General features: G+C 34.4%; 1 protein-coding gene and 1 long non-coding RNA gene across 2 annotated transcripts; one reads left to right on the top strand and one right to left on the bottom strand.

Moving 5' to 3' along the window:
• Positions 1-42,846: 42,846 nt before the first annotated feature.
• LOC127872848 (uncharacterized) lies at positions 42,847-43,625 on the top strand. The gene is made up of 3 exons (XR_008045810.1): positions 42,847-42,963; positions 43,092-43,270; positions 43,483-43,625. It is a non-coding gene; the product is annotated as an uncharacterized LOC127872848 (long non-coding RNA).
• Positions 43,626-45,681: 2,056 nt separating this feature from the next.
• Positions 45,682-53,868, bottom strand: LOC127872361 (muscarinic acetylcholine receptor M3-like). The gene is made up of 2 exons (XM_052415693.1): positions 53,526-53,868; positions 45,682-46,813 (listed from the first exon to the last, which is right to left on the bottom strand). The coding sequence occupies exons 1-2, from the start codon at positions 53,866-53,868 to the stop codon at positions 46,623-46,625; spliced, it is 534 nt and encodes a 177-aa protein (XP_052271653.1). The 3' UTR covers positions 45,682-46,622.
• Between the last annotated feature and the right edge of the window lie 18,221 nt (positions 53,869-72,089).

Raw genomic sequence — 72,089 nt, 5'->3', positions numbered from 1 at the left:
TGAGATACATTTGTTTATTATGTTCATTTGATGTTCGAATAAGCCTTATTTTTTTTTATAATGTATATAGAAAGTAATACAAGTAAAAAGCTATACTGTCATGCAAAAAATTAGTAAAACTACCCCCGTAGTAATCGTAAACACTATATAACAAATAATGCAATTTTGACTGATATCAATATTTCAACCAGCAGATCATCAGTGGACGCATATATTCGTTATGTCATAATGCATTTGAGTAATAAACCTGTGTCACTCAAAATAAAATACAAATCGTCTACTGAATGTAATAACTAGGGTAACTGACATTTTGTGAATTGTTCAGGAAAGCATATTTTCAGACATTTTCCAAAATACAGTAAGGCACTTACGTTATTTTTTGCGCTAAAAATATTTCAGTGTTGAAATTATGATAACTGCTCCTTTCTTAATTTTTTATTGATTTAAAAAAAGACATATCAATTTGGAGTTTTGTTTCTTTTTTCAAGTGTTGTTATAATACTAATCAGAAAATTTGAAGATGGAAAAATGTTTATTATTATAATAAAACATCTTTTTGCTTTTCCTGAAAATTAAAAAAAAAGTCAGTTACGCTACTTTTTACATTCAGAAAACAACATGCGTTTGTTATGTCAATTTCGAAAATTTGATAAACACATTATGTTTACCAAACAGGTTGACTTAATATTTTAAAGGGGCCTTTTCACAGATTTTGGCATTTTTTAACTTATTCATTGAATGCTTTATATTGATAATTGTAAACATTGGATCGTAAAATCTCCAGTAAAAAATCAAGAATAAAATTGAAAAAAGCAAAAGAACATTGCCCGGAGCAGGTTTCGAACCAGTGACCCCTGGAGTCCTGCCAGAGTCCTGAAGTAAAAACGCTTTAGCCTACTGAGCTATTCCGCCGAGTACACATACTTGACGTATTTTATACGTTATATAAGCAATCTTCGTAGTTTCACAAAATTTAACGACAAAAACAGAACTCTCCAAATTATTCAATCGTTTCGCGTTGCAACGCTTTATAATTTTTAGGTTTTAAAATCGTCAAAAGATGCATATAATGGCTATATTAGACCATGGTAAATGTTCAGTATTACTGTTTCCTCACAAATATCATAACTAATACGAAAATTTGCGAATCTGAAACAACTTTTTTCAATTTTGACAATTTACCAAAGCGTGAAAAGATCCCTTTAACAGTTGATGTATGTCACCTTAATAAACACAAAAATGGAAAAAAGTAAAAATGTATAAAAATGTCAGTTACATGACTTATTACATTCAGTAGGCGAAATGTTATTGTGTATTCGCTCCTAGCCCTCGAAGCCTCGTTGTGGCCGAGAAAGACAACGAGTGTTCATCTATCGACAAACACGCAATAGTGCAGAGAAAGACAACGAGTGTTCATCTACCGACAAACACGCACTAGTACAGAGAAAGACAACGAGTGTTCATCTACCGACAAACACGCAATAGTACAAATTAAGACCGAGCCATAAGTGTGATACGAATCACGGTTAGGCCACCGCACGCAAACAGTGCTAGCAATTGCTGATATCGCGGAGAAAACAACTTTTTTGTATCCCTTCTTTTGTTTATGTATTTACTTATTTATTTACTCCTGAGGACTATATTACAGCATTCACCGTCTGCAAGTGGTCTGATAATGTGTTTGGTTTATTTATACGGGAAACATGCATTATTTCACAATAAAGTTCTGTTTCATTTTTAGTAGTTGTTATATACTGTATCAAATGCTATGTATGTATTTGAACGTATTCCGTTGACTATTTTATTGCAATATATTATTCATAGATTGTCTGAAATATCGATACGTAACGTTCGCAAGTCGATATAATATGTAAATGCAAACATCAGCCGATCAGATTGTATCGAATGCCATTCTTTATATTTGATTTAGATTGCCTTGGTTTATATAAGAAGTATTTAGATTGAATGAAACATTTTTACATTAACGTAATTGCTATTATTATAATAGATGTATTGCCAGAGTATTATTGTTTTTTCGGTTATTGTATAAATTTAATTTCAAACAATATAGGTATACATCGACTTAAATACATCTTTAAGAAAATATATATAAAAGCCTTTAAAAACGGATACGAGGAATTGTAAGTATATTGCAGATTGTTAGGCGTACGATTAATGCACATGTATAAGGAAACCACTAATTTATATCATCGAGACTATTATTTAAATTGCATGATCATTTTACCAATATGATCATCGTTTAAATTTGATATTTATCCTACAGCTAAATGATTTTATAGAACAAATACGACTCGTAAAGAAAAGATAAGGTTTTCTCCACGGTTATTTTTAGATCAGGTTTCTTCCACAATTATTTTAAGAACATTACGTAGGGACTAGTTTTTTTTGGCCTTTCACCCCTGATTGCGTCAGTTAGGTCATTGGGTACGCATTCGTTTAACGAGTTTACGAGTGTGTGTGTTTACGATGGATTATTATAATATTATGAATGTGAAAAACACAGTGTTTGGATATAAAACTGGAATGAAACTGGTGAGACTGCATTTTCGATTTAGTTCAAATGTCGAATGTACTCGAATAACGCGATGTTTTGTTGAACAATTGATGGATTAAATTTAAGAAAAGTGTCAGTGAATTGTTCTTTAACTTTTCGAAGGAAATCGATGTCGAATTAAAATGGTAATTTCTTTGGTGGTTTAGTCGTTCCTTTGTCAGTCGATCAAAGAATGTCTATCCACAAAGAATTGCCTGCTTACATCCAGTGCTTTAAAATAGAAAAGATGGATGGCGATGAAGAAATTTGTCTAGAATTTTAGCTCGTCATGGAAGCAAATTACACATTACGAAAATAAACATGGACGTGGTTATTATACAACTTCGGTGAGTAGAACAATACTTTTATGTAAGTAAGTATAAAGTGTGTAAAAAGAAGAGTTGTTTAAAGACTAAAATTAACAATATCGGCGGGAATAAATGCTGAATCATGCTTCACGTAGCCACGGTATGTGTCTACACATTTTGTAAATTTCAAAATGGCGGGAGCCATGTTTGGTTTTTGGTTTTTTACAGTGGTGAAACAAGAATTGTAGTTTGAACACAACCGTCTGTGTTCTCCTTGAGTGTGTTATATTTGGAACGCTGATTAAATTTGAATCGAGGCGTCTAGTGATATTTTGTCTCGTTACTTTTCTTTTTCGTGGAATTCTTAAGGACTTTTTCGATTTCCGTTAACAGGAAAGATCACAATAAATATTACTACGCAATTTAAGATTCAGTTAATTTAATGTGTTTTTGCTTTTATTTTAGGAATAAATTAAATAAAACAATATTGTAGGATAAATAGAATACTTTGTTAGTGTGATTGTGTTCTTAAATTTATCCCACTCGTGTCAGAAAGGCTTACAAGGCTCGGCAAGCCTCGCCATGTTAACCTTTCTTCACTCGTGGGATAAATTTGAGTACACAATCACACTAACATAGTATTCTCTATATCCCGATATTGTACGTAATATTTCGACAGAGCTGTAAAAGGCATTGTTATGCAAATCAAGTTTGACAATTTTATTTTTTCATTACAAATGCAATTTTTCAATGAATTACCTCTAATCATTTATAATGCAGTGAACATGAGTTTCAAATTATTTGCAGATGATGTTATTAAACGTTTGCTATGAATACAATACATCTTTGGCAATAGTGCTTCAACTGTCAACATTACAAAATATCCCATAATGCAGGAACCCATTTACTAAACATTTAATGTAATCAAATTCGACAGAGTACATCGATGATGTACCAGTTAGTAATAAATATATACAGTTTGCTCAGCGGTACTAATTGATGTTATTGGTGTTAATGATGTTAACATCACTGTGTGGCACATTTATTACAACGATAATGCGAAAAAATAATGCAGTTAATTAGTAGCAACATTTCTCTTACTACTGATGACATAAGCATCATCAGTATCTCATTATGTTTGCATTTTGCTATGCAAATACTCATTCTACCTCACAGTATTTGTCTTAGTGTAGCATCTGTTAACAAGCTCCAGTTAAATTACATCAAACGAATGATACATGTTGACAAGTGAAAGAACAAAAGTTTTTTTAGATTTACCACTTGAATTACTACATGGCGTAATTTTCCGGATGAAAGGAATGAGAAGACCGTTTTTTTCTGTACAAATGTACAAATATAACCATTAGGAAAAAGGAAATATTTATTATGTTTAAAGACAAGTCGGGAAAGACATACTAAAATGTGGATATCATATCGGTTTATTTTTAACATCCAGCTGGAAAGCAACAATAAGGTATTTGATAGCTTCAAAACATGTACCGTAATTACTTCAAGTTTTCGAACACTAAATTATTATTTTTTTACGTATCCGAAAATTTAGTTACAAAAAATATTCAAACATTAGAGGTGTCCGAAAATTTAGAAACAGAGACTATAGATGGTGTCCTAAAATTATAATTATATTGAAATAAATCGATGTACAATAATTTTATCGAGATTTACTCTTCTTTTTCTTCTTAAAAAATAAATACAACTTCACAGCTTTGCTAACACTTGCCTGAAATTATAAAGACCAAAAAAGTAAAAACAGAAAACAATCTACTTCCATAATAGGACGACACTGTTTAAATGCTGTTGGGTGAATCTATTATTTTATACCTGTATATATGGTTATTTATCCAATTACGCGAATGTAATGATCAATGGCCCTCAGGCATGCATCTGCAAGGTTTTATGACCGTAATCCGGTTGTAAAAATCCATGATCACAATGACACAAGATAAGTGCAGACAGGGCCGAAGTCTGTAGAATAGCGCGGTAAAATATACTGTCCGAAAATTAAGAGACATTAATTATGAACGAAAACCTGTATGTCTGAAAATAATTATTAAGAGTCACGAAAAAAAATTTTTTTTGCTAAAAAATGAGGGTGTCCGAAAATGTACAGTTATTACGGTATTCACCATGTTAATTTATTCAAACCAAAACACTGTGTTTCTTTGTTATGGGTACACAGTTGAGACTGCATTATACATGCTAATCGAAACTATTCATTTCACTGACCATAACACGACGATTTATTTTCCTCGCATAATAATCATTGTAATATTTACTTAATATTAACCAATAATACACTAATGTTTTTAAAACGTAGCATAATCTACTTAGCGCATGAATACAATTCGGATGTATATACGCCAGGCAAAATGAGCTAAGGACGGTGAATATAGTTATACGGGATGCATTTGACGATGAAAACTAGAAGCGATGAGAGTTACAGCTGCATTCCTGTCTTGTCGCCTCTTGTTCCGTTTTCGACGAACTCGTAGACTTTTGATTTAATGTTTGATCTGACAGGCAATATGGGCCAGTCACTTGTGTATCGGCATTTAGCTTTATTAGAAGCACAGCAGCACAGTCATCTTATAATCGACATATTTACACTGATATATTGTTGTCTGTTAGCGGCGCTTCGCTAATTAGTGCGTACTTTTATAGATACTGTATCTCTTGAATTGGCCCTGTTTATGTCATTTTGTAAATGACAGTCAATTATGAAATGCAAATCGTCGTTTCCAAAGTGTAAATTAGAATTGTCTTTATTTGTTCCTTATTCCTATTTGTTTGCGACAAACAATTTCTGATTAGGATCAGCATTCCGAGTCAATGATGTATCATAGATGATTCTTGACTGAACTAGGTTAATTAATATTATATCTCAATTAATAGCACAGTTTTTCATTATCTGTACAGGTTGTTAATAAATTTTACTGCCATCTTCCTTTTGCTCAAAATCCATATCTAAAAATCGCTCATACAAACAGAAGACTCACAGTTTGATTTTGAGACTAAAGCATCGAAATAGATGTGTCGTATGTGTTTGAAGACACAAAATGAATGAATCGTAGGTCCCGACGCGAGATAAACTTACGCAGAAATAAACACAATGATTAATAAAATGTTTTAAAGTCTCTATAACGCTCAAAATCAACGAAAATTTCGTTAAGTTTTACAAACAATTGTACGAAATTTTCGTTGATTTTGAATAGTAATGTTACTTTAACGCCAAACTTCCGAAATAATTCGTTGTTAGTTTCTGACAGTACAGAAACCTAATTATTTTTGTTTATAAACGCTACGCTATCGCAATTCATAAACTGATAAGAATTATGCAGCTCTAGATGTTTATTAATTGCATTATCCTTTTGAAATATAATAAAGTGAATGCACTCGACGTACACTACTTAACTTAGATGATATAGCCTCGTACGTTAAATACGTAAGTAAAATATGTTTTAAGAGTTTAAAAGCGGGCGTCATTGAAATGTGTTTTCCATGGCATAGAAGCTTAACTCTCGGATGGACCTTTGCACCAACTATATTTTCCTGTTTGTGCTTACGGAGCCTTCAATTCATTGTTTTCCTGAACATGTTCACAGTGTCATGCACTAATTAGCGCTAACTTGTATTTGGCTTAACTCTGGTATGTAACATATTAGTGTGATCTTTGATATTGTTTCACGAATTAATGTCTAATTTCGCAATAAACATAAGCTCTCGAAAGAGGAATGGTGTTACTGGAACTAGATGGCATTACGAAAGTATCCCCACTGAATCTAAATACAACCAATTATGCCATACGGTAGTACTTGACGTGACATAATAAACATTTTTATATTTGTATGATATTGCAACCAAAGCATGATGAAAGCAGCGTATCGACTTCATGTTTGGGGTAATCATCCGTGAAACAAGACAAACCATGAAGCAGATACAGATTTCATTTCCTGATAATGTATAAATGCTGTTGTTCAAAGCTCTTGTAACAAATTCGAATGCCGCATCGATCAATAACGCGTTCGGTCTCATCGCCTGTTCAAAATAAAACATATTTCAAAGAGCGTTTGAAAGTATTGATGTGGTAAACATGTAAATTAAATCACTCCTCGCCATTACTTAAGAAAGGAATTAATACGCCCGTATTACAATTGATCACATTTCATTATTTTCCTTTGATGTTTGCGGGAAATAAAATCACAGAATAGTTTGAACAACTTTATTCATTATATTCATCAAAAAATGCAGAAAAAATGTGAAAACAATAATAATTTACCATGAACAATTTATGGAACCTTATAACTGTTTATTCTTTGGCTAATGTTATAAACATTCAATGAAACAAAATAATGGCTCTTTTACACACTGTGTTAAAAACCAATGTTTGAGCCACGGCCAAACACGTAATGTGTCGCGCTTACGCACACGTTTTGTCGGAAACAAACGTCGGCGACCATGCATCTTTTCTGTAAATGCACAATCGCCGCAACCACTGAAAATAACATATTGTACATAAGTTGATATGTTGACAGTGCTTAGACATAAGTCGTAAGAGCAATGCATGTTATTAGCTCACCTGAGCGATAGCTCGGGGTGAGCTATTGTGATCACTCAGCGTCCGTCGTCTGTCCGTCCGTCCGTCTGTCTGTAAACAATTTGTAAACATCTTCTTTTACTAAACCATTGAGCCAATTTCAACTAAATTTCATGTGGAGCATCCCTAGGTCATGGGACAAAAGAATTGTTAAAAACAATTTGATCACATAACCAAGATGGCCGCCATGACCATATATGGTAAAAACCTTAAAAAATCTTCTTGTCAGAAACCGCTCATCAGATTTTCAAAAAATTTCACAGGGATCACCTTTGAAGGCTCCCCTGAAAAAGTTGTTCAAAGAAATTTGATTCGTCAAAAAACATGGCCGCAGGAGCTCGTTGAACTTTGCATGTTTATTCGTTTTTGCCTATTTTGTGAAAACTTTCAAAAATCTTCCACATTTTTTGTCCGATTCTTTCCAAATTTGAACAGTGTCTTTATATCAATGAGGACACGAACCCTACAAAAAATGAGCAATATTGGTCCATGAAGTACAGAATTACCTCCCCTTGAATTGAGAAAATGGTGTTTATGCAATAAAGTCCAAATTTTTCATCCAATTCTTTCCAAACTTGTTTATATATCAGATTAAAGAGAATAAAATAAGTGTTATTAATCGTTGCTTAATTAATGAACAATGCGAATTATCGGTATTGATTTTTTTCCTGACATGCCGTCCCAGATATTAACCGCTTTCAGCTGTAGACTGTGCATCAATACATCGCCGTGTTATTGACCTGAAAAATTCACACGCATTAACACCGGTCATCGAGACAAATTATTGATGTGAAAACAAATCGTACATCGTACAGGATTAAATAAACAATTACATCTGATTAAAGATTAAAGATTGCTGCCGATTTAAATCAATTTGAGTACTTTTTGCGTATATTTGATGCCGAATGGGAAGCTGTGTTTAGACTTAAGTTGAGAAAAATGGCAAAGAGATACTTGCCTGTTGGTAGCTAAAGAAAATTGCAGCGTACAGTTTATAATGGGTGGCCATTCCCCGCTGTAGTCTACGGGCGGGTAGTAAACTGGTTGAGAAAAGTGGAAGCTTGTGGAAAAGCGGTTTGAGAAGTTTGTAAGAAAACCCTGAATTATCAGTCTTGTGGGAAGAAGGCATTGCGTCTCCACGCAGAGGGCCCTTATCACATAAAGAATATAAGAAATATCAAGACCAACCGGTAGGGTTTTTATTTTTTTAAACTAACACCCCGAATTTGGTCGTATTTTCTGTTGCTAAAGTTTACTGTTTAGGTTATTTTGCGTCAAAAATCGGCAAGATAGATCTAGCAAATTTGCCAATTTTTTTATATTAATAACGTATGATTCATTGATTGTGAGCTTTTAAAACATTTTGACCTTTGAATAAAGCATAAATCAGGAAAAGAATTTTAACAGTAATTGAAAATACGATTAAATACGCCATTTTTGCTGACTGGGACAGGTCTTTTTTAGTTAAATAAAATGTTTCATTGTCCCCAACATATGAGCCCAGCAGCAAGAAATGTTGTTTTTTTTACTTTTTGTAAAACAAATATGGGCAACCTACCGTAATCCAAATTCGCCGACACCTTAATTCGACGATGTTCTATTTGTATCGATTAAATGGATGATTATTGTCTTGGAATCATTTCAAAGTAATACAGCCGAGTTTAAAATTATTATTTTGTGCTATTAAACATTCATTATTTCTTAAATTATTTGCTAAATATTGCTTCATGTAACCGTTACATCGTCAAATTTGGGTCACACCAGGATACAATAATTTAGCATTCAAACAACGATTGGGATAAAAACTAGGGGAACCCATGCTGAAATTTTCAATTTTAACTGTTTAGCAGAAGCCACCATACCCAATTTTCTTAGGTGTATGTGGAGGCTTCTGGCAGCATGATTCTGTGAATATAAATGGTGACATTTGATTCTGCATTAATTAAGCATGTATTATTGACTTTTTTAAAGTATGTGTGAAAAAGATAATTTGTAACCACTGTTACAGGTTTTATCTGGTTCTTCAAAAGCAACACCTTCAGTCGAGTCCATGCCAGACAGAGGGTGCATGTGAATGAATTGCCTTTTGACTAACTTTGTGTTCTTGATCAAATACATGAAGATTTTTAAATATATGTGTATGTTGTTTTTTTAAGAAAATAGAATCACCAGAACAGGTACAGGCACCCTTTAAATGTGTAGAATCCAGGAGCTTCTGGGGGCCTCTGGCCCCCTTGTCCCCTGGACCCACCGAGGGCCCTGCGGCCCCCTGGCCCCCAGCTTTAAGTTCAGGATTGTCAAAATATCCAACTTTGACCCCTGCAAATGCTTTGTTAAAACTTTGGCTACAGTTTCTAAAATTTGGCTACACAAAATTCCATTTGGCTAAAATGTTGGCCACAGAAATTTTTGGGCAAGAGGAGCCCTGTTCGGATTGTATTTGGGTCATCTGGGGTCAGCAACTAGGCACTAGGTCAAATAATAGAAAAACCTTGTGTAGACTATAGAGGTCACAGTTTTAATCAGATTTTATTGAAATATAGTCAGAATGTTTGTCTTGTTAAAATCTGAATTGGGATTGACTTTGGGTCATCTAGGGTCAAAAACTAGGTCAGATTAAAAAAAACAAGCTTTTGTAGACAGTAGAGGTCACAGTTTTCATTAAATCTTTATGAAATTTGGCCAGAATATTAATCTTGATGAAATCTGGGTTGGGATTGTATTAGGGTCATCTGGGGTCAAAAACTAGGTCAAATCATAGAAAAACTTTGTGAAGACAATAGAGGTCATAGTTTTCATATGATCTTAATGAAATATGGTCAGAATGTTTATCTTGATAATATCTGATTTTGGATCGTATATGGGTCATCTGGGGTCAAAAAATAGGTCACCGGGCAAATTCTAGTAAAACCTTGTGTAGATGAAAGAGGTCACAGTTTTCATCACGTCTTAATGAAATTTTGTCAGAATGTATTAATTAATGAAATTTGGCTTGGGATTGTATATGGGTCTAATAAAATTTAAGTTCATGAAGCAAGGTTAGTCAGGTGAGCGATTCAGGGCCATCATGGCCCTCTTGTTTTCACGCGCGACGTCTTTGCGGGAAACGCGTTATTGACTTGCGTAGGTCTAGCGTCAAAAAAGACACAGTCTACTCATGTTTGTATTGCTTATATCACATCTTCTGTTAAATGTTTATGTATAAAGTAGTAAATATAAATTCCCATTCATTGTTTTGAAGACAATAAACCAAAGTGCGAATATGGTATTTCAGCAGCAGTGAGCTATCAGAGCCCTCGTACAAATGTGTATCAAGTGAGCCCATACACTGAGTGCAAACAATTACTTTGCCAATTCGAAACATAATAAGGTAAGCTGGTACGAAAGGCAAATATAGACAAATTACTAGTTGTTATCTCAGATTTTTAACCAAAAAAAAACCAATCCTAATTCATTAAGACAACATTACAATAAAAATGCAGAAGAACCACAAAGCATTATTAAATCAATTGCAATGTTTGCTGGAATTAATACAGTACCTAACAAAACTTCATTATTTATATCGTAATGACACATTTTAATGGCCTCAGATTTTACCGTAAACATATAAGCTTATCGCTTTATGTCGTGTGTTGAAACATATTATAAGTATCAGCATCTAAACCTTATGTAATAATGTGTTCGTAAATGATTGTATTCGCAGTGAATTGCAAACTCTGCAGTAAGTTCATTATTTCTGATGAATGAAAACTGACAAGCAAAACCGGATTTCTGACAACAATAATTGTTATGTCTGTACATGAAAGGTTACCATCGCTGTGTGTTCTGCGGTATGTGAGATTACTTGATTACTTGTTCGTTACAAGTCTGACATAAAAACGAAGGGCTTACAAATCACCATATGAGATGCATTATGGAAATATCTATATTGAAATATGTTTTCGTGTTTATTCTCTATGTTGACCCGATGTGTTCTTCATTCAATATGCATGCATCTTGATTTTCGGACACTTTCTACTATCCATATATGTGTATGATTTGTATTTTCTATAGTTGGTTTTGTCTCTTACGTACACTTTTTAAAAATATGTATAAGTAAGTTTATTCCCAAATGTGAAAATTAATGTATAATATATAAGAAATGCATAAAGTAAAAACAAATGAAAAACAACATTGAATACAACATTAATCGGAACGAACTGTGTATCAGTGCCAATATAAAACTACTAAAATATAACTACTACTAACTAAAAGTGCATTTGAAGAATGTGGACTGAACAATAACATAATTTAATAATAATTTTAAAAGTCAGAAATCACCATCATGATGTTCTTATTCATAAAAGTACGTACAAATAGCAATTTTTCCACGCATTAAATCTTTACGATAAGTGGGTACCCAAAGTAGTTTAAATATACATCAATGAAAACTCTCTAGATCCATTATCAGGAGTGCTACCATTTTCAGGCTACTGGAAGAGGGCCTTGTACTCTAACCAGTATGTAGCTGCCATCCTAATGGACCTGTCCAAGGCCTTCGACTGTCTTCCACACGGCATTCTGCTGTGTAAGCTGGCATCCTATGGACTCTCTGAGAAGGCCACTGATACTCCTCGCTCTTACCTGTCAGACCGTAAGCACAAATTAAAGTATGCGGCAACGTAAGTAACTAGGCAAACATCAAACAAGAAATATCTATAAAAAAGATATACGGCGTTGATTGTGGTTGGAGTTTATGGAAGGTAAAGATTTAAATGAATGAGATCAAGGATAGCTAATATCTTTTTCTGTGCAGTTTTTAGCTGCATCAAACGCAGTACGGGATGTTACGCGGAGTTTTCGCGGCTTATTTTACATTATTACATATTGCTGGCCATAAACCTATAGATACAAAACAGAAAACCAAAGTCAACCGGCCACACGCGAAGTCTCCGTACATATCTTAAATATATATACGCGCGTTCTTCGAACAAACCTGTTAGAGTGGTTTATCGGGCATTGCTACGTGTATTTGATTCGATTATTAACAGTATCGAGAATCATCGCGCTCATACTTAATACATTAGTCAATATGCTGCAATAATACATTAGTAAATATGATGGAATAATTCTTGTAAATTTATTAAAAATAATATTTATCACGGTATTGTTGAAAACACATTAAGAATCTATTATTGACATGCCATAAAATAATATCGCTGGATATCTTCATTTCACATCTTTCTGGTGGTAAAGAAAATTCCAGTTCACCTAGTTCGCGCTATAGCGTGTATATAACTTGTAACATAACGCACACACAACGCACATTTTGGGCATTGTTGGATTTATATAATGATCGAAATTTGTACCACATTTCATACAATCTTAAATAGGCAGCCACCTGGATCAACACATCAATAGCCTCGGGTTTTAATTACCGGGCATGAATATTTGCTTACCGTATGTGTCAATATTCGGTCATTTCCGTATGTATTCGTTAGGTGTCCGTTGCATACGTCATATTTATGTTGCAGACACGTGACTTAACAAACGGCCAATCAGAATTGTACATGTAGACACGTTACATTACACAGTCACGTAATTACACATTGTTCATTGATAACACACAGTAACAACCAAAGTTCATTTCTGTTTTTCATCGAGATTTATTTCTGTTGAATATTTTCTAACACAACGCTTGCTAATGTTCATGAAATACAATTTTACAGCGCGGCGGCCGACATGGCCACCACGTCAAGAAGACGTGACAAATCAATGAATATTTCCTAAGAGAAGGCAAGGCTCACTCTGCATATTTTGACGAGGTATTTATACCAATTTCGTTACGTACTCGCCTAATTCGTGACCCACGCCTGTCATCAAGTAATGGGCGTCAAACGTGTGCGTCTTGGCGTTCATGGACAAATTACATATCGTCCCACCGGACTTTTACGCCTCTGTACTCGCGGGTCTCCATTTAATTTGACATCTCCAATTTGTATTCACACCTGGAAAACGCATCGGAATGTCACTTCTTCCCGCTTAATGTACCTACTAATTGTTTATATGCATTTTGCGAGTCACGATTCTTATATTTTTCTGTTCGTTACATATTTCCCGCTTAATGTACCTACTAATTGTTTATATGCATTTTGCGAGTCACGATTCTTATATTTTTCTGTTCGTTACATATTACTGAAATATACCTATTATCCTTTCATAAAATAAACTCATAATAATAAAATACATTGCATATACATTTTACTGAAATATACCCATTATAACCCGTTACATTACACACTATTATGTTACTGACCGCGAACTCCGAACAGCACGTAAGGTCTGACCTGTATATAAACTCTGACATTCAAACACACTAACCGCGAACTGACCCCTTATACCTCGTGGGTTGAAATGCAAATCATTTAAGTGAGGCATCGCTTCCACTGCTCTTTATACGTTTACATATAACATGTTGACAGGAATATGGAAGTCAGTACTAAATATGAGAACATGGCCTTAAAGTACACAACGTTCTCGCGCTGAAAATAAAATGTGCACGCACAAACTGTATTGATGTCGAGATTGAGTGTAAAACTGTTCTATCTATTAAGCCTTTTTATTAGAGATAAAACTGTTTCATGCTGAACACGCAGTAAAACAGTGTTACAAAGACGCGGACATGTTTCCAATGTTCTAGTGGTATTATCAAATCAGCCAATGTAGTCAATGAAGTGTATTCATCTGTACTTGGCCGCGGGAAGTTTTATTTGAATTCTATTGGACGCTAACAAAGGTCAGGCTAAGGTGAAAAGCTGGCGTATACAGCTAACGCCGCAAAAGGCGTCCCACAGATACTCGGCCACATTTTGTTTTATGTTTTTATCAATGATATTTTCTTTTTTTTTAACAAGGCACTCTGTACAACTATGGAGATGACAATACACTGTCTTTTATTACTCCAAACTTTGATTTATTGATAAGTACTCTACAAAGTGAAAGAAAAATTCTTATTGACTGGTTTTCTTTTAATTGTATGAAAGCAAATCCTGACAAATTTCAGGCGATAGCCGTTGGAAAGAAAACGCATCATAAAAATCCTAAGTTTGAAATAGATAACAATATTATTTCTTGTGATGATGTTTTAGAATTGTTAGGTGTTGATATTGATTTTAATCTATCTTTCAATACTCACATCCAGAATATTTGTAAAAAGCTGCTCAACAACTTAATGTTCTAAAGAGAATATGTAGTAAGCTAAATAGACTTAGTAGACTTACAATATTTCATACTTTCATCTTGTCAAATTTCAATTTTTGTCATCTGTCATGGCACTTCTGTACAAAGAGTAACACTCAGAAAATAGAGAAAATTCAAGAGAGAGCTTTGAGATTTGTTTATGATGATTATGCTATGTAACTATGAAGATCTGTTAAAAAGAGCCAATTTACCACCTCTACACATTCGAAGATTAAGAACCATGGCAAATGAAACTTTCAAAATTGTTAATAAAATATGTCCACCTATTTTGCATGACTTAGTTGAAAAAAGAAATAATACCAATAACTTGAGATATTCGAATATATTGCAGGTTACATCAGTAAAGACAGAACACTATGGTAGGAGAAGTTTCAGGTATGCAGCCCCAGTCCTGTGTTCAAAAAAGTAGGCTCCTTCAGCCAATTTAAATCCTTGATCTCAAGTTGGAATGGAAAGATATGTAAGTTTTCAGTGTGCAATCAGACATAGCTGTCCATATCTTCGTTCCAACTTATCAGGGAGGGAGTCCGCAGGCTGGGACTGCAAACCTAACATGTTTTTCTAGTTATGCTGGCTTTTGCTTTTTATCTTGCTTTGACTTTTGTTCTGTTTTGCTTATCTGACTAGACTGGTCTTTTTATTGCCCTATGTCATATATATGCAAACCTGACATGTTTTTCTAGTTATGCCGGCTTTTGCTCATTATTTTGCTTTTTCCTTTGTTTTTGTTCTGCTTAGTGTGCTAGGCTGGTCTTGGTTATTGCTCTATGCCATATATTTGTATACTACTATGTGCTTAATAACCTCTTTGCCATGCTTATTTTATGTCTTAAATTGTCTTCATTAATGTGTAAGCTTACAGCGCAAATCTCTCAGTTATTATTTATTACTATTAGTTGCTTACCATTTTGCTTATCTTTTGTTTTGTGTTGCTTATTTGGCTAGGCTGGTATTGGTTATTGCTCTATCTCATAATATGTATACTACTATGCACTTATAAGCCTCTTTGCCATGCTTTTTTATTATTTTAAATTGTCTTAATTTATTTGTAGACCTATGGTCTAGATTAGTAGAAATCTTTTGTTTTATGTTTTATTCCTAGATACTTCCTTTGGTGTGACAAATGCTTTGCTATTTATGCCATAATGTACTTTAGTATTATGTTTGTCTTAACCATTTTTAAATGACCTTACAGTCTCTCCTAACAGCTACTTTTAATATGTTATTATCATACAAGTGTTAATAATGTCGGTTCAAAAGCTAATTATAGCTTATGTTACATGTTATGCATTCATGCCGACTTTAAATTTACTTGACTTGCATTTCTTGTAAACACCATGTAGTCGTTTATTTAATGAAAAGCACCAATTGCCTATACAGCAAAAAATTCAAAGGGACCTTCGAAGTTACCATTCTTAAACTATTTGTCACAGTTTCTAAAATAAAATAAAAAATAGGGGAGCAAAATAACACAGATGACGCAGGTCAATAGTAAATACAGCTTCGCTTATTAACTTTCATCATTTAAAATTGATAAAATTATATAACTTTACAAGTGCGAAACGACATAATAATTTTGAATGACTCTTGTTGTTCTGTTGCATTTTTGTACAGCATCGAATTCGATTATATCAGATTACATTGCCTTACATAACTAATAGTTCGGATGTTAAAAAGCTTCAGGCGGTTGGTCTTTGATTAAACATAAACGTCTTCGAACCCTACTTCAGACATACGTGTATCGTTTTGTATTATTAATCAAATGCAACAATACGTCTCAGTGGTTAACATCCAGTAATTAAGGCATTTACTAACAAACTTTAACGCATGTCAAAGGGTATTTCTTTACTGAAAATATAGAAATAACATTACGGGCAGAAAAAGTTCAAAGTGATTAAAGTGATATCATGCGCATCTAACAGTATATGCCATGTTTATAGGTGTCTATCGCAACCGTTGTGTAGTTTTTGGTGTTTTCACTTCATATACACTTATATTTGTTAATGCAGCATCAACATACTAAAACAATATCCAGAAATGAGAAAATGTATGCATTTTAATATCAACCGTACTTTCGTTTTGAAACTGACGACAGAAATGATTCGATTTACGACACAAAAAATGCACACTTTTGTTTTGCGGATCATTTCGGCTTAGTGGACTGGGACAGTCATGTAAAATATCGAATATAATATATATATATTTTATAAACAACGGTTAGCAAGATGAGTTGTAGATAATAGACAGTTAGCACATTTTAACTAACTCGTTTGACGTGTTAATTCTTTTAAGCTAAATGTAACAGTGAAAAACGCCCATAATATCACGTAAACTCTTAAAACTGCCTTTGAACTGTCAATGTTAAAACACATTCGGAATTGCAATCATGGAACGGCAGAGCAAACATCAATCTTTACAAGAAATTCATCTAAACGCATATTTTTTAGTGTATATTAACGCCATAGAATCTCAATTCGAAGCCATAAGTTGTAAAAAAGAATAACTCTTCAGTTTAATTCAAAATTAAAATACTCGATGATACGATGCCTATTTAAAAGTACATTTAAAATAGTAATTAAAATAATCAGAACCTGGCATCGCTAGCAATCATTGCAAATCATCGTTATTCAACGCAAGAAGACAGAAGACGAAACATGGGAAGATGTCGTAAAACAAGCTGTTAAGCTTGAAAGTGCGTTTTCAATCTCCGAATACAAATCATGATCAATGATTTGTTCCTCTGAATCAACATTATGTTACACTGTATAATGAGAAAATATAGTTCTAAGTGATCCTATGCAATTTATCTGGCTGATTGCATCAGACAATCGGGAGAAATATACTCCGTGTAATTTGAATTGTGTAAGGTAGACTAGTCTTTACTTAAACGATATAGCGAACAATATTTAATGTTCTAATTGATGTCTTACGGTTCACTTTCCCTTAACTTTGTGAAAATAGGTATAGGTACTTTGTGCAATCTTTATTGAATGTATAACCTTATAAACTGAATTAAGTATTTTATCTTATCATACAAATATTATAATTAATTGTACAAATTGCATTACTGTAAGTAATGTACATGTTTTTTTTACGAGTTTAAACACTGCAATTTTGTTGTTATTTCTGATAAGAAGTTTTTGAAAGTAAACTGGCAATAGGATTTTGAAAATAATGCCACATGCATATTTGTGATTTTACTCATGGCTGAGGAGCACAACATTGCTATTTCTTGAATTACATTTATCTTTAACTTATAATAAACTGAAACATATATTTGTTATGTTTTTGCTTTAATTATATTTTGTACAAATTGAACTAGTGTTAGTAAAGTTAATATAGATTTTGACTCACCATACCATATTTTGTTTACTTTATCAAAACAATTTTTTTCATCGCATTATACGAAATGAAATCAGTTTAAAAAATGTATATATATATATATATATATATATATATATATATATATATATATATATATATATATATAACAAAGTCTATATTAGCCTTGTTGAATTTAAACAAAAACGCTGTAGTATTTTTTTCCGAAGCTTTTCGACCTCACGGTCTTCATCAGCGGCCATTTTTTATTTTCAGATGTTTTATTATATGTATATATTCACACATATCGCCAGTTACGGGGTTACCCTTTTTTATCCGATATAAACACCAATTAAGGTATATAGGGGTACCTTATATATTATTATATATAAATATGTCATTTATTTAACGTCTTATGCAAGGAAATATATAGCGAAATTAATTTCGAGGTATATAACATTTCAATTTCAGACGTGATTGTGGTTTTCCATATAAGACCTTATTGTGTCATTTGATTGCATTACCTCCCCTACACCCCCCTTATAGTAATTAAAGGTGTCTAGAACGCGGGATTGTATACAGAACCCGTTTTTTATATTAACCTCGTAAGTATAGTCTGAAAAGTACCGAGACCGCGTAACTTGCACAATGTATTAGTATATATATATTTATATATAATTTTATTTTTTTATTTATTTATTTCATTACATCTCTGTTTATATACACTTCTTTAAGTACATGTACTGAAGTACTGAAGCCAATACCAATCTACATTGCGTGTATGTAATACTGTAAATGGAGTATAAAAATGTTGGCACACAAAAACTTACTATTTGTATTATTGGCACAACATTGCAGCCCCAGTAGGAACAAAACAAAAACGGTTTATTTCAAATGCCTTGCGTGACATGTATCTAAATCGGAAGTCATTAACAGGTTTCCATTGTTGGATTGTTTTTAATGGGTAAAACTATGCATACCCAATGCATACTGTCGCATCATTTCAGTCAAATGATTTAAAGTCTCTATAACGCTCAAAATCAACGAAAATTTCGTTAAGTATTTCGTAAAAATGAAGATAACACCTTAACAATCAGTGTCCCTTATATCAATAGTCCAAATTTCAACGCTAGATGTGGTATGATTACATAGATTTCTGTAGATACAAAATGCTCGTTTTTATTTATTTGTGGCCACAATTAATTCCCGCGAATATATCTATTCATACGAAACACGAACACCGTTTAGTGTTCATGTGTCGTATGAATAGATATGCAAAACAATAATAAAAACGACCATTTTGTATCTACAAACATCTATATAGTTTATTTTACGAACAATTGTACGAAATTTTCGTTGATTTTGATTAGTTAAGTTACTTTAAACAACGAAAGAACGTTTCATTTTTCCGATAATGTCAATTTATTACAACAATGTGTTAAATACATGTATCAATTCATATTTCTTCTAATTAATACCATGTAAGGTTATGTGTATTAATTTTGCCGGCGTCATTTTGGATTGTTTTTTGTAGATGTCAAATTTAACAAAAAAATGAATGTTCATCTGTAATTTGTTTGGAACAATGTAACGTCACAGTTTGTAAAATGTGCACATCATTGTATTTACTTCACTGTGGCAGATACGAGTAATTAATTAATTTGTTTGTGCTAGATTAAGTCATGTAATAAGAGTTCTTTCATAAAACATTGTGCTTCAAAAAAGAAAACTTACATTTTAACAACTCAATAATTTTAAATTAAAAAAGAGATTGTACTGGAGTACACCGTTCCCCGCTATTAAAAATATCAGAAGTCTCTAACATTTCCCCTCTCTTTACTTCTTTGAAAGTAGTTGTGGTATGGGATTTGATAAGTCTTGTATTGTAAATATTGTATTTCGCAAATATTGTTGATATTGTTATGTGGAGGCTAGTGATTGAAACATGTATATATATACTGATTGTACGATAAGGAAGTGCGATGCTCCGAACCATTACAAAACTATATACGAGGTAAATAATATACATTCAAGAAAAAACAATTGGATGGTATGGACGTTCGAATACATATTTAAGAGGTAAATAAACTATAATGAAGCGATAAAAACGAACATTTTCTCTATTTCGTACTTTCTAAATACGATTTCAGCTTCAAAATCTTCACAGGTGATTACACACATTGATGTGTCACCTTCAAAGTGATTTTTTAGCTCGGCTGTTTTCGGAGAAGTCATAGCCAGCTCGTCGTGAAGTCCGCCGTCCGCGTCGTGCTAAAACCTTGACATTTGATCTTAAATCAAAGTGCTTCCACCTACAACTGTGAAACTTCAGTATGTTGATGCTCTTTGATGTGTTCTACACGTCACACACATTTTCGGGTCACTAGGTCAAAGGTCAAGGATCACTATTAACTCTAAATAATTCTGACCAGCTTTCATTTATTCAAAACCGCAGCCGAGCGTTGGCACCCATTATGCGGTGCTCTTGTATTGTGCCGACTGATTGCACAATATTATAAACATAGATTCCATTTATATTATGTGTTAGTTAGTAGCCTTTTTCTGTTATTGTCAACCATTGCTATCTCGATTGTTAAAAAGTACAGATGGCACTTTTTAAATTTGATGACATTGGCATAAAAACCTCGGGGCAACATTGGAAAATAAGCTATTGCTTTCAATTAAAAATATAATTAGACTATTCCATATATTGAATAAAGTATCTTTATAATATTTCAGACTTATTTCATAATACAACAGTTATGCAATTTTATTTTCTCAATCCATTAATTCATTTACAGAAATACAGACTGAAACTGCAAGCCACTCTTTAAATACGTCGACTCGTGCAAGCATTGTTGAACAATATCAAATATTAATACATTGTGATGTAAGTACGCATTAGTGAGGTAGGCATATGACTATGTGTGTAATTCATTTAAACTTTGTCAGTAAATAAAATAATGTATTTTTTCTCAGTGGGAGATCTTCGTACCTAATCGCGAACTGCAACCTATACACACGCCACGCGGGTCTCCCGCCTTCATATTGTAGCATACCTCATCAAACTATATGTTGCTTAAGTAGACTTGATGAAAATAAAATACCTTTCAATACACGTTATTGCAGATTTCTTTGTTCAATAACTGAGATCACCGATTCTTTTCCAATAAGCAAAAAAATGGCCTCTATCAATTGTACCAATCGTGACGTAAAATGCTGATTTTGTCGATGATACAACTATTCGAGTTGTATGTTCAAAAGTTATGATTATGAAGGAACATTTTTATATATTTCAAGCGTCTTTCCCTAATGTTAGACATTGTTGCCGCGATAAAGTTTAGGTTGGATTTTATTTTAAGAATAAAATAGCATAATGAAAACAATAATATTAACAGGCGCAAATTTGAAAAGAGAGTTCGATAGCCAGACATTGAATGACGAATTTTGACAGAAGAGAAATTATGTATTAAACGTTTTTTGTAAACATTGTACTCATTTAATTATTATGTCCATACAAATAATATGCTTTAATCATTGGAATGCTTAATAACTACGAAGATTGATTGCTAATGATCATTATAACGATGAATGAACGAAACCTTCAACATTATCCAAATTGCTTTCACACCTCTAGTTACCATTGTTCTCACCAGACTTTGAGTATAGAATAAACACCCCTAAATTCCAGATGTGGTGCTTTGTATTTGTTATTAAAATTTAAAGACTTAAAGTGTTAATGTATATGGTAAATTTAACCGCCGAATGTGTTACGTTACACAAAATGAACATTGTATTCTGTAGAGTATTTAGCCAATTTGATAAGACCTAAACAAAGAGCATGTATACAACAGGTATTTGTGTTTTTGTGAGTATATTGAATATAGAACACTCACATTAAGTAAGGACGGTCTAATAAAATAAATAAAAAGCGTAACCCACGGAATCCTGACACGATACGACGCGCGATATCCGATATGACACTCGACACTTTATCTAGCAAATGTCGCATGTCGACCTAAATTTTCCTAGGTCGACACGCGACATTCGCTCGACACACGATACGACGCGCGACGCACGATATGAAACTCGAGACTATCGAGCAAATATCGCGCATGTGTCGCATGTCGACCGGTGTGGGAGTATTTTTTTTTAACTGCAAACACGGTGTTATATTAACTTTTTCCGCAACAAGTAAATAATGGCGGCATCTTGCAGCAGCGGTTCGTAATGAAGCTGAATATAACGCCATGCTTGCAGTTGACAAAATTACTCACACACCGGTCGACATGCGACACTCGCGCGATATTTGCTCGATATATTGTTGAGTGTTTGTATTTGATCATATAGCTTTTGGAACGTAGTAAATAAGATGTGCATGATATGCCATTGGTGGCATGTCGTTTTTGTGCGCAAGGAAGTAAAGCAGCCAGAAATCAAGTATATTGCAAACTAGTACTATTTAACCATAGTTATCATTACACGATAGTGTCTGGATCAAATTATTTCGCCTTATTCCTTCAACGTACGAAGTGACCCGTGGCGCAAGCTGTTTACTTGTCTAAACTTACTCAATTATTATTTTCTGTGGCTGACAGTAACACATGAATATTGCATGGGATATTTATTACAACTCAACATTTTCATTAGCTTTATCGGAGAAGTCTGTAATTTGATTTAAAGCCACTGAAATTTGAGTCGTTAGCTTAAATCGATCTACTTTGGAAAGGCAGGAAAACATGTTTCGCAAAATATACTGGTAAGACGTGATCAAAAAATTCCGTAGCATATGGAAAGTAAAAACAAGGAGTGATCCTATAGCAAAAGTATGTATACATCATTAAATATAACACAATCAGTATTCATATCATTTTAATACTGTTGAATAGTATATGCAGCCAAAGGGGTACGCTTATATCAAAGTGTTGACATTTTATTTGGCGCTATAATAAACATATTCACAGTAGATGCGATAAATTAATAATCATGAATAAACACTGAATGGACAGTATTTACTCTATGATCTTTAAAGACCATAGAGAGGATATTTGTTTCCAATGAAATAATTCATATGTCAATAAACTGAAAGGAATCATGCTTTATTTCTAATGTTCCACGGACGCAAACAAATAACTGTGTTATTTAATGCTGCAGAGTATATGTTACATTAAACACAGGCAGCAGTTTCATAAATTTGCCCCCCCTCCCCGGAACCCTCCCCCCCCCCCCGAGCTTACCCCAGGGGTTCCAGATTGTTAAATGTACACCTATTGTGTATGGTTTGACTTTTCAACAACGAATATTGACAAAAATTCATAGTTTGAAAAAATAACCCTCGTATAGGTATTATATATGCACAAGGTATGAAACGCACTATATGCCTATTGCTGAAAGATTGTGGAACACTGGACGTGACCTTTTTAATCGAAAACACACATGTTCCCATGCAGTTGCCGACAAAATGCAACTGGATTGGGAGGGGGGGGGGCAAATTTATGATACTGCTGCCTGTGACAAAATTAAAAGTGATATTAGGCACATCTAACAGTACATGCTATGTTTATAGGTGTCTATCGAAACCGTTGTTTATTTTTGGTGTTTTCACTTTATATAAACTTACATTGTTAATATAGAATCAACATACTAAAATAATATCCCGGAATAAGAAAAGTAATGCATTTGAATATCAACCGTACTTTCGTTTGACAACTGATCATGCATGTACGATGTGAATCTAAATTTAGTTTTAGTGAAGATTCGTTCATACGACACAAAGACACAATTTTGTTAACGGACATTTTAATTTCCTGCAACGATATATATTCATACGATGACTCCTATCGTATAATGACGATAAGCTTGTTATGCTTAAGTCAAAATAAAAATTCTGTTCTGTTCTGTTCTGTCCTATCCTAATACAAAGACAGTTCCGCTCGGCTAAGAGGACTGGGACGGTCATGTAAAATGTATAATATATATTTTTTATGAACAACTGGTAGCAAGATCAGTTGCAGATAATTGGTCAGTTACCACATTTTAACTAACTCTTTTGACTTGTTAATTCTTTTCAGCTCAATTGAACAGTGACAAATGCGCATAATATCAATTTAACTTAGGATTTAGTCGTTTTATGTTTGTGATATTTTCATTTTAACATATTCCAATGGCGTAAAGGAACAATACCAGCACCATGTTTTTTACACGTAACTGTTTCAAGGACTTTACCACAATGTTGTTTGGGGTAACAAACAATCATGACTGCAACCATGTCGTAAAGATTTGTCATGTATTTCCGCAATCCTGACCTGATTAACTTCTCATATGAAATGTTCATATGTGGTTAGAATGATTCACTACAGTTACAAGATAAGATAACATCACATATGTTTTTGCACGTGTTTATGAAAAGTTTGCATATGATACTTATTCTGCAACATGAACGACGATAATAGTAGCAACGATTGTTTTAAACAGCAATAAATAACGTTCCGTCTGAATGTTATTATCCTTATTACGTAGGCGATTGGAATATACAATTTGCTGTGAACATATTACTTGAAATGAAAACCCGCACCTGACTAGATTAACCAAAGAGTCGGTAATTTATTGTATTCGGCATATTAATGTTAAATTAGTAGCCCATGTCGTAATAAGAACGAAACAAAACAAAACGTATGATTTAAACCTATCTAGTTTAGCTCGATTGTGTAGAAAGCATGAGGCTCTCGAGTCCGATTCCTGGGACTAGAACACTTGGTGTCAATGGGGGAAGAACGCCCCCACATTGGGGATCGAACCCGTGAACTCCCGGTCGCTAGACGGACACCTTATCCTCATACATCGACTACCTGACACATGCTATATTTCATAAATTTAATTTTAACTTTTTATTTAGTTCTTTATGGTATTTATCATATGACCTCGAGTCTGTCATATTGATTCGATTGTATATACCTTTCGGTTAGTCTAAAAACTACAAAGTCAATTAAAGTCTAGCAAATGCTGGTGTCTGTGTATTCTAAGAAACTTTCAGTTCGTGTGTATGTTCATATATCCAATCGAAGTGATTTTCAAATGAGTGTATAGTATTTACTACCACAGTCTGATTTACCTATTATTGGCAATGCATTAGTATGTTCATTGATGCACATGTAAATGAAACTTATAAAAACTTGTTTGCACTTATTTAAACAGAGCTCTTTTTCACATTTGTGGAATAAATGCATACATGTAAAATTAAATATCAATATTGGCTCAAAGTAAACATGGTATTAGTGAGTTAAGTAGTCCTATTTGCAATTAAAAACCATACATCGTTCGTGGAAGGATATGTTGGAATGCCATAACGAGTCTTTGAAATCAAAATAAAATAATAATGTCATTACGTGTTCGTTCTCCGTTCTCGTTCTCAAAGGCTCATCACGGCCGAGACAGACAATGAGTGCCCAACCACAGGGCAAACACGCAATAGTTATAAGTATGAACGTCCAATAAATGCAATAAGAATCGCAGTTAAGCCGCCAAACGCAATCATTGTCAGCAATTTTGCATGCCGCGATGAGGTTTATGTATTTCTTCCTATATTACACCATTAACCGTCTTCAAGAGGTCAACTTTCGTGTTTGGTTTATTTATACGATAAACATTTGTTTCACATGAGAAATCTGTTTCATGTTTAAGATCGATTGTATAGATCTACCGGCTCAAATACTATTTGCGTATTTAACGTATTTTGGTGAATAATTTATTGCAATAAATTATTCATAGATGGTCTAAACTATCGACACATAACTGTCGCAAGTCGCCATAAAATGTAAATGCAAACATTTTGCTATCATATTGAATCGAATGTTATTCTCAATTGTTTATAAGTCTTTGATTCAGACGGCTTGAGTGAGGTTAAGAAACATTCAAATTAAAAGAAACAGCATTCACATTATCCTTTAAGTTATTGCAGAAGTTAAACATTGTTGTCATAAAAAACACGTAGACATCGACTTAAATGCATTCTATAGAACATGTAGATACAAAAATTGTTTAACAAAAACTGATTCTGATCATTATTTATATATTTATATACGTGCATATGTTGTTCATCTAGAATATTATCTTCATTTGCCAAGAAAATTAAATAAACAAGACACCGATGAATATGTTATTCTAAAACCCCGATATTATACATAGTGCAGCCAGAGTTGAGGACAATTGTGTATATGAAAATAAGATTGGCATGTCTTTTTTTCAGTATATTTTCAAGTACCTAAATTACTTAATCTTAATCATATTTTAATAACTGTAATGTCATAAGAACATCACGAAGAGGATTTTCAGGATCATGCATATTCCTATTGTTGTGATTGTTTTGTAATTTTAACACATGAAGACAATGTCATTCTTAAGATAACCGTCTGCGATCAGTCTTTTCAAAAATGCAAAGTTGTTTCATTTTACAAGTGTTCACATTGAATCTTACATGAACACAGAAGCATTCATCACTTTTCAAATGTAACGGTAAACTTCAATGTATATATTAACTACATATTTGAAACAAGATCATTGGTTGGTGTAGTTTGTTATTTATCATTTTTTGTTTTGTACAGCATGTTTAATAAGCTTACGCAGTTTCTTAGACACTACATCACAAATCATTCAACAATACAATGAAATACGTATAAGTAATTAAACAGAATGCGAATGATATTTGATTGTTTTTTTATTTGATTTCAATTACGTAAACATTAATATCTATTCTACAACAAGCCACTAAAATTTCCGTTAATCTGTCAATTATGGCACAATGCCTTTGTTTGAACACACGATATTAATGGCAATATTGCTCCAACTGTCAACATAACCAAAGATTCCATAATTTAAGATCTCATTAAGTAAACCTTTGATTTAATAAAATTCGACATATTACATTGGTCTTGTAACATTTGAACAGCGGAACCAATTGATGTTATTGATTTAAATAATATTACAAGTACTTAATGCCCCTTTATTAAAAAAAACTAGCCCAAATACGAATGCAGTGTATAAGTAGTAACATATCCCTTACTGACTAATTACGTAAGCATCATCATGAGTTTATTATGTTGGCATCGCGCTATGCAAAGACTAATAATAACGCTTATTGTAATACAACATAATGCAACGATTGTTATAGCAACTGTCAACACGGTTCGGCTAATGAACCAAACAAGATTGACAAATTGGTACAATAAAACGTTAAAGAGTACTAACTTGTTTCCATTGACTACATGAAATACTACATGACGTAACATGTTGATGACAACAATGATTCGACAGCGTTTAATACTTTAAATGTACAAATGTAGCCACTGGGAATGGTTAACCTTTATTGTGCTAAGAAGCAAGTCTGCATAGAAATAACACATGTTCGGAAACCGTTTGATGTTTGCATACCGTGCTTTATTTTGATATGTGTGAACACAAATCCACGTAAAAGAGGCCAATCCAAACTAGTGTATTAACTGACAATAAAACGACGGTTTTAATACCCATTTTCATCATTTTGATGCACCTTAAAGCGAGATTATACGATTTTTTATATGTGTTAAATTGTAATATATTGATAAAATATGTAACAATAACACAAAATAGGCAAGAAAAAATACACATTAAAGACGAATTTCATAAAATACAGCAAAGACAAATTAGCCGATTGTGACGAAGATATTTGGTACAAACTTTCCTACAATAAGCGAAGCATTCGTCTTTTTAGTTAGTGTCGTGTGTCGTATGAAAAGATATCGTTGCCGGAATACAAAATAAACCGTTAAACTAAATTTAGATTCACATCTTACATGCATGATTTACATGCTGGATAATTCGATTGTACAGACATTTTATTTTAATTTATACTGAAATATATGTTTAATAAGTTTTTTTACACATTTTATATAAATAAATATTTGACAAAATCGTACAATCTCGCTTTAACCATTAAACCTTTATCATGGAATACGTTAAACTGATCGTCATCAATTTACTGAATGCATATACCTTTAGATTTAAACGCGCCTGAAAAAAAACGACCCGACGCCCTCCAATAAACTATGCTACATACAAATTAATACTCGTGCGGCGCCAAGGGTTATTTGAACTGTAACCGTAATGGGACAAGTTAATCAAGCTCATGCCAGTCACATCTTCATATACATGAGGTTGATTAGAGGGGTCATAATTTGTTCCTAATTGCTCTTTGTTTCCTACTAATAACTACTGATAAGAATAAGAACTCAGAGGAACGATATATCAGATCATATTTTTTTAATTTTAAGCGAATCTCTTAATAGCACAGCTGTGCATTTATTTTTACACGTTCTTATCGGAGCTATACTTGGGCATGATGTATAGTCACTTGAACTGTAATCCTTCTTACCATTTGATACAGCATTGCTTGCATAGAAGTATACACCTCTATATGGACCGAACCTTTACAGAATAACGGATAACCAAGGTCAAAAGATTGAGACATATTGCCGAATGTCGAACGTCTTTGAACGACGTGTAAGTGGAAATAAAAAAATGGGATTCAGAAACGATTTTAGCTCGGGAATGATTACTTCCGCATACATCTCATCAGTTATTATTATCGATGATTAAGAAAAGAAACACTTTAAAACATATTTACTCACTATATTCTTTTCCACAAAATGTTAAAAAAAAAGATAACTTGTTTATTTGCAAAGTAATATTCAAGACTACAATAACCGCATGTCTTGGCAAGGGAATACGAATGCCCATTAATCCAACGAATCAAATCTTAAATCAACGATATTAGTTTGATGCAGAATACACGTGTGTCCAAAGCATGTATACTTCGACATGGTCCTACAAACAATAGATTCATAGTGTGATTTTGAGTCTATATATTTGTACTATGTGATTGACGCTTTAAAATGGACAAATTCATCATATGTTTCGGCGCGCGAGGAGCTAAAAACACACGTTTATTCCGAAGCGTTGATAGAGCAGTTGACGCGAAAATACACATACTGATGAGCATGATGTTTCAATTCAAAATAAACCGTTATTGATTTGTCATTCCTTTTTGAAGCTTCAGAAACTGAATAAATTCGGTTCAGACGCGTTAACAATACATGTGCAAAAAAGAAGTATTCAGCGCTATTTGAATCAATTGAATTATATCTTTTTGAAGCAGAACTGTTTGTATCTACTCGCAGTAAATACTATTAACGTGCTACAGACACGGAAATTAAAACACAAATATGGTTAGATATAAAATTATATAATAATTTGAACATCGTATTATTTTTCTTAACTAAAGCTTATACAGAAAAAAACTTAACAGAAGCCTACATAATTCAGTTAACCTCGTAAGTTTTTCTATGGAATTTCGCTTACACACTGTGTTCAAACCCAATGCGTTTTTAACCCTTTCAGTGCGGGAACCGAATTTTGAAGGCCTTTGCAAAAAGTTTGGATCCAGATGAAACGCCACAGAACGTGGCGTCTCATCTGGATCCAAACTGTTTGCTAGTCTGATAGTATTCTTTGAAAAAAATCGAAGAAAATGCTAATTTTAGAAATCCAGCAGACGACATTTAAGCAGACGACAAATTTCCCAGCATGCAAAGGGTTAAGTCTCGGTCAAAAACGGGAATCGGCAGCCATAAGGTGAGCTTCCGTCAAGATCTATTGTCGAAAACAGGTGTTTTGCTACGTGATCGTCGCAACCGAGGCAAATGCCATTAACACGCACTCATATGTGTCGGTCGAAACTTTAACATCCGTCGTAATGGAAACTTGCGCACATCATGCCTCGAACCTACATCCAATGCACGTTTGTATTCTTTAAATTTAACTTTGCTATCCGAGCAAGACGAAAAGTGTCTTTGCAGGCACCGTACGACTGACTTGGTGTGATCAAACCTCCAATACAAACTGCAGTAGGTCACCGTAAAGAGATTGCGGCAAACATGCGTTTATAATTATCACATCGCGTCTTTTAAAAGTCTGTTTTTATAAAAGTGATACACATACTTGATCATTCGTTCTTTGGAGTACATCATACAGAACAGAACTTTATAACGCACTGTTTATACGATGAAAAAATAAGTAATGTAAGAAAAAAAGTTCCTTGCAAAACTTGGTCACAGATTGGTCAAGAAAACACTTTGTCCGGTCTCATATTTAACCTTTGTAGTGCATACGCTTGTATTAAGGTTTTGTGATTAAAACACAATGTGTAAGTAATTGGCATCGTAACAAAGAATATATTTTAGCCTTGTTCTGAGAAAACTTGGCTTAATGCATGTGCGTAAAGTGTCATCCCAGATTAGCCTGTGCAGTCCGAACGGGCTAATAAGGGTCGACACTTTCCGCCTAAACTTGATTTTTGGTAAGGAGGGACTTCATTGAAACTTAAAATACCATAAAAGCGGAAAATGTCGTCCCTGATAAGCCTGTGCGGACATCACGGGCTGACTCATATTTTGATAGCAACGTGTTCCTAAATGATTATACTCACAGTATTTTGCCAACTCTGCAGCGCTGCAGTACATTCGTTATTACTGATAAATTTAAACTGACAAGCGCAACCGGATTTCTGATATCAATAATTGTTCTTTCTATACATGACAAGTCAGCATAATTGTTTGTGCTTTGATCTGTAGATTACTTGTTCGTTACGTAGACGTAGCTGACATACAGAAGATTGGCGTACTATTCTACATACGAGATTCATTATGGAAATTTGTACATTGAAAAATGACTTCATGTTGGCCCTTAGTTAATGTTTGCCTCATGTGGAATATGCATGCAAAACTGTTGATTGCGCAACTTTCTATCATGTCTATATTTTGTATAGATAATGCAATCCCTGATAATGACTATTTTAAAACATGTGTCGTGATGTTTGTATCACCCTTTTTATTGGCTAACGTGACGTATACAGAATAGTTCCTAAGTATTGAACTCTTGATATACCGCCTTCTCAAGGTTGATGTATTAACACATTTCGAACTTAAACTTATTAAACGGCATACCGGACCTCATGCGTAACAAAGAATTGATATCAAAGCACACAATTTTTAATTTAACTTCATAGCGTCTCAATTTAAATGCAAACGAATAAATAACATTTCAAATTAAATATGATTGCAAGTTTCTATAACACAATTTTCATTACAATTTTCATTAGAAAAAAAAATAATGACGTAAATACAGATATCAGAACAAAGCGTCGCATTATAAAGTAAACATTTCAAGCTATCGTTGTGAATTTCAAGAAGAAGACGTAAATAATGAAGACGCCGTAAACAAAGCTGTATAATATCTGGCTTCATAGCTTGACTTTATATGCATATGAGCAGCGATATGTGGAAACTGGGCATAATGCATGTGCGTAAAGTGTCGTCCCAGAGTAGCCTGTCCGCTAATTAGGAACGTCACTTTCCGCTTAAATTGGATTTTTGCTAAGGAGAGACTTCATTTAAACGAAAAAATGTCATTAAAGCGGAAAGTGTCGTCCCTGATTAGCCTGTGCGCACTTCACATGCTAATCTGGGACGACACTTTACGCACATGCAGTATGCCCAGTTTTCTCATAACACGACTCATATTATTTACATTAAACATTTCATAATTCAAAAGTTATAAAAATGCAACAGATTGTTTTCTAACTTAGTTTCTGTTATCGTGGTATGATTTCTTGTACGTTTGGTTGATTTCAGAATATAGCATATATTTCATTCAATTGGAATTACATAAAAAGCTCATTCACAAAAGTATTTCTATATTTTAGCAATTGAGTTGAATAACTCACATTATTTACATGTTGTGGTTTAAAAAGGTAATTAAACGCGTATTAGCAAGACATACAAATAAATATGTGCTCTTAATTTAATAAGCAATATAAAATTTCTAGCAGCGAAAATTGAATATACTAAATTTAAGTTTTTACCATATAGGTCCTGAATTAGTTTCCAATTGCAAAACTACAAGGGACCCATATGGTTACATACGTCAATTTCTTGTTGCGAATCCAGTATTAAACAGGGACGAGGACTGTTTCCATTAACGGCACATTTGGGTATAATTTCAAGCACACGCACCAACGATTTTAGTGCTTAAGCCCTTGCAAGCGTAAAACGTAAGCATTTGGCCAATGAAAAACATACTGTATTGATAACATCTCCGAATGTTTAGCGTGTCTATGACGTATTATGTGCCAAAAAATAAAACGTTAAACAAATGTGAACTCTTATTATTTCATTAACCCAATAAACTAGTTGGCCCATCTCCCTCAAGATTATTGGTAACACTTTATGAAAATATGCCTTATTGTTCCTATTTCATGCTAATTACGTGAGCTTGAAAACGCGTTGATTTACTTACAAACAAAAGAAACAATTCTGTTACAAACTCAACTATAGCTACTCTTGATAGTACGTTTTTTTTTAACTCGGAAATCATGAATTCCAATTTGTCTCTCTGAATGTGTATATAGGTTACGCTGTAAATATAGTTGTTTGTGGTCAAATGCAATTCATCTGGATGCTTGTATAAGACATTTGGGAGAAATAGATTTCCTGTACCTTTCAACAAGTCTTAACAAACCGGGATTGGCATTGACAATTCCGAAGCGGTGACCTGAGCTTTGATCATTTTATATGTTTAATTGTTGTTAAGAATAAATATTGTCATAAATTATGTAGACCATGGATCACTTGCCTTAAATGAAACATTCGCGTGTTGAAACTAAAATTTGTCTTGCTAACGTTTTCATTTCTCGAGTTTCTTTATTCCATGTTATTTCAATATATGTCATATTTGCCCAATTATTTAAACGAATAAGAAACCTATTTAAACAACATATTAGATTTCTTAATCATTAATAATATTCAATGAAACTATAAGTTTGTTTATGAATTAAGCCGACGTTATTAATATTGTGTTTGTTTTGTCGACAAATACATTCATACTTAATGTTTTTTGTTGAAAGTATTACAAATACAGCGTGACATCCGCATTTAAATCTTTTCCTGCCATACAACAAGCTCAACATTATTGCCAATACATTTGCATATTTTCCTGAAAAATAGTTTCATCGCAAGTTAACTTTTATTACTACATATCTAATCTATTTCCGGACAACAGTATGTTATAATTTTCTTACAATAAAAATAGTTTGTAGTCCACAATTAGACACGACGAATATTCCAGACATTTTTCATAAAAAATGTATTCGAACATCTGAGCGTATGACAATATAGTGCCATACCATCGTGCTGCTTGAAAGAGGATTTTAATAATTATCTTATCTTAAAACACGTGGGCTGAGTTTATTAATTTTACTCTGATATACCAAACGTTTCTTCATAAATGTCCTCATTCAAGTTACGAATTTACTTCGTCATCAGCTAAACGTATAAGCGGTCAGTCAAAAAACGACAATTTATTAAACGGGGTCACTTGTTCTTAAAGCACCTGTGGACTAGTGATTGATAATGCATCGTTTGTATCCATAACACTAAATACTGATGAGAAATATAACTTTAGGAGATTGATTGTGTGTACTTTTACACTATAGCGTATTTAATTATATTCACATATATCAACTTTTTCAAGTAGCGGACATTTTGTGTCATATCAAAATAACATATTCGTCACATAAGTTAAAAGGTATCAAAATACGACAATGCTTGAATAAAATAAAGATGCTTCAAACGTATTTTGAGAACTAAATTATGGTGATACAATAGAATTACAAAGTAAATACCACTTTACACACATTTGCTTACAAGTTATCTTGCATATCTGTCATTTTTGGGAGAAAATGATATGACATATTTGTTTTAATGGACGATCCATGAAATTTACTGAAAAGCAACAGTTAAGAGTAAATATTATACTATGTTTATGCTAGTAACAATCATGCCATAAGATTCGTTATATAAATGCATGTTATCAATCTTTATGAAGCCTAACATTTACACAAACATTTGAACAAACAAATTTGAGTGTCTTATCCTGAATTTTGATAAATTCGCTTCAAATTAAATAGAATATACTAGAGTATACCGTACCGCGCTATTTTCTCCATTGTTACATCTTTTCAAGTAGTTGTGACTTAAGAAGTCTGGCTTTGTATGCTTTCAACTATACAAGGTTTAGCTATGTAAAAGCTATGGTCAAATGAGTACAAGTATGTTGCTTGTACAATCTGTATGGTTCGGAGTGGGATACCAGCGACCTGTACATTTCTTTAAACGAGGACAGTAAAATATATTAAACAGAAAAACGCAATCAAGTCATCTTTCGCATAATATGTTTACGAGGATAATATATATTGGTATGTTCTTAATAGGATTTCAGTTTCAACATTGTAACATGTCATAATATCAATGAATGTTTCGAGTTTCAGATGATTTGTTATTGCCGACAGATTACACATGCACAAATCCGTTTTATTTATGTGTTAATAATGTTCTCTATGTTGTATTTCAAACCCTCGCTGACTCGATAGTTAATCGCGCGTATCACGTGTTTGTTAGGGTCAATAACTTGAATTATTAAACGAAAGAAACGATTAAAAAATGTGCTCTTATTGGGTATGTACCTACGTCAAGGGTCAACGTAAATAGCCATATTCAGGGCGAGCAACCCACGTGAGGCATAGACCGGTTTCTACACGCAACTGCGGACAACGACTATCACGAATGACAACAAATCTAGGTATTTCAAATGTTGTTATACTGTTTAGTGTATTCCAAGCATACATGTGTCTATTTAATTTTGGGTTTACAAACAGCACTTTGAAGTTGTTAAATATTGAATAGGTTTCGAGCAAACACGCTTTCATCACTTGAATAAAGACTGTTATAATACAACTGTATTTTAAAACATCTTAATGTTCTTCACAGTGGGAGTTCTACGTTCGCCATTGAGTTCTGCAACCTATACAAAGTCACGCAGGTCATCTGTCCAAATGCAGTAGCACAATTAATTAAGATATGTTATTGCAGAAGGCCAATTGACAAAACAATTACTTTGGATACTGGTTAGGCGCGAATTGTTTGATTAGTCAATACTCGAAGTCGCTGAAGTGATTTTTTTTTCCGATTTATGACAAACATTGTCTTGATCAAAGTGTGCATCAGCGAAGTAAATCGCTGGTCATATTTACAATACCGATATTCGTCAGTTCAATGAAATGAGTCGCGATCTGAAAAAACTGGGCATAATGCATGTGCGTAAAGTGTCGTCCCAGATTAGCCTGTGCAGTCCGCACAGGCTAATCAGGGACGACACTTCTCGCCTTAACTGGATTTTCGTGTAGAAAAGAATTCCTTTAAACAAAAAAAACCATAAAAGCGGAAAGTATCATCTCTGATCTGGGACGACACTTTACGCACATGCATTATGCCCAGTTTTCTCAGAACACGACTCAAATGTATACGAATCATAAAGACACGATTCAGTATATGTCAAGCGTCTGCATTTAGTTTTCTGCAACATGACTGCCCCGTAGACATGTTTGATTTGGAATAAGATCATCATGCTTAAAATAATATGAAAATTTTTCTCAAGCAATACATTAGAATCGAAAAACACTTAATTCTTTAATTCTTCTTAACGAACGACATATTAATAACAAAAAAGCTCTTTAGTCCGTCGTCGAGTGATTGATGAAACCCCAATAGCAACTGATGCAAATATAAATGTGAGTTAAATATGTCATTTAGGTAACAGCAGGCTTTGGTATTAAGATGTTTTTAAAGAGGACTTTAAAACAAGTTTTAGTAAATTCTTGTTTAACTCGATTGAAAATATTTTAGGGATATTTGCAAACTGACATAACTTGCAGCATTATCAAGTGAGAAGTGCAATTCCAAATTGTGGATTGGTTTTATTTTTTTATAAATTATATTTTTATATCTTCTTTTTGGATAAATTAATACCATATTTGATACTTAGGACGATTTGATGGTGTATGTATTCAACCTTAAACATTATCGCGTCTTCTTTGCCCTTCTAGTGACCACTGTTCTTACCAGACGTCGAGTTACAAAACAACTAGCCCAGCATACAAGATCAAACAGGTTCTCATGCAGTTTTTGGCTCTTTGAATTGTTTTATTAAATTAAGAAGATTAAAACTGTTAGGAGATAAGTTAAAGTTGAACGAATTGATTGTTGATAGGTTCCATAAACTAAATATCGTATTCTTAAGCAATTGCATGTAATATGAGACCTGCATTTTAAACCAAATGTCCATTACAGCGATATGTGTTTATATGAGTATAAATAATATAACAAATCAGCAATTTCCTCATGACATTTTAAGAGATCAATTTATTAGTATGACACATGTTTTGAATTTGAGTACATGCTTTTGTTAACGTAATATATAAGGTATGTGTTAAAGAAACCTTGTGGCATGTCCAGTCGTTTGTAAAGGTTTTTTCTATACAATATATGTATTTGTAAAAAACACAAATTCATGCGAGATAGTTCAACAGCCAGAAACGAAGTTGACGTAATACCTTAGTGCGCATAATACGCGAGTACCTGGATCAAATTATACCGTCCTGTAAACGCCAAAAAAGTGTTCAGCATAACGCTACACGCACTTCACAGAGACGTGGAGATCTGTGTTGCAGTTATTTTCTTCTCTAATCTGGCAAGCTAAATCTAATAAATTCGTTTCTTCTGTAGCTGACGATGAACATTTGAAAGATACATGTATTACATTTTACAACTCAACATTTTGAACCTGTGATTAACTGAAAGTGATAAACCAGTTATACAATTTTCTTGTAATTTCATTAGTTTCACACACCGTGTCTGTAATTTGATTTAAAGGCACTGAAATGTGAGACGCCATCTAACTTAAATTATATTCAAATGCAATAAAACACGTGTCGCAAAATTTACTCGGAACACGTGATTAAACAGTGTTGTCTCATTTGGAAAGTAAACTGTAGTAAATATCACGTTAAGTAAAGCTCATTATAATTAAAAATCGTTAAATATAATAAACTCATCAGAGTTATATTCTATATCCAGCCGAAATGTTTCGCTTATAATCATAAATTATTAAGGTTTCTATGAACCGAGAATATGTGTTTTGCTCTAAAATGCACACAGTTAACCTAGAAAATATATGTTTCATAAAATGAATAAAAAAACTATAAAGAGTAATTAATATAAGAATTGTAGATGCAATATTAAGAGCACGTTTGCTTGGAGTAAAACATTTATAACTGTATCTGACATAATAACATACTTAATAATTGCAAATGAACAACGAATGGAATTCCATTCTATGTTCTTCAATGGGGTAAGGTATTCGTGGAATATTACGTACCGTTTAGCCGTTTTGTATACTATTTTCATTTATATAGACTGTAATGAGGTTAAGAAAGAACAAATACCACCGCCTTGTTATATAACGATACGATTTTTCCATGGATTTAACAAACATTGATGTTGAAGATGGCAAGCTTTCCTGGCTGTAAGCATATCGCAAGTATAATCATGTTTTCCCGCCGTCCTGAGCCGATTAACTTATATAATATGCGCATGTGTAGTTAGGCTTAGTTCCCCAAATTAAAATACATATGTTTTGAAAGCAGATCAATATTAACAAGATATGTGTTTGTCAGAAACACTATGTCCCCTTTTGCGTCGATTTGAAGCTATATATTTGACCTTTGACCTTGAATGATGACCTTGACCTTTCACCACTCAAAATATGCAGCTCCATGAGATACACATGCATGCCAAATATCAAATTGCTATCTTCAATATTGCAAAAGTTATTGCAAATGTTAAAGTTTGCGCAAACAAACACACACACAAAAAACAATAGACAGGGCAAAAACAATATGTCCCCCACTATAGTGGTGGGAAACATAAAAAGCTTTTATCAAACAGCTAAATGATTGTATAAAAGGAAACTAATGGTACACGTGTTCTGTTTATGCCTAATAGTCGTTTAACCTGTTTCTTCATTACATAACGTACTACTATATTTGATCCTTCGTTCCAGGTTAAATAACTAACTTATTTAAGACTCACAGACGATTTTGTTTAAATGTATCGATATCTTAATTCATTCGTTCTTACAATTGAATATACACATGCATTTAATGCATACATTTGACATCCATTAATCGTATAAGAATAGTAGCCGTAAGTTATCAATCCAATACAGCGTTTCTAGAAAATACTTAACTGAAAGAAAAACAACGCCATACTGCACGCATCGCTTGCTTTCCATATCACTTGATTGCATCATTTAATCCAATAACTATATTTATGAATCCTTATCGGATCCTACCCAATTACAACTATGGTTTCATGTTTGTAATGAATGTTTATGTAACTGTCCCTTCTGTGTATGTAAACTGTTCCAACATTGGAAGATGTGTTGCGGTAAAAGTATGGAGTATATATCTGTGAATGAACCATCTTTTTATGGGGATGGGGATTTCACAGTATGTCTGCTTCATTCTGCACCGTAGCTAGGCGCACACGCCGAAGTCTCCAATGTCTGTCTGTTTGTCTGTCTGTTTGTATGTCTGTGTATCTGGTTGTTCACGCATATCTTTCTCCATATATATATATATATATATATATAATATATATATATATATATATATATATATATATGGCCGCTGATGAAGACCCCGTGAGGTCGAAAGCTTCGGCAAAAAATAAATACAGCGTTTTTGTTTATATATATATATATATATATATATAGAGAGAGAGAGAGAGAGAGAGAGAGAGAGAGAGAGAAGAGAGAGAGAGAGAGAGAGAGAGATTTATATATATTATATATATATATATATATATATATATATATATATAAATTATTATAATATATAGATATATATATTTTTTTATTCTGCAAAATGTACGCTTTAATTGTTGTGACACATTGAACAGTTGTAGTAACAAGTATTAAATACAGGTTTAAACTATTGCATACACTTGTTATTCGAATTGATGAACGCGATTGGATTACCCAGTCGATTGCAGTGGGTTTTTTTATGAAATATTCGGCGTTATTCGGTCCCATTCCCCCATCTTTAGAGTATATATATATTTTTCCCCAACATATTTTTAAAATTCCCCTCTCGGAAGTGTAATTCAATTTTAATCAATACCTCATCTAAATACGTCCTTCGTTCCGAATTTACTATAATTTTCCTGAACTGCCGCATCCGCGTGTTTACGGTCTTTTAGCCTTTACCGCAAACCGTACGTAGTTCACATATCACGACTCTCGCTTTACGTCATCTACCGCAAACCATCCAAAATGTCACACAACAGCAAATGTTATCGCAAAAAAATCGACAAAAAATCCGTTTTAACTTTAACAAGAAATATCTTTAAAAAAGATATACGGCGTTGACTGTGGTCGATGTTTATGAACGATCAAAAGTTATCTCTATGAGATAAAAAGTAGCGGATGCCTTTTTTCTGCGCAGTTCTTAGCTACATCACAAGCAAATCAATTACGGGGTGTTGCGCCAGATTTCGTGGCTTATTTTGCTTTATGTGATATTATTACTCAGATATCTATATTTACAGAATAGAAAAACATAAGAAACATGAAAATAAACGAGTGCATATAGGTCAGCCGGCAATACTCGAATCTTATTTAATTGCATAATTATAGTATAGTGAATTATTGTGCTCATGCTTAATAAACTGGTCTAAATGGATAAATATTTCTAATTAATTTTATCAAAATTGGTCCTTATCATGCAAATGTTGAAACCATATTAAAAATCGATGATTGACATACCACAATAATATCGCCGAATATCTTTATTTAGTATCTTTCTGATCAAAACAGACTTCAAGTGCACAAAGTTTACGAGACGGCGTTTATATAAAGATTTCTGCAACTGACCGCAAACTGACCTTGATACCTTACAGATTGGAATGCAATGCATTACAGTTAGGTAACAATTCTGCTGCTGAAACGACGGCTTGTTTATTCCTTAATGAAAAGATCGCAACTCCTTCTGCGAACTCCGGTGATGAACTGTATATAAACTCTGACTTTCACACACTGACCGCGAATTGACCCGAAACCTCGCGGGTTGAAATGCAATGCAAGTAAGTACTAAATATGAGAATATAGCCTTTAGTATAAACGCTTTTGCGCTGGTAATTCTCTGAAAATAAAAGGTGAACGCACAAACTGTATTTATGTCGAAAATTGATTGTAAAACTGTTCTATCTATTGAGCCTTTTCATTAGAGATAGAATTGTTTCATGCAGTAAAACAGTGTTACAAAGACGCGGATATGTTTCCAATGTTCTGGTGTTATACTCAAATCAGCCAATGGAATAAATGAAGTGTATTCATTCGTACCTACCCGCGGGAAATTTTATTTGAATATTATTGGACACTTACAAAGGTCAAGTCAGGGTGAAAAGCTGGCTTAATACAGCTTACGCCGAAAAAATTGATATTCTCTTTAAACAAGCTCAACTTAGTCAGTCTTTAAGTCAGTCTTCTTCAAATGCCGGCGAAACACCAGAAACTTCGACGTCATGTCAAGAGAGCCAGTCAAAACAAGTGGATAAAATTAGCAAATCAGAGGCAGAGGTGCCGGAAAAATCGTCGGCAAAAGAAGCTGAATGCGACAGTGAAATGGTGTGTGAGTCTGAAATATGCTCAAATGAGGACACTGACTATGAAGTAATTGTCCCTGTGCCTGATGCACGTAACATTTCAAGTGCAAAATATGAAATGAGATACACATGGTTGTACTATAATGTCACCAAACCTGGCTACTGTTGCAAGGTATGTGAGCTATTCTGCCTTGTCCTTCTACACAATAATACAGACAATCCATTCGTTGTGGGAATTCCAAGCTTAGGGCAGCACCCTACTAGAAAACTTGAGGGTCACTGCAGTTCAAAGACACACATTGAAGCCATGAAAAAGAAAAATCTTGCTGCCTCAACAGGTGCAACTAGGACAGGAGTTTTTAGCATGCTGTTAAGACAACATGACAACTTAGTTGCTGAAAACAGGTCTTACTTTGCCTGTCTAATAAGAACTATCTTCTTTGCAGTAAAAAAGCACTGGGCATTAGATTCAGTTAAGGACTTAATTCAACACATACAAGATGTTGGTAAAAAGGCTGAGCAGTCACAGGATAGACCTCTTCACTCCTATCTGTCCTCGCAATCTGTGAGTGAATTACTAGAATGCATAGATTGTGTTGTTGAACAAGACAATTTAGCCAAACTACGAAAGGCAGAGTCATATGCCTTGTTGGCAGACGAACCTTCAGATGAAGCCCATCGTGAACAGTTTGCAGTTCTGGTTAGATTCAAGGACTGCGGACAAATCAAGGAACTGTTCTTAGGAATCATCAAATTAAAGCGGACTGATGCAGAGTCTCTTATGACAGCTATTCAGAACTTTCTCACAACAAAAGGGGTGGATATCACAAAAGCAGTCTTTGTCGGATTTGATGGATGCAATGTTATGTCTGGTGAAAACAAAGGTAAATCTCATTCTGTTAATATTATATGATAAAGTTTACACCATATAACTGTTCAAGAAGCAGATTGGATAGGATTTCAACGTGTTTACTTACCACATATATAATAAATAATTTGTATCTTTTGTAATGTACAATTTTTAACTTCATTCTTTTTTCTATGACAGTTTAACTTTTATAGTACTGAAAGAAGTTTATTATTTGCAGGTCTGCAGCGGCGGTTTCGACACATTGTTCCACATCAGCTCTACGTGAACTGCAGAAACCATAAACTGGCTCTAACTATCTATCCAGCACCTTATCAACGACTATCCTATTGTGAATCAGGTTTGTTTTGTAACATCTATTACAAAAATTACAAAATAAATGGCAAAAATCAATTTAAGATTTTCCGAATGTGAGTCAGTGAAAGTTGCACAGAGTATAATATACTTTAGTGGTGCACAAATATTTTAACTGCATGTTGGCACTCTCAGATCAGGTAACTTTATTCAAACATAATCTTTGAGCTTGAATGAAGGCTCTTAAAAATAAGCACACTTATTTATTTCAGGTTGACAGTCTCCTGCTGTAAGTGTGGAAGATGTTCCATTACTCCCCTAAAAGGTTTGCAACCCTTCAAGAGATACAAGCAACATATGGACTGCCAAAACTGAGGATGATTCGTGCGAGTGCCACACGATGGCTGTCACATGGAAGGGCCTGCATTAGGCTTGTGGACAGATATTTTGCAGTAATTATTACCCGTACGAAATTTTGGGGCCAGAAAACATCAACTTTAACTGCTTGGATTTAGTCTTAGTAAAACACTATTAAAACTGGAAATTAAGTTCATGTACTCTGACTAGTAGTACTGATTTTTTTAAATATAAAATTTTAGGTTGTTGATGCAATCGATGCAAGTCTGGCAGAAAAGTATGATGCAGAGGTGTATGGGGTTAGAGATCAGCTGTTGGACAAGAACACCATATTTGCTGTTTTGATGCTTTGTGATATCCTAGCTCCTGTTATAAGGTTCAGTGATTATCTGCAGGGAAATGTTATCTTCTTTTTCGAGTGACAACTCGATGCAAGGTAAGAATAAGAACAAGCAATCAGTAGTTTTATTTTAGTTCAGTTGCTAAACTGACAGTTATATGTCTACTCTATTACATTTATTATCAGATACTGATGGACACAGTTACAAAACTCAGTAACTCTTTGTAAATTTAGGTGACTTCAGGCTTTGGTATTTAACATTAGAAAATTCTATATATTGTAGGACCTGATTGATGAGCTTCATTACCCTCATTCGACGCTTTCAAGCAAGCCTCATTCAACCAGATGGTGGTCTGTACCTCGATAGAATGGAAGAGTTCTTCAGAGAAATTGACGATCGGACTGCTTTAGCTAGACGCCTAAGGTATAGTTTAACGAAAACATAAGCTCATTTATATTAACTTAAGCCTATGTTTTACTTGTTATTTTGTTCTAGTATTACTGACCAATTATATTCAAAATGTAATAATAATATTCATTGACAATCTACAGGCATCATGCAGTTTTGACACCGGAGCAGATGATTACAGAGACAAGCAGTACCTCTGACACACAGCCTGATCAACAAGATTACTGATGCGTTCCACAGTACACCAGTTCTTGAGGCATTTGGGATATTTCAGATTGGCAATGTTCCTGAAAACATGGCAGATATGTCTGCGTATGGAGATGTATGTATTGATTGTCATTTTGTATAGTTTTAACTGAAAACCTTTCATTAACTATTGTGATTGTAAATGTGTAAAGGTTGTTTACCCTGCCAGGACCCTGATCAATTTATAATCTAATTGTTAGTTTGTTTCTTAAATGAGCTGTGAAAATACTGTTTTTATTTACTTTTATTGTTAATAATAGTTACACATAATTAAATAAATACACACAGATTGAGATTAACAACCTAGCAGAGCATTATGGTCAGCCCAAGGTAGATGTCTACAATGGACACAGAACTGTGGCAGAACCAAGACATGCTGCAGCAGACATGCGCACACAGTGGCCACTATTTAGACCTCAGCTGAGTTTAATAAAGTATATAAATAAGCATGAAAATTGTTTAAACGTTATTGCTATTGGTTTCTAGTTCATTGCAAGTTATATAATCTAGTTCTTGTTCATATTGTTACAATTTTGATTTGAAATGTTTGTTCAAGTTTAAAAGTTCTGCCTCAAGTTTGTTCTGTTGTTTTGTTATAGTTTGAAGTTTTACTTAATTTCAGTTTGTTTTGTTTGCCTGTTTACCTGTTATTTCCACTTTTAAATTCCAGTAAGTATTTGCTGAGATATTCTCCAAGATCCATACAACACTGAATTAGCAGCAATTACTTTCCAGGAGACACAATTAAATATGGTAGCTGCAGTGAATGTTTTTGTATCATTTACATGAACGCTGATTCTATAAATGAAACCAGTTTTCGTTTAATTAACAGAGATATAAAAATAAATTCTACTTATAACAATTATTTCTGTCACAGTATTTTATTACTTTATTCTAATCCAAAGACAGTTTTAATTCCGAGTTATAAAAATTATGAAGATATTTTCAAGTGCAAAGTGATTATTAAGTTAAAGAATTCAAAGTTTGTTTTTCTCAAATATCTAAGTTGATTATAAATTTACTACTGGTTTAAATTTACAGGCAGCGTGGGGGTGATGGTAGTGATCTTTCCAGACTGTTTGAGGACCAGATATACAGGACTTCATTCCCTGCCATCAGCTATCTATTTGAACTTCATCATCTGATTCCCTCGTCAACATCCTCTGTTGAGAGACTGTTTAGCTTGCTAAACCTGCTGTGCACCCCACACAGAAACAGGCTTGGGGAAGCAACTCTCGAGTCCCTAATAAGACTCTGTCTGCATACCGAGAGACTTGGTGACGAGGAGGTCGACAGAATCATCAACAAATTTGCTGAAAAACCTAGAAATGTTGACCTTTGAACATAACATGTTGATGGAAAAAAGAGTTGTTATAATGTTTTGCTGTATGCATGGTGAATTAAAGTGTTAAAACTTGATTTTGTACTGTTACTTGCTAAGCATAGAATTTTCCCCTTTTCCCCCTTTTACGCGCGAATTTCCCCCCTCTCAGGGGACCCGACCCCCTTCCCCCAAAACTGAAAAAAACACTGGATTGAGAAAACAAATTACATCTTAACAATAGCACCTGACTTGATTAAAGTGCATCAAAGAGTCGGTCATGGTAATATTATAAAAGTAAGCCATTTCATCAGTTTTGTAAAGGAAAACTATATTACCAAACCGAATACTTATTGTATTCAATGATTTCAATTGCAACTTTATGTAACCATTAATGTATTAACCTTATTATTTTTAGCTCGATTGCATTGACATCCCAATGTTTATTGAAACGCTCTTAAGTCCGTTCCCTCGATATAAACAGTACTAACTTTCTTTGGAGACGATTTAAAGAACGCTTCTACAGTGGGGATTCAACTCATGACCTCCCGGTCGCTCGGCGGACAATATATCTACTACTCCAAGGAGACCGCTTAAAAAGTAATTTATGTTATTTACCGTATGTCTAAATGTTCTTTGAATAGATTCAATGTTATATTGATTTATTTACTAAATGTGTTTAATTTTACCTTGCATAAGACTATTATATGAACAGTAAGAAATCTAGTATAATCACCCTTCTCTCTCGCCCCCACCTCTCTCTCTCTCTCTGTCTGTCTGTGTCTGTCTGTCTTTCTGTCTGTCTGTCTGTCTCTGTCTGTCTCTCTCTGTCTCTCTCTGTCTCTCTGTATCTCTCTCTCTCTCTCTCTCTCTCTCTCTCTCTCTCTCTCTCTCTCTCTCTCTCTCTCTCTCTCTCTCTCTCTCTCTGTCTCTGTCTCTGAAACTACTTCCGATTGTTGTTTTTTTGACAATATGAAGCGATTAAGTTACCGACAGTGCCCTTTTGCTGAGTTTCATGCACTGAGCTGTGTGGATTTAAACACATTAATGCGAACATTTATTGTTCGTTGTTGCAAATAAAAGACATAATTATCCAAGACACTGTAAACTTTATTAAAATAATGTGTGAATTGTTTTAAATGGACACCACATTTCTTTGTGTAGACGAATACATAATTATGTGGGATTAATGTTAATAGCCGTTTTGCTTTGTTATCAAAATAGCAGTTCTTATTGCTGCCAGAAATTTTCATCTGATTAAACTTTGTTTTTTCCGATATTATTCATGCTTAGAAAATACAATTGCATGACTCGTTTTAATATTCAAATTACTACGTTTGAGGCGATTGACGTAAAACAGAGAAAAATAACGTGCATTTAGGGAACTTGGCCACTTGAATTTTTCAACCGTCTGAAAAGCAAGCAATTAAAATCCAAACCATTCAGTAAATAATACATTTAAAAATTATTAATCAATTCAAAAAGTCAATACGTTATGTAATCAAAGTAATAAGCAATTTATATAACATGTTTCTTTAATCTAGATGTCGTGTCTGTTTAAGAGATTTCGTTTGTATGATTTGGAAGCTACTTTTTATGAGTCAAGAACAATATTTTAGTTGTAACATCTACGATGGTGTATATTTACAATGATTTCTCTAGCACATTTTTAAGACCTCCACCTGACAGTAAATCAACGAGTCAGAACTGGCTTAGTGTATATACTAGTTTCATTAACAAATGTATACTTGTACCCAATTTCCGTTCGCAAAATAAATATCAATAACCTCAACGTGATGAATAGTTTCCTTTCACATTTTGTACATTTGATTTCTCAGTCGTTTAAAAATTTGCAGAGGATCAGTTTTTCTCCCATATTTTTTTCATTAAATATTGATTTTATAGAGGGTGTTTTACCGGTCGTTGTGTCAATTAAAAAGTAGACAGTTCACAAACAATATGTCACACATGTTAGAAGAGTTCGAATTAATGCATTTGTTCACTTTCTTTCGTCGACTACTGTTTTTATATATATGTATTTCTCGAAAATTTATTACAAAATGTATTTACAAATAATTACACATTCTTATATAGCTTGCACTGTTAATCAGGAATTTGGACGACTGTTTATACCGAACCAGGCATGTTGAATTACGCTTTTGGAACCTTTATGTCCGCGGTTAAACCCTGTTTTGCACTTGCACCGGAGGATTTTCCAGAATGTCTTCCGGAAATTCGCATTGCACAAAGCGTAGCAGAACGGGTTGACAGTTGAGTTGATGTAGCACAACCAATAACCTGAAAAATACAGCAAATGAAAAATATATTTATCCAGCACAAACAATGAATGAATAGATGTTCTGATATAACAAAACCGATAGTCTGAAAAACAAGCAAAAACAGATGTTTCGATGCAGCACTATGAATAATTTGAACAACGGCGCAAACAACATATTTGTTGATATAGCAAAACGTATTACCAGAAGATTTATAGAATACGTAGGTTACATAATCAAAAGACACACACCTGAAGAAACTATACGGAAATATCGCTAACAACATCGATATGTACAGTAAAACAAGAGCACCGCATAACGGGTGCCACGCTCGGCTACGGCTGCAGTTTTGAATAAATGAAAGCTTGTCAGAATTTTTTTTAATGTCACAGTGACCTTGACCTTTGACCTAGTGACCCAAAAATGGGCGTGGCGTGTAGAACTCATCAAGGTGCATCTACATATGAGGTTTCAAAGTTGTATGTGGAAGCAATTTGATTTTAGAGCCAATGTTCAAAACCTTAACAAAATGTTAAGGTTTTAGCACGACGCGGACGTCGGACGACACAACGACCTGGCTATGACAATACCTCGGGGTTTCTCCGAAAACGCCGAGCTAAAAAATACTATATAGGGATAAGTGCGTGATTCGGACGCTACATTCACACAGTTTATATTTCTTTAATAATGAACGCTTCACAAACTGAAAGAAAGACCATTAAACGTGTATATAGATTTCAACAAGAAAGCATGCATTATATTCGAACATGCATTATATTATAAAGCGTTTGTAACATTTGCTATCGGTAACTACATATAATACTCGCGTTTTAATCATGTTTTGAACACTGGATGAGCCCATTGGTTGCGCGTCAGTTTTGACTACCAATGAAGTATTGGTCATACGATTTTTTTTATTAAAATTCGATTTTTTTTAATGTTTTATTATCTTAAATTCTTCCAAGGTTTATAGCTGTCAAAGTAAAATATTAAATTTGCATTTTGCAATAAGAATTTTTTCTCACAATATGAAAAATCAGTTATGGTAATAGTTGATAACAAAGCGGATATTTCCTAATTTTGTTCAAAAATTGTCATTTCAAAATTATTTTATTTATATATAATTTGCTATGGCAACTATAAACTTTGGACAAGCTGTTAAAACGAAAAGCAAAGAAGATGCAACTTATAACCTGATGTGTACTACAGAAAAGAAAAGATTCACGTGACAAATGTTTTATGATTTTATCTATCCAGCAAAATATGAAAAACAATACAGCAACAAACGTTCCGATGTAGCTCAAAACATTCATATTACTAGCAAACAAAATCTATTCATATAACACAATTAATGACCAACAATAAAACAAAAAATATATAGTTTAAAAAAATCCTGAAAAAGCCTTTAAACGATATGTATTAGCAAACTAAAACTATAACCGTAAACAACAATAAACATAAATGCGATGTTTTGATAAACCATGGTTAAAAACGGTAGATAAATCAATGCAAAATGCATAAACACATAATTATACTGTCGTGTAGCCTTACAAAGATACTGGAGCGATGCGTGTGTAGTTATATTGATTGATGCTGCAAAACGTATAACCAAAACTAATTTTACGTAAAACAAAATTGCCAATAGATATCTCACTTACTAGATATATTATTTATTCACATGATGTATTTCTAAAAGAACAAGTTATATGAGCAGCACATGTTAGTAAAAGTAGCAAAACAAACATAATAATGTAAATTGTAGCTGTACAACTACAACTAGTTTGATGTTTTTTTTTTCACATTTAAAACGTAAAGATGAAAATATTACACAACAGAACAATATCGTTTAAAGCTGTGAGGCAAACTCACAATAACACTCTTTCATTTCATTGTTCATTTGATATAAACCGAAGGCCCAGATGTGAATAGAGACATGCTCTCAGTGTGAGTTGACAAACACACTGCCCGGTTCCGCATGAATTGACAAAGGTTTCAAACCGCACATCCTTGCTCTGAACGATCCAAAGCGGTGACACCGACCTTTATACTATTGAAAATTATGCAATCAGTATTAAACTGTGTATACAACTTCCTCGCATTAATTGAATACACACTTTCATACGGTCTCTATAGTTGACATACATGGAGTTTTGTAATTCCTAAATTTAACTAACATTAAACGTATATACATACAATTAAAGCAAAGCCTGTGTGTTGATAATACATCGATAATGCATTACGGTCTGTTTATTTGTCACTACAAATAAGAACCATGTTGGTCAATTTAGTCAATGGTTAGAATGTATCAGTTGGTCAGTTTCGTTAAGTCTTTAACCCTGTTTAACGTTCGGATAAAGACAATGTCATATGTGAGCTCTGACCTTAAGTATGGCAAGTACATCATTACTGAACGAAGTATTGCCCTCTAATGAGATTGCAATCTGCATTACTAACCAGAACGGGTTAGAGAATTTATAAGCCCAAGTCTACTCTATGGGGATGCTGCGTGGAACATTTGATTCAATCCGATTTCCAGACCTTCCCAAAACAATGCACCAGACATATGGACGTATACAACACTTTTTTTTTGTTAATTTTTATTTTATTAAGCATTCGATAGTAAGTATGTAACGGTGATAAAGTGATTCAAGTAGCTTAGAACAGAGTCATATACTTAATCATAACATCATCTGCAAAAACGTATTGTTTTACAAGCTCATTTACCTTAAGAAAGTCACTGTCAATTTATCTTATTTCTTTCAATTATTCGCCGGTACAATTTAAAACTGTTTGAAATAAGATATTGTATGACTAATGTGTATGTGTCATTGAAGTCGATTCGTTCTGTTCATTAGTTTATCTTCCCTTACTAGATGGCAATAATGTATTCTCAATTGTTTACTTAAACAATCTGCGACGTAGTCGCTTTCAATTGGCATATCATATGGTAGTTTGTTTTAAATATAGCCAGTTATGATAATTATGGTTTGTCATTTTTCTCCGGTAGGTTTTTTATCTTCAAACAATGTACATTGATTACTCAGTAAGAATAGCAATGTATACAACGCCAAACTCGTATATGTATCGTGGCTTTAATAGATTTGAATTCACGCCTACAAAAATCGCCATCTTCAATGAGAAGTTGTCTACAATACAGTCCCGTTATTGATAGTGCGCATGCGTTATAATAGCATTGCTTTATGTAAATTGCATTTATAATGATTTTACTTCTACTTCTGATATTCCTGCGCCCGCTAAAACGTCCCCGGCGAAAATATTCAACATACAAAATATACGTAATTTTATTGAGCGTTCATATAAAAAAGACGAATGCGCTACAAAAACCATTAATACCACATATTTATTGTTAACGGTTATCTTATTTTTAACAATACCATAGGTATTAACCTTTAAAGTGCTCTTTAATATTTATAAATTTCAAATATTGATTTAAATAATGCGGTAAAAATAACCTCGTTCTAGACTTTAGTAATGTATTTCAAAAAATGTTATTCGGACGAATATGTCAATGAAAAAACTTAATATCGTTGGTGACCGGATATGTTCGAATGTCAAAATGACTTTCTTGCAATCAACCTGTATCACTAAAAAGGAAATGAAAATGTCATCATGTTTTCGATCCTAGCCCTCAAAGCAGCATCACGGCCGAGACAGACATCGAGTGTTCATCTACAGGCCAAACACGCAATAGTTAGAGGTAAGAATGCCCGATAATTGCGATAAGAATCTTTGTTAGGCTGCCTCACGCAAACATTGCCAGCAATTCTTTATATCGCGGAGTGAACGTTTATTTATTCTTTCCTGTTGAGGGGCTATATTGCAGCATTAACCGTCTTCAAGAGGCTCGATGAAGTGTTTGGTTTATTTATACTACACACATTTATTGCTTCACATGACAGTTCTGCTTTATGTTATTGACTTGTTATATTTCGTCTAAAATGCTACCTTTGCATGTATTAACATGTATTGTTTTGTATAATTCATTGCAATAAATTATGCATATACGGTCTCAAATATGTATAGGTAACGTTCGTATATCGCTATAAAATGTAAATTCAAAGATGGATCTATCAGATTGAATCGGATGTCGCTATTCAGATTTGATTAAGTCTTAATGTAGGATTTTTCGTTTAATAAAGGAAACTTACGTAGTGTATATGACTTTAACTATACGTTGTTTTGGTTATTAATATTTTTCTTCACATATTTCTGTTTTGCTTTGAATTTGTGTGCAATATATCTTTACCTTTATGGACCTTTTGTCTTCCGAATGTATTGTTAATTAAATCTATACAACAAAATCTATGTAATAACATTTGATTCAACTATAAATACGCTAGTTTTATTGTGTATTTTATTTTATTTTAAACACATTGTATCACGGATTTCCCATTTTTTAACTTAAACGTCACAGCAAATAACAAAAGTATTGGTAGTAAAAGGCATTTGAAGCAGGCATTTGAAGAACGAAATATTATTAATGAAGAGTATCTCAGTGTGTATGATAAGAGATATCTTAACAATCAATGCGGCCAACTTGGATTAATATAATTGATCTCATTTTCGTATAAAACAAATTACCAATCATTTTTTTATGAAAGTATACCATCACTTGCAAAGTAAATTCCATAAAAAGTATTTCATTATCCGAAATTTCAATCACTTTCTTTGTAACCATATTCAAATTCCTACTTGTATTATCACGAACAGAGCTTAATTGGCCATATACCAGTCATTATCGCCGAACGGTTTATTAAAGGATTTTATATTTTGCAAAAATGATTTAAATAATTGTATATAATAATAACGTGAAGAAAACAAGTTAAAAAAAAAACAGTTTGCCATCATCGAGTTCGAACTAGGAAATTTGGGAGAAAAATCTTACCCGCTAACACAATTTCATTAATCGTAAAGGAAAAAAAAATATCCAGACACGTTATCAATATAGATTGACATATAACACATGCGTGTTTTGTATTAGTTCACTTCCAAAATGCGTATGTATTCATTAAGAGGGCCGATACTACGGATAGAAATGCTATTTCATATTGGCAACAAGATACGACAAGATAAAACAATGATGAAAGCTTGTAAGGTTAATGCGTCGTTGCAAACATGCTGTGTCATATGCATCAACTGCACTATGTATGACTTAAACCAGACACGTTGATTTGGGTAAAAGTATGGAATATTTATAAATGGAAGGGTTTCATGGTCTGAAAATGTTATTAACATGTGACCGGAAAAAAATAAAAATATTACTGTGGCTGTTTTTCCATATTTTTTTTACAAATAACAATTACAATAAACATCAGTGTACCAATCTGTTAAGAATTATTTTATCAAAATACGACAGGTATGTTCTCGAAATTAACAAACGCAATAACGCGTTCGTTACTACTGTATCTTGTTTAAAAAAAAATAACTAATAGTTACGACACACACGTATATTTTACCAACTGCTTGATTTTTTATAATCGCGTACTTGTATCGGTTTACATTTCGGTGCTTTCAAATATAAAGTTATTACATTGTATGCAAAACATAATATTATTTGAAAGTAGGTTATATATATAATCGTTTATAAATAAACTATATATCTGACAAATTATTGGTTGCAACGGTATATATAACTATTGCGAATGGTATGAAACGAATAATACCACAAATTTGTGTCATATTAGTGATCACCAAAGTATAATTTACCACCTCTACGTCTATCAGATCTAAATAATCAACCAGGTTGAATTTTATGATTACATTTTGTTATTTTTTATGTTTTACCTACATATAGGTACTTAATAAAAACTTTAATAAATATTTGTACCCTTGACATGATATGTATTTAATCGAATTCAATACAAACGTACCTGCATTGACTGAAAAAGAATAACAACTAACAGTTTAACCTAAATATTTTATAACGCAAGGTCACCTCAAATGAATTTGCAATGTAATGAAATGCGACACAGTACATTAGCCTTGTTAGCGTTCGTAAATATTATATACATTTTAAACAGCGGCACTAATTGATGTCTGTATTGATGTTAATGAAGATATGTCAGTATGAGGCTCATTCATTACCAAGATAATCAAAAGAACAATGCAGTTAATAAGTAACAACATTTCCTTGGCTACATATGACGTAAAGACCACCATCATTAATTCGTTGTGTTGGCATAGCGCTTTGTAAAGACTGCAGATAACACAGTTATCTGCTATCACAGTTTAGAAAATCAAACGAATTAGATAATTCATGTTGGCATAAGAAAACAATCAACCGGATTACATGCTTGTAAACACTGACTTTCTGAAATGCTACATGACTTAACTCTCTGTGTTTGATTTTGTTTTGTAAATGTAAATGTGTAACCACAGAGAAAACGTAAATCATTGTTGTTGGATATGCAAGATTGAATATAACTAAAATAAATATAGAAATCGTCTGTTGTGCATTTCGGCTTAAAGCGGAAGCAATGACCTTGATATATAGCAATGGTTATATTATATTTTATTCATATCGACAAAGTGACCAACATTTGCTTTGTATTTGTATTTGAACTCAATGTTGAGGTAACGTATTTAATGTATTCGTATTTTCTAACTAGCATCTAAGTAGCCATACATTTTTTAATTAACGTTAAGGCATCGTTAGAGTTTTTGCATCTTCATATCTGTCGATACAAGTTTCAAGTTTAAAATAATCAACTTACCGCATGCATACACTGTGGGATGTATACACGCCAGGCAAAATGACCCAACGACGGCGAATATGTTATACGGTGTCCACGTGATTATGAAAGCTAGAAGTATAGCACTTAGAGTTTTGGCAGCCTTTCTCTCTTGTCGCCTCTCGTTTCGTTTTCGACGCACACGTTGGCTCTCGATTTTATGTGCTACCTGACAGGCGATATGAGCCTCGGACGCATTCTTGGCAGCGTTGGATGACTTAGTGCGCCGGCCGAGCGCCGGGGTCCCGCATCTGTGAGGAAGAGAGCCTTCCGAATGGTGATTGTAATTCTTGCACTTCGTTTGAATGTGGTTGTATTTCTTCATTCGTATATTGACTTGTACCTTGATTTGAAAATAGCATAACAATTTCATTTTCGACATCGCCACACTGTTCGTGGTTGTCTTGATGAGTGGCCTCACTAATTTGTGAATCGTCATACAGCATACGTATTGATGGTTTCTGTAAATTTTCACCGTTCATCTCATCAGGCAAGTTAATCAAGATTGTGTAAGTAATGTCGTCATTTAAAAGAGGTTTGATGGATGGATCATTATTTGTTCCTAATTCCTCTTTGTTTTCTACAGAAACGGAATGATTGGAGTCAGAACTCCGAGGAAATGATGCATCTGAAGTATTATTTATTTGAACTCTATTAATTATAGGAGAATCACTCGTCAGCGCAGTTGTTGTTTGATTTATGCAAGTTCTTATAGAAGCAACATTCGGCGATGTTGTATAATCACTTGTACTGTCATCCTCCGTCTGTTCAAAATCCCGATCTAATAGTTTGCTACAGCACAAAAGTATATATCTCGATCTTGACTGGTCCCGTTCAAAATCCGAATAATCAAAACCTAAATCCAATGAAATATCGCCGTTGGCACTAAACGTCGAACGCCTAACATCCGAAGCATTAGGTAATTTACTACGTTTTGAATTGCGGTATTTCGACGATGCTTGTAGCATAGGTATTCTCTTTTGACGTTTTTCGGTTTCCTTATATATTTTAAAATACAGAATTGTCATTATAGAAATGGGGATATAGAAAGCAATTACCGCTGTGATGATTGTCAAAATTGCATTTGATGTTAGAAATTGGATGTAACACTCCTTTTCTGGCACTGTGCGCACACCTTCAATGTAAGGCCATGCAAATATCCAAGGTGTCCACAATACCACGGAAACGGTCCATATACAACCGATCATAATTCCGACTTTCTTTGGGGTTCGCCTTGCCCTGTAGGTCAAAGGCCTTGTCACGGAATAATATCTGTCAAAACAAATGACTAGAAGATTTGCGGCAGACGCGGTACTCATGGTGTAATCTAATGATAGCCAGAGGTCGCATAGAAATGGTCCTAAAGGCCAGTAGCCCATTAGAAGGTACAATGTATATAGAGGCATGGAAACAAGGCCGATTGTGAAATCGGCGACTGCCAGACTTAAAAGGAAACAATTACTTATGGTCTGCAATTGTTTATCAATTTTAAATGCAATAATAACTAGTAAGTTACCGATCATCGTCACAACACTTATAAATCCAACAATAATAGAAACACCAATCATATGAATTAAACTAAGCGGCTCATGTATCGTTGATGATTCCGTTGTGTTTTGAACATTTTCAAGTTCGGTTGAATAATCAAAATACGCATTAAATTCAGTCGTACTTTGGGTATAATTTACACACGATTTATAATTAGAGTCCATTATATAATGTATATTGTTCATTTCGTGTACAATAAATCCTCAAAAACTCATCGCAATAACACACAATGTGGTAAACCGATTCAAATAGAGATTAAATATTTACACAATATCCTTGCACAAGAGAATTCGTATAAATGTTTTACATACAAACATTCGACCATCGCGGATAATAAAATCTGTGCACTCGTAACACTATGAATAATTTATTCTTCAGAGAGCTATAGTGGTAATCCTCGATGCGTTTTTATTCACATCGTATCCGCTTTAAACACAATTAGCATGAGTTTATTATCCTATAAGGCTTAGGAAATTCCATCGTATCACATCTATCCGATTTCTCAACTGTATTCCGCCGCAACAGTGGCCACTGTAACATGTCCTACAGCATTTTCCAATTTACTGGCAACCTGTTTTGTATTATTGCAACGCTCTCCCGCCATGTGTGCTACCTTTCATTCGTTTATGACCAGTGAAGAGTACGGAGTTGATGAATGCCACTGGAAAGAGATAACATACAGTAATCAGTATTGTTGGTCCAACGACATTTTTTGACATTTTCATATAAATGACGTATTTCGTCTTAACAATGAGGTATGCGAGAACAATAGGTACCTTTTTTGTTCCAACAAATAATAGTTTTTTATAGAAAAACACTAATCTTGTTAAGTTCAAACATTTTATTTACATAGTCTGCTGAGCAAATGTTTGTCGAAAGTGCTATATGTACGATTTCAGGGACCTATACAAACAATTTGTATAGGTCCCTGACGATTTTGATCGTTCATGATGTTACGTGTACATTAAGCAGGACAATGAGTCAATGGGTATACCAGAATTGAAAACGAACAAGTTAAATGAGTCGCGTTCTTAGAAAACTGGGCATAATGCATGTGCGTAAAGTGCCGTCCCAGATTAGCCTGTGCAGTACGCACAGGCTAATCTGGGACGACACTTCCCGCTATTATGACATTTTTCGTTTAAATGAGGTCTCTTCTAAGCAAAAATCCAATTTAGGCGGAAAGTGTCGTCCCTGATTAGCCTGTGCGGACTGCAGCAGGCTAATTTGGGACGACACTTTACGCACATGCATAATATACAGTTTTCTCAGAACACGACTCAAATGCTGTTCTCTTTCAGGTAAATACTTGTATTGCAGTATGAGTATTGCTGATTTTTGGAAGACCTAAACGAATAAACGGTAATGGCTAAAACGTAAATGGTGATTCTTAAAACAATAGCACAAATACAAAACATTAAGCAGTTTAAACATGATATAAAGAAACGGAATCAAGTTAGATAATGTTCAAACATAGGGAGACTAAAGTAATGTAAACAATATGTTAACATAATTTACAATTGAAATTAAAGGTAAAAACATGATACAAAACTGACGGTATGCATATAAATAAAAGTATGAAATTTCATCATAGTATCGAATAAGGATTTACAATTATATGCAATACAAACAAACATACATACATATTTGTAAACATTAATACAATAAATAAAGTATACTTTTTTCAGACATCTTTTTGTCCGGTAAAATTATGTATATGTGCACTTACTGTATAAAACAAGTCAAATAAACGTATTTACTTGTATTGCCCTTGCAATTGCATTTTCACGTAAGTAAAAAACGAATCAGGTTACATAAAGTAAATAACAATTATTGAGAAAGTTAAATGTTATGCTTGATACCTCGTTTAAGAAGTGCTAAGCGAAACAAATAATTATATGTGTCGTGCTCTGTGAAAAAGGGGTTTAATGCATATGCGTAAGTGTCGTCCCAGATTAGCCTGTGCAGTCCGCACAGGCTAACCAGGGACGACACTTTCCACCTGAACTGGATTTTTCCTAAGAAGGAACTATGTTTAAACGAAAAATACGATAAAAGCGGAAAGTGTCGTCCCCGATTAGCCTGTGCGGACTTAACAGGCTAATCTGGAACGACACTTTACGCACATACATTAAACCTCCTTTTTACAGAGCACGGTCCGGATATTAAAAAAACGTTTGCTACACATTAAAGTAGGGGTCAGCTTAAAATATGAAATAAGCCGACACTGCAAGTTTCTTTTTGGTCTGCATGGTACAATATTATCGAAAGTGTCTATGTCTGAATGCTTTCATGATCTGATACATCATATCAAATGATACGTCTAAACATGTCAAATTTTCATTCGACCAGGTCATTGTGTTGTATGAACGATTAATAGCATGACAGATTTATTTCCGTTGATAATAGAAACGCAGACACCATATCTTTCCAATAGGACGTTTATTCCATTAGTAAAGCAGACGGGAAGACTTTTGGGTTTCCGGTCGACAGCGAATGTTGCGGAGATTAATCTTTAAAACAACAGGACTCTCCGGGCCTGCGTCAAGGCCTATATTAACAAGGACAAGGTAAAGGTCCCTGCACTGAAGATGAATCAGGAAACAGATTGTGTAAGCATAAGATATTGTCGCGCAAATTGGTCGAATAGGAAAGAAACCATAAGGAAACCATAAAGAGTGAAACATTAAAAGCAAGAGTTGGGAACTTAAATGATGCGTTTGCTCGAAGTGTGTGACAGATGTGGGTTTATTGTGATTGAAGCATGCGTCTTAACATTTTTCAATTTACTGATCAGTTAATTGTTAGCGTAGTGAGTGCAGAAAAGACAGTAAGATAAGTAGCATAAAGTAACAGCCGTTCACATGCCATGTTACATACATGCCATGTTACAAACTGATGTTTTGATAACAGTCAAATCGCATGTGTTATTGATGCTTGTATTTATCAAATAGAAGTATTCTTTAAACAAACTGATTAAAAGTAATTATTTTGATTTCCGTTTGGTTTCATTTATTGCTTAACTTGACGCTTACAAAATGAAATTCTTAACAAATAATACAACCCACTGAAAACAAATCTTCATTTAAACTTAATAGCTACATGTGTTTTTTTAGAAAACCAATGTAAATAAAAAATGTTTTACCAAAAACCAAATGAATGCGCTTTGTAACCATTGTAATACCACAATAACTAGATTGAAATTAATCAGCATATTTAACTTTTTAAATAAATTACTAAAAATAAAGTGCACGGAAACAAAACACAGAACTGAACTCCTTACAAATATGATAAAAGTTTGACCGTTAATATTGAAATATGTTTTAATATGATTGGTCAGAAGTGCACGTGCAAGGGTTTGAACGCACGAACTTGAAGAGCTGCACGTGTGCACGTGAAAAGTTCCATGTGAGATCTTCAAACAACTTCATTTATCTACCACATTGAAGAATAATGACAAATAATTCCCTGTTGACCCCTTGTCATCATAAAATATATGTTGAAGATGTTAATTTGAGTGCAACACATTTTCGATGAAAATTTATGAAACCATGTGTGTACTTAACGTTCAAAAAGTAGTGGAGTGAATTTAAACTGCCATATGACTAGTTGAAGTGCATTTCATTTCGATGTATGGGGTATTAAAACACTCATAAATGAATAAATCACGCTTGTCAAATTGCGTTCCGTTGACAAGACGGGTATAGTAATGCCGTTTAAAGGTTACATCAATACGAGCACATAATCATTTAACATTGTAAAACAAACACTGTTCAGTAATTTAAAAACTTCAGTTTTCAATAATGCGGAAGTTATTATTCGTGTGTTTGTGTGTTTGTTTGTTGGATTTATTTACGTTTTTTCAACAGTTTTTCTTTCATACCACGACGGTCAGTGTACAAACTCTCACTTTCCTGTATAAGCTTGTGTAACATAGCTTAGTGCAAATTCATATAACTGAAAACGGCCGTACTGGAGAAAGGCCCTAGAAATGAATTTAGCCTTGTTCTGAGAAAACTGGGCTTAATGCATGTGCGTAAAGTGCCATCCCAGATAAGCCAGTGCACTTTCCGCCTACATTTGATTTTCGGTAAAGAGATACTTCCTTGAAACTAAAAACACATAAAAGCGAAAAGTAACGTCCCTAATGCTACTGTGCGGACTGCACAGGCTAATCTGGGACGACACTTTCCGCACATGCATTAAGCCCAGTTTTCACAGAACGCGGCTCATTTTATGACTAATCCCGACAAAACATACATGTAAGTGCCATCGCCGGGGATCGATTCACAATTATGCTGAGCCCAACGGTCTACCAACTGAGCTAGACTGCCGGTTACTGCAGACGTTACACGTTACAAAACTCTTGACCAAATTAATTGTAGCATTAATAAAATAATGGATGTCTCGTTTATTTTTACGCGGAAATTATTAAATATTATCCACTTATGTTTGAGAGATAAATGAAAAATGGGTTCCCCTTATAATGGCTTCATTCGTATCAGGCTCAGTTTTAGAATGCCTTGCAATAATTTTATGGATGCAACATTGGACGGTAGACATACTATGTGTTTAACACCCAATTTTAAAGGGTGTTGTTCCAAACTAATATATCGAGGATATTTCAAACCTTTCACTGGTTATTACACAAACTGCACAAAGTTTGCTTGCTTTTTATACGGATGTTGTATAATAAAGCTTTGGCAGAAAGGCATGAACATATGTCAGTTAATGCATTGAACGAGTGCATTCATATCAATTCTACGGGAAAATAAACAGGAAATGGACTAATTACCAAGATAGGTTATGCAATACCAGTAATATCCGCCGGTCATGAGATACCAATTAGTGACACAAACTAACTAACGAAATGAGATACCATCTGGCTGGCTTTATTATCGATGTATTAAAGATATTTAATACATATTAATTTGTAACTTCGTAAGATGGTGCACATACAATCAAAACAAGACCGGTGACCCTTCGCTTTCGAGTCCTTTTTCATATGATATTGGCATTCACTATGCGCAGACATATTTTCAAAAATGTATATTGTTTGAAAAAAAATCCCTAAAACTGCAGCATCAATCTTTTAAGAACAATAATAGATAAAAAGTACGTTTCGACATGTGGATTCATTGAGTACGCATTAATAAAACGTTAAAATGGTGGTATCTTTCCGATTCGAACTAGAAATATATATCCATAAAACTTTAGTTGTTTTCCACACAAACATACTTATCATAAACTCATACTATCCTATACGATACTATATCGCGGTTTTAATGTCAAAATAGTGATACCATTATTTTAAAGTTATATTGTGGGCATTTTTCACTGTTGAATTGAGCTTAATAGAATTAACAGGTCAAAACAGTTAGTTGAAATGTGGTAACTGACCAATTATCTACAACTCATCTTGCTACCAGTTGTTTATAAAAAACAATATATTATATTCAATATTTAACATGACTCACCCAGTCCTCTAAGCCGAAATGATCCGTAAAACAAAATTGTGTCTTTGTGTCGTATTCGAGAACGAATCTGCATGAAAACTATCGCTATGTCAAATGTTAACAACTTCCGATCATGTGATCAATCGTTATCTCTGTCATCATACAGCCCGCCAACATTGACCTTACGCTATGTTTCTATGTCATCATACAGCCCGCCAACATTGACCTTACGCTATGTTTCTATGTCATCATACAGCCCGCCAACATTGACCTTACGCTATGTTTCTAATACGCTTCGGTCGGCTCGTGTATGTATAGTGACCATTGTTGTTGCTATATAATAATATATATTTTTTCATACATAACAAATCTAACGATAATTCTATGGTATATGTAGAATGTTTATTGTTCAGTGGGTGCGAAGTTCCGTTTAGTACTTTACATGTAAGTGTGAACTTATGTGTTTTCCAGAAGTCATGTCAAATTACACATAAAACATAACGTCTGAAAAAAATGATCACATGACACTTACTACATTTCAACAAATAACAAAATTACGCATGTAAATTACACTTATAAAACACGAAAGTGCCTAAGATGTTATAGAAAACGCACCCTAGGGGTGTATCATCGTACAATCAGACCCAATCTTCGCATGAAGTAGCCAGAAAATCTACGTCTTGTTGAGGTAATAAGCTGCAGGACAAGACGAAGCTTTTAGCAGAGACAGATTTCTTTTTCTGATAAGGATGAATGCCGTTATTCAAAGCTCTTAAAAGTATTCCAACAGAATCGAATGCCAAATCAATCAATGGCGCGTTTGCTTCCATCGTCTATTGGTTGAAACAAAACATATTTCAAAGCGATGAATTGCGTTTGGGAATATTTATGGGTTTAACATGGAAATTAGATACCTCATCACAATATTTTTAAGAAAGCATTGACAATACCCCCGAATAAAATGGCGATATTTAAATATCGGCCTTAAATGACAATCGGAAGGCTGCGCAATTTAAATAATTTGAATATCTGATAAAATGTATGTATAAACCAATTTTGAATTATTGTCTTTATTATATTTTAATACAATGATAGATGTTGGTATGCAAGTCCCAATTTATTATGTTTAAAACTAAACGAAATTTAGAAAAATATCACAGCGAATCCTTAAAATTTCAATAACTACAAAAGTACGATTGTATTTGTATGAATTAGATGATAACAGCGTGATTCTACATTTATTACAATTACCCTCGAGCTGAAGTAACTGACACGGCTAAGTACCCCTAATCCAGCTCACGCTGCTTCAGTTGTAATAATATTTGGAAGATCTCATAAAATTTAGCAGCGAATGATGGTAGCAACTTGCACATTCTATTTTAATCTTTTAAACAGTTTTGCGATTTTCAAGAAAAAATATACTTCTAACTTGGTTGATTTTAAAGAAACTGTGACTTCAAATGGAGTGATTATTAAGAAAAATCTCGAACAACATCAATGGTAAGACATGACACTTGTCGAAACAGTCTTCTTTTGCAGCACTGCTTATCTAATGCCTGATCAAACCGCGTATTATAAATCAAACTGAAATCGTAAGTACTCATATTTGATAAGGAACGAAAATAAAAACCATATGCCAACCACTATACTGACAACAGCGACCATATGCCAGTCAGCGTAACGACATCAGCAACCATATATAACTCCGCGTAATGACATCTGCAAACATATGTTAGTCAGCGTAACGACAGCAGCAACCGTATGTAAGTCAGCGTAACTACATTAGTAACCATATGCCACTCAGCATAACGACAACAGCAACAATATGCAACTCAGCGTAACGATATCAGCAACCACATGCCACTCAGCGCAACAACACCATCAACCACATGCTAATCAGCGTAACGACATCAGCAACCATATGCTACTCGGCGTAACGACATCAGCAACCATATGCTTCTCTGCGTAACTACATCAGCAACCATATGCTTCTCAGCGTAACGACACCAGCTACCATATGCTTCTCAGCGTAACGACATCAGCTACCATATGCCATTCAGCGTAACGACACCAGTAACCATATGTAACTCAGCGTAACGATATCAGCATTCATATGAAACTCAGCGTAACGACATCAGAAACCGTATGTCACTCAGCGTAACGACATCAGCAACCATATGCTAATCAGCGTAACGACATCAGCAACCATAATCCACTCAGTGTAACTACAACAGAGAGCATATGCCACTCAGCATAACGACATCAGCAACCGTATGTCACTTAGCGTAACGACATCAGCAACCATATGCTAATCAGCGTAACAACATCTGCAACCATATGCTACTCAGCGAAACGCCGTCAGAAACCATATGCCACTCAGAGTAACGCCATCAGCAACCATATTATAATCAGCGTAACGACATCAGCAAAAATATGCCACTCAGCGTTATGCCATCAGCAACCATATGCCACTCAGCGTAACGACATCGAAACCATATGTAACTCAGCGTAACGACATCAGCACCAATATGCCACTCAGCGTTACGACATCAGCAACCATATGCCACTCAGCATAACGACATCGAAACCATATGTAACTCAGCATAACAACATCAGCAACCGTATGTCACTTAGCGTAACGAAATCAGCAACCATATGCTAATCAGCGTAACGACATCTGCAACCATATGCCACTCAGCGTAACGGCATTAGCAACCATTTGAAGATCAGCGTAACGACATTTAGCACCCATATGCTACTCAGCGTAACGACATCAGCAAGCATATGCAACTCAGCGTAACGAAAACAGAAAACATATGTCACTCAGTGAACGACAAAAGCAACCATATGCTGCTCAGCGTAACGCCATCAGCAACCATATGCCACTCAGAGTAACGACATCAGAAACCGTATGCCACTGAGAGTAACGACATCAGCAACGATATGTCCCTTAGCGTAACGGCATCAGCAACCATATGCCACTCAGTGTAATGGCATCAGCAACCATATGCAACTAAGCGTAATGACATCAGCAACCATATGAAACTCAGCGTAACGACATCAGCAACCATATGAAACTCAGCGTAACGACATCAGCAACCATATGCTAATCAGCGTAACGACATCAGCAACCATATGCCACTCAGCGTAACGACATCAGCAACCATATGTCACTCAGCGTAACAACACCGGCAACCATATGCCACTCAGCGTAACGACATCAGCAAGCATATGCAACTCAGCGTAACGAAAACAGAAAACAAAGGTCACTCATTGAACGACAAAAGCAACCATATGCTGCTCCGCGTAACGCCATCAGCATCCATATGCCACTCAGAGTAACGACATCAGCAACCATATGCCACTGAGAGTAACGACATCAGCAACGATATGTCCCTTAGCGTAACGGCATCAGCAACCATATGCCACTCAGTGTAATGGCATCAGCAACCATATGCAACTAAGCGTAATGACATCAGCAACCATATGCCACCCTGTGTAACGGAATCAGCGATCATATGCCACTCAGCGTAACGACATCAGCAACCATATGTCACTCAGCGTAACAACATCAGCAACCATATGCTAATCAGCGTAACGACATCAGCAACCATAATCCACTCAGTGTAACTACAACAGAGAGCATATGCCACTCAGCATAACGACATCAGCAACCGTATGTCACTTAGCGTAACGACATCAGCAACCATATTCTAAACAGCGTAACGACATCTGCAACCATATGCTACTCAGCGAAACGCCGTCAGAAACCATATGCCAATCAGAGTAACGCCATCAGCAACCATATGATAATCAGCGTAACGACATCAGCAAAAATATGCCACTCAGCGTTATGCCATCAGCAACCATATGCCACTCAGCGTAACGACATCGAAACCATATGTAACTCAGCGTAACGACATCAGCAACAATATGCCACTCAGCGTTACGACATCAGCAACCATATGCCACTCAGCGTAACGACATCGAAACCATATGTAACTCAGCATAACAACATCAGCAACCGTATGTCACTTAGCGTAACGAAATCAGCAACCATATGCTAATCAGCGTAACGACATCTGCAACCATATGCCACTCAGCGTAACGGCATTAGCAACCATTTGAAGATCAGCGTAACGACATTTAGCACCCATATGCTTCTCAGCGTATCGACATCAGCAAGCATATGCAACTCAGCGTAACGAAAACAGAAAACATATGTCACTCAGTGAACGACAAAAGCAACCATATGCTGCTCAGCGTAACGCCATCAGCAACCATATGCCACTCAGAGTAACGACATCAGAAACCATATGCCACTGAGCGTAACGACATCAGCAACGATATGTCCCTTAGCGTAACGGCATCAGCAACCATATGCCACTCAGTGTAATGGCATCAGCAACCATATGCAACTAAGCGTAATGACATCAGCAACCATATGAAACTCAGCGTAACGACATCAGCAACCATATGAAACTCAGCGTAACGACATCAGCAACCATATGCTAATCAGCGTAACGACATCAGCAACCATATGCCACTCAGCGTAACGACATCAGCAACCATATGTCACTCAGCGTAACAACACCGGCAACCATATGCCACTCAGCGTAACGACATCAGCAAGCATATGCAACTCAGCGTAACGAAAACAGAAAACAAAGGTCACTCATTGAACGACAAAAGCAACCATATGCTGCTCCGCGTAACGCCATCAGCATCCATATGCCACACAGAGTAACGACATCAGCAACCATATGCCACTGAGAGTAACGACATCAGCAACGATATGTCCCTTAGCGTAACGGCATCAGCAACCATATGCCACTCAGTGTAATGGCATCAGCAACCATATGCAACTAAGCGTAATGACATCAGCAACCATATGCCACCCTGTGTAACGGAATCAGCGATCATACGCCACTCAGCGTAACGACATCAGCAACCATATGAAACTCAGCGTAACGACATCAGCAACCATATGCTAATCAGCGTAACGACATCAGCAACCATATGCCACTCAGCGTAACGACATCAGCAACCATATGTCACTCAGCGTAACAACACCGGCAATCATATGCCACTCAGCGTAACTACATCAGCAACCATATGCAACTCAGCGTAACGAAAACAGAAAACAAAGGCCACTCATTGAACGACAAAAGCAACCATATGCTGCTCAGCGTAACGCCATCAGCAACCATATGCCACTCAGAGTAACGACATCAGCAACCATATGCCACTCAGCGTAACAACACCGGCAACCATACGCCACTCAGCGTAACAACACCGGCAACCATATGCCACTCAGCGTAACGACATCAGCAAGCATATGCAACTCAGCGTAACGAAAACAGAAAACAAAGGTCACTCATTGAACGACAAAAGCAACCATATGCTGCTCAGCGTAACGCCATCAGCAACCATATGCCACTCAGCGTAACGACATCAGCAACCATATGTCACTCAGCGTAACAACACCGGCAACCATACGCCACTCAGCGTAACGACATCAGCAAGCATATGCAACTCAGCGTAACGAAAACAGAAAACAAAGGTCACTCATTGAACGACAAAAGCAACCATATGCTGCTCCGCGTAACGCCATCAGCATCCATATGCCACTCAGAGTAACGACATCAGCAACCATATGCCACTGAGAGTAACGACATCAGCAACGATATGTCCCTTAGCGTAACGGCATCAGCAACCATATGCCACTCAGTGTAATGGCATCAGCAACCATATGCAACTAAGCGTAATGACATCAGCAACCATATGCCACCCTGTTCAACGGAATCAGCGATCATATGCTACTCAGCGTAACGACATTAGCAACCATATGCCACTCAGCGTAACGACATCAGCAACCATATGCCACTCAGCGTAACGACATCAGAAAACATATGCCACTCAGGGTAACAACACCAGCATTCATATGCCACTCAGCGTAACGACATCAGAAAACATGCAAATCAGCGTAACGACATCAGAAAACATATGCCACTCAGCGTAACGACATCAGAAAACATAGGTCACTCAGTGTTTACGATTAAAGTAACCATATGCTACTCAGCGTAACAATAATCGCAACCATATGTCGATACGCGTAACGACAAAAGCTATTATATGCTACTCGGGGAACGGCATGAGCAACAAAACTGTAAATCAGAGTAACGGTTACAGAATTCGTATGTCATTCAGCTTAACAAAAACAGTAAACATATTCCGTTCCGCTTAACGAAAACAGCGACCATATGCTACACAGTATAATACATGGTAACTTTTGATTCTTCTCAAAGATAACCATACCAAGACATTGCCGAGGACATAATTTAACTACAACCCTTGCAAATCGACCAGCATTTTGAAAGCTTTCCTTACACCATGCAAACACCATTCAAAATAAACGAATGAACAGGTATAAACTAATGCATTTTTACAAAATGTAATTCCTTCTAAGGTTTAATAGTTTTATTTTGTTGTATCGTCTTGTTGTTTGCAACCTTGTGTATTAACCATGTCATGCATGAAGTGTAAAGATATACATTTGTAGATTATCTAATGCAATGCTGTACAATACTTCGTAAACTCGAATGTAAGTTAATCATTGCCGAGAGATGTCTACTGACAAGCTCAACTTGCTTTCTGACAGAAATAATTTTTCCTTCTGTACAAGACAGCTTTTCTTCGTTGTTTGTGTTCCGCTCTCTGTACTTCTTTTTCGTCCGTGTATACGCGTCTGAAGTACAGCCAATGGACGTGCGAATTACCATACTTATTGCATTCTGGGAATACATATTCATACTATGCCTATACGATCTGCTACAAAAAAAATATACCTCGTTAGAACAGACTAAATTCAATTCATCTCTGTATTTGCGCATATCATTGATATAACCGTTAATAGAACTGAGTTATGCGAAAAGCGGTCTTATTCCATATGCAGCCAGCTTAGCTCCATACCAGCCTGGGCATTCGCACAGACTGGTCAGGAGCTGCGCTGTCCGCTACTGAGACCGTGAATCCTTGTCTGTTTTTATAGCGGACAGAGTTGATCATGACTATTTTTTGCGACATCAAAGACTTGTTTGGAGCTAAATTTGCTTACGACTGATTTTCGTATGACGCGTGTTAAAATACTTATTGAAATCTCTTTCTTTTCTATTCTCTTAATCGCTGTATGCGTTAATGTTAGTTCATTGAAAGACAAAACAGATCGTAAACTAGCACACATAACATTTATAAAACTTTTAACTCTCGAGTCATTAAATGGCAATAAGTGCAAGTAGTAAATGCATAAATTATTCGATAAACTTTTGAATAATAAGAATAGAAAATAACCAGTTCAACATTGCAGTATTATTGTTCATCATTGTATAAAAGATAGACAGGGGAGATTTGCGTTTTAATTTGTTTAATACACATAGCCATTTTTATTTCGCAAAGTAAGATTTCTTAGGAACGCAGAGTATTCCGATACATTTGTCCAATTAGCAATTTCCGATGCGAAGTTCACCTTTTGAAGAAATTTTTAAACGAACTATTGTTCATCTTGTTGCTCTAAAATTAATCATTAAATGTTTTTATTGTACACACTTTTCCGATCAGATTTACGCCAGTTAGCTCTTAACAGATGACTTAACAATAACTCTGCTAAGAAAGTGTACAAATATAGAATTAATATTTCTAAACTGTATATGCTAGAGTAAGATATAAATTACCTGCATTTATTTTTACGGTCTTAAAATTAGTGATGATGACAAAATCGCGTTTCAACACAAAATGTAATATCTTCGTATGCCTTAAATACAAGATTCAACATTAATTCATATTAGTGAATTAAGAATTGCAAAGTTATATGTTTTATTTGATTCACTTAATGAATTATTTTATACGTAAGGGTTTCTTTTGTACTCATTATTTAAACATTTTCAGACATCTGATTTGTTTGATAAGCAACAAGTCAATAAACATTTCTTCACAGTACCATCTAATATGTTGAAATTGTCTTTCGCAAATTACGAATTGTCCTTATTCCGTATATACATTGTCCAATCAAGGAATCGTGCTGCGAATGTTAACTTGCTGGAGATTGCTATCCAATTACTGTAATTGACCTTGCACTGTCCGAGAATGTTCGTTTATTACATTAACGAGGTCGCTGATGTATGACTGGAAACTGCTAAGAATTTTTGTCCCTGTTAGAAGTAGTTGTAAACATACCTAACGACTTACACTTTCACTCATATTGCACACCCTTTCTGAAAATAATTGAGAACCAGGATGAGAGGAAACACTGTTTTCTTTTAATAAAACAGTTATAACAGTTGAAGTAAAATAAATACGAGAAACGTCATGATAAATAATTGAAAAATTACTAAGAACAAATATTCGATGGTTTAAGCATTTACGGGATAGTTTGTAATAAAAATCATAGATTTTTTGTTCAAGTCTAAGCATAATTATCACTATGCTGACCGTGAATTCGTATATAGAAGTAGAACGTATTTAACCCATTTATGCCTAGTGGACTCTCCCATCCTTGTAAATTGGATCAATGCATTTCTAAAATTAATGATGTCTATTATAATTATTTCTATATTTAGAATATTTCTTACAGAAATTCCTTTAAGCAAACAGCGTTTGCTTGTTTCTACGCTGTTTGCAAAGGCATTTTTCTAGACGTTAGACATAATGGGTCAAGTACTTTACGATAAGCTTCATGACGTGTTTTCATGCTTACTTAATGTATGACCATTTAACAGATTTACGTAGCAACAAAATTGACCTCATATTTAACAATACCGATTGTATATTATAATCAAAGGTAACATTACATTGTTGTAATTCTGGTATTTGCGTAGGATATATGTCAAATTTATTTATTTATTTCTAAAGCCACGCTTTATCACTCGTCATTAAAGTGATATAATGGGCATCTAACAGTTTATAGGTGTCCATCGCAACCGTTGTTTATTTTTGGTGTTTTCACTTCATATACACTTATATTTATTAATGCAGCATCAACATACTAAAACAATATCCCGGAAAGAGCAAAATTATGCATTTAAATATCAACCGTACTTACGTTTGACAACTGATAATGCATGTACGATGTGATACTAAATTTAGTTTTAGCGCAGATTCGTTCATACGACACAATGACACAATTTTGTTTTACGGATCATTTCGGCTAACAGGACTGGGTGGGTCACGTAAGAATATCCAATATAAAATATATTTGTATTAACAACTGGTAGCAAGATGAGTAGCAGATAATTTATCAGTAACCACATTTTAACTAACTCTTTTGACCTGTTAATTCTTTATAGCTCAATTCAACAGTGAAAAATGCCCATATTATCACTTTAAATTATTTTTTCAATAACAATGTGTATAGGTTAATCAATATGAAGGCAAAGCATTGTCCGTCAATCGGAGCTAAACATATCATAATCTATAATTAAAAAACATGAAATGGATAACAACACATTCATTTCATTAATAAGGCTTACTTTAATCTTTTTACCCTTCATAAAGTCAATTTGTCACTGAATCCGACTTAGTCAATGTTGTGTAAATTTCCTGAAAAATGGTTTCCATACAATCAATTATTGTTTGCCGTTGTAGAATCATTCCTTTCGCCGGAACTGTTAGAATTGTCTGACAGATATCTTTGTTGGGATTGCTCAATCATTATTTCGAAATAATGACATAAATGTCGATGAAAACGAGGATTTGTCAGACCATTCGACAGTGATTTAAATGTATTAAACATGATTGTTTACTTTATTTTACAATAATTGCTGAATTGTTCATAATTTGTATTAACGCGATGTAAATGCGCTTATACTCGATATGTCGATGTGTAAGTGTTAACAACATAGGGTTCATTTGAATACATATATGATGAAGAGTATGTTGTCCATATGGACTTTAATCATAATATAATTCCATTTGTTATAAACACATTGATTTACATACGAACACTAGCATATGATACATAACATTAATCCCGTGTCTGCATTTAGAAGACAAATACATAGTTTGTCAATATGGCAATTTCAACAAAGGTGCCATATTTTGGAACATAATGTATTTGTTGTATTCAAACAAAGAAAAGTAAAAGTAATAGATCGGAATAAGAACACTTTTGAAGAAAGTATATTTTCGTATATGGGTTATCATAATCGAAGCCGGTAAAAAATCAGTAAGTGTGTGCGGCGCATTTCAACGATAATTTGCAAAACACGCGTATAGTTAACACACCTTCTAAATACCCTTCAAGTTGATAGAGTGCCGATATTGGCAAGAAATACAGAAATGAAACGACTTCAAAGTTTAAACGTTTACGCACGCATACGGTTACACACTACTACTAAAAGAATAACTACAATATTTGCTACGGTTATTTGCCCATGCATTATAGTAAAGAGTAATATGACCAACAGTTCACTTAATAGGCATGAATGGTCAAGCGTATGATTACGAAACCACCTGGTTCGAATCCCGCAGAGGCCATATTTGTGTTCATGAAAATATATCTCTCATAATTGTTTTAATTATTGCAAACATTATGTGTTTGCAAGTACAATTAATCATATTCAATAATACTAAAATCTGTGAACACGTCCGTCTAAAAATATGCATGTATGGACACGTAGTTTATTAATTCCTAAACGTGTAAGTACAATATTAATAGACAAACATACACGTCGATAAAGATGTGCAGAAGGTTTTACAGCTATATGTTAGAAAGTTCGTTCTTACTTCCACAAAATGATGAGTAACAAGGTCATTAATTGTGATTGATGACCGCAGACGTTCGGTAAAATACGACGACTTCCTGCCCACCACAGTTACACGCCCGGGCTTTGTGCAAACGGGATACGTATCAACGTATAACACATAGGCGGCAATTTATCAGTGGTGCAGACATTTATTAAAAAGATTATATAACTTCTTGAGTCGTTGTCAGCTACAAGTGAAGCCGAACGCGAGAATCTAGGATACCTGTGTATGTGCCCACATTAATATTGCAACGCTAAAAACGCATCCTTTTAATATTCGATAAAGTAATGATGAAACTCCATAAACGATACAAAACAGAGCATTTCTTGTTACCATCAGCACTTATGCATGCACAGGAATCATATAAGCCTCTGTAAAAATGCAAAGAATTTGATAATTGAACCGCTGGTCGCTTAATTTCATCCTACGCACATGATTAAACACAAAACACACACGAGTTGTCGTGTTTATCAGGAAGAAGCCCCAATATTTGTCACAAAATGCAACATTAGTTACTTATTTCGATTGTTTTGTTTATTTCTATACTTCATATGTTCAAGTACAGCATTTCAAAATCGATTGTTTTTGAAATATTTTATAATGCAATCCCAGGAAAAAAGACACCGTTTCTTCTAATTTTTATTTTTATATTTCCGACCACTGATGAATACCGCTATTTTCATGCGATCGTAAAGTGTGATAGTGTATCGCATTACTTAAGCAAGCATTGTCTTTAAAATAA

This window comes from Dreissena polymorpha, chromosome 3, assembly GCF_020536995.1.
Source record: "Dreissena polymorpha isolate Duluth1 chromosome 3, UMN_Dpol_1.0, whole genome shotgun sequence".
Taxonomy (NCBI): domain Eukaryota; kingdom Metazoa; phylum Mollusca; class Bivalvia; order Myida; family Dreissenidae; genus Dreissena; species Dreissena polymorpha.
Note: the sequence above shows the minus strand (reverse complement) of the source record. Positions and strands in the feature narration are given on the sequence as shown.

Excerpts from the sequence above, each read along its gene's own strand:
- LOC127872361 (XM_052415693.1), bottom strand. The coding sequence starts at position 53,868 with ATGAAGAAATACAACCACATTCAAACGAAGTGCAAGAATTACAATCAC. Across the intron at positions 46,814-53,525 it reads TCCCACAGTGTATGCATGCG|GTTATTGGTTGTGCTACATC; the intron begins GTAAGTTGATTA and ends TGTATTTTTCAG.